Consider the following 60,948-nt stretch of genomic DNA (forward strand, 5'->3'; position numbering starts at 1 on the left):
ACCAGCTATTGCCAAGGATTCAGATGAGTGGCCAGCTGAAGAGGAGCACAGGCCAGGTTTGGAAGTGTTCTGCACTCAGAACATTCCATCCCTGGGGAATCGGGTCGACACTCTCAGCCTAGGGTGTGACCTCCAGTTTTGGTGCTCCCCAAACCCTACCATTTGGGGACTTCACCAGGGTGTCATCACAAGGCACCCTCCATGCTCACTCAATCTCCTGCCCTTCTGCTTTCCCGGGGTTGGGGGCGTGAAAACAACACTTGGAAAGTTCCGTTGGTTTTGTATTTCTGGTGACCAGCCACACCAGGGAATCCACCAAGTGTGCTCTCATCAGAATAAGCCTTGCACCTGACTCAGGAACTCAAAGGGATTAGGGCTCTGCACTGGGAACCCAGCTCAGAGACCAAATGTCACAGCCAGCTGCTCCTGGCACTCGAGGAGGGAATTAAGGTTCTGGGGTTCCTATGCCAGGAACAGCAGGGAACACCAAAACATCTGCTTTTTAGTATAAATCATAGCAGCCCTTTGACAATCCGTTTCGGCTGCAGGGATGGGCATACACGCAGTTGCTCTCTCGGCACACCTCGGGTATTCTGTTGCCATCTGACTTCCCTTGCTCCTGGGAACTACTGCCCCAGCAGTTGCTCCTCTGAATCAGCTGAGAGTCCTTTTGCTCAACTTGGGTAGACATCACAAAGGGGCGAAGTGCCACTCCCTGAGAGCTAGCAGCCTCCCCAAAGCCCTCCTGGCAGTCAGAGCCAGCAGCTCCCCAGCTCTCCAGGGTTGGTCCTGCAACCAGAGGCAGCCCTCCACAGCTCCCCCACTGCAGGTCACTTTCAGTGTTGCGGCCTCAGCAGTACCAGCTCTTAGCCTAGCAACTCAGCCTGCTCTGCCTGAGAAAGCCGGGAGAGGTGAGATGAAGAGCATCTGAAACGTTTGTTATGGTTTAGAGTGAGGTGTCCTCCAGAAGCTCAAGTGGGAGATGATGCAGAGGTTGAGAGGTGAAGGTCTTGGTTATGAGAGTTTTAACCTGATGGGTGCCTTCATCCCCCGGGGATTAACTGGTAATAACTGCAGGCAGGCGGGTGTGGCTGAAGGAGGTGGGTCATTGGAGGCGTGTCTTTGGGGTTTATATGTTGTACTTGGAGAGTGGAGCTCTCTCTGCTGCCTGGTGCCATGTCCCCGGCTGCTTCCCTCTACCACAGCCCTGCCATGATTGTCCTTCCTCACCTCTGACCCAGAGCAATGAAGTCAGCCATCGGAGACCTCTGAAACAGTGAAGGCCAAATAAACTTTTCCTTCTCTAAAACTGTTCTTGTCAGGTATTTTGGTCCCAGTAGCTAAAAACAAAAATAACTGACTAAAACAAGGCTTACATTAGGTCTCAAGCTATAGAAGGAGGGAAAGCAGCATGTCAGCTTCTCTGATGGGGAGGGGCGACTGCTCATAGAGAAAACCTGGGATCCCATATGCACAGGGTCCTCAGCTGACCACAGATTTTCTGCTTGGTCCTGGGGAAGGAGGGGCCTTGCAGACCAGCCTGGGGACAGCTAAAGGCTGCAGAGGGGCAGGGTCGTTGGATGGACCCAGCAGGAGCTGCCACAGCTGGAACTGCAGTCCCTGGGAGCAGGCATGGTCTCTGATGTGACTGAGGCAGAGGGAGGTATTCAGGCAGCCACAGCTGTCCACAGTGGGAGAAAGAGAAGTCAAAAGTACTTGTTGGGGAGCATTGGACCCTCTGTTCTGCCTCATTCCTGTGTGTGGATCTAGGTCTTGAAAACTGTCAAAAAATTTCAGCCATTATCTCATCAAATGGTGTCTTTGCCTCATTATCTCTTTTCTTTGCTTCTAAAAGTTTGTTAGACCAACATTAGACTTTTTTCCCCCCTTGCTAGTGATGAAATCCAGGACTTCGTGCAGCTAAACAAGTGCTCGGCCACTGAGCTGCCCCTGTCCCGAGGGTCTGAGGAGGTCCCGGGGAGGGGACCTTGACTCAGGAGGAGCAGGGTTCTTGACAAACATCACAGGCAATAATTTAAAGACACGTCAGAGGCATGAGCAGGGATTTATTTAGGAGAGCTAGCATTACACACCTGATGGGAAGAAGAGAGGGTGTTCTCAGGAGCCTGAGAAGCAGATCCCATGTTTACAGGGCACAGCAGCAGGGCTGGCTGGCGGTGAGCCCGGCAGGCTGCACAGTCCCAGCCAGTTTCCTCTGCACTTACACACTGCCCTGCACCACACCTTCTGTGAGCAAGGACATGGGTATGGCTGGGTCTCTCAGTGGCTGGTTTTGCATCCCAGGGGTCCACGGGCACTTCCTGCATTCTGACTGCTATCCCCAAATCCTGACTTCAACCCAGGAGAGATTTTCTTACTCTGCACCTCCAGCCGCACACCTGCTTTCAAGTGTTCCACGGCTTCCCCTTTCTGTGAGGCACTCTGTATAAACAACGAACTGTATTCCTGTTGCCAGTTCTCTTTTGCCACACCCATACTGTGATCAGGCTTACTTATTACATTTACTTCTAAGAATTCAGCTTCACTCTTTCAAATCGCCTTGATCATGAAACTTCATCTGTTTTTAATATAAGAAGTCCTACTGTGTTTGGTAATCGTGGCACTGAAGGTCTTTGTGGGCCAGCTTCTATCGTCTGTTGTTTCTTCTGGCTTTCTCTTGGGGTGCCCTTGTTTCCTGGGCATTGGCTGGGCCTCCCTGTCACTACCTGCTTGCCCAGGAAGTCTATTGAGGAAACTCCCTGATGTCTGTAAGGCTACCTCCTTCCTGGAGGATGTGTCCTTACGTTAGACAGCTGTCGGGAGATGGCCATCTGGTTCAGCGACCTTGACACGAAGTGTTCATCCTGGACGTGTTGCTCGCCCAGGTGTCATGAGTGTGTTGCCATCATGAGGGACCTTAGCACAGGTAGGCGTTGCCCTGGAGTCTGTTTCCGGGAGCCAGCTGTCTTCCTTTGCTGTGCTGTGACATGGTGGTGGAGGGATATCAGGTATGATTCCAGGCCACACTGGCTGAGGATGAGGCCCCAGGTACCAACTCTGAAGAAGAGAGTCCCCAAGAACATCCCACTGGATGCCCTGTGCCTGGTCTCCAGGCTCCAGCACTCCCCGGGCATTGACATCTGGGGCTCCGATACGCCCATTTGGCGAACACCCAGGCTGAAAGGGGATTGTTCACTTTTCTTGGTTCTACTTCCCTTGGGGTTTTCTCCTGTGTTTCTTGGTTTCTTGCCACTTCATCAGGGCTGTTAGGAAGGCTTTGTCAAACATTTTTAGTTATTTTCAGCAGAAATAGTGAGCTGGGTGATTAGACAGCCATATTTCCAGGAAGAGAATCCCACAGGGCTTGTTCTTGTAAAGCAAAGAGAAGAAAATGACGTTAATGAAATGCACAGGTTGGTAAATATGGCTGTGCTATTAATCTTGTCAATAGGCATTTCAATCATGTTATGTCATGTAGGGGACAAAGTGATGTTCCTTTCTTACCAGGTGGTATGGAATGTTGCTAATCAACTATGTGGCTTTCTGAAGAGGAAAATGCAGGAAGAGGCTTGCAGAATTAACACAAAACACAAATGAAAATCCGAGGAAGTAGAATTAACCCTCAACTCCCTCAGATCAGCCTTGTCAAAAATAGAGCATGTATCCACTCTCTTCCTAATACAGACATAGAGGTGGACTGGATTGAACAAGAAGCCTCTTCAATCCAGACATAAATATGGGCTTCTCCTGGGGAAAGAGGCAGGGACCAGGACAAAGTTCCCTTATGGAACCCATCAGAAAACGAGCAAACTATCCCAGTAGGATTGTCCTTCACAAAGAGCTGTGTGCTCTTGCTCCTGGAGTGGGCAGCCCCTTCCAGGCAATGCCAGAGCTTCCTTCTTGAGGAAGGCAGTCGTAGGCATCAGGAGCTGGCCGGGGAGGAGGAGGCCAGGAACCAAAGCCTCCCACAGAGGGCCCGCAGCAGACCCTGGTCCAGAGCCTGTCTGCAAAATCATGAGTTGGAGTTTCCCTCGGTTTGCTGCATGTAAGGAAAACTCTCAATGGAGCCTCTGCCATCCCACCAGAACTGGCCGCTCTGAAGCCCCTCTGAGTTCTGGGGGAGGCCTTGCCACACCTGACCTCACCCACATCCCACTCCTGCCTCCCAGGCCTACCTCAGCAGTGGTTCAGTTGGACCGCAGCCTCTGGGGTGCCTTCGAGTGCACCCATGGCAACAGGAAGAGCAGGCAACAGCAGGGCCCTGCCTGTGGGGAGCGTGGGCTTACTGTGGTTCTGAGCTGGGCAGGTGACCAGAGAGATGAGAAAGGATGGAATCTGCCAAGTCCACGTTGATGTCCTCCCATGGGAATTAGCCACAGCATTCACAGCGGCTCCACTCACGTTGGCACTGTAGGCTCTGGTGGCTCAGTCCTCCACCCACTGCCATTCCTCTTCTGCCCAAGTTATTCATGCCCCCTCCCCTGGCACAGTGTTCAGCAGCTCTGTCCACAGGCGGGGACTTTCAGGCCCATTCTCAATTTACCACCTCCTCATGCCAGCATCTTGCCCGCACCCAGGTCCACACCTACCCTGGGGGTGCCCTGCTATGCACAAGCACCCAGTTCTTCCTGTGATATAGAGTAGACTGTTCTGAAGCTGACTTCCATCTGAACAAGAGGTGCTCCTGATGAGCATTCAACCTGACTCAGCACATCCCAGCCTCACTGCCACCAACCATCCCCACCAGCAATCATGTCACCCTCCACTGAGTCCCACCATCATGACCTGCACCTGATTCTGGCCACAGGGAGGTCTACAAGCCCAGAAGAAGAATTGGATTAAGATGCATTGACCTGTTTCTGAGCCTGGAATTTGTTGCCAATCGGCTGAGGGCTCATTTCCTCAGTTCAGATAGAGATCACAAGTGAGCAGAGCGGCCCTCCCTGAGGGTCACCAGCTCTGCATCTCGAGCACCAGTGGCTCAGCTATTGGTGTGATAGACCCAGCCTGATTCCCTCTTAAAAGTGGGAGACATCTCACCACAAAGACATGAAAAGATAATTTCAGCTTTACCATAAATTACTGCAAATTCTGAACTTGTTTGGAATGCCTGCCCGTGCCTTGAACTCACCCATGCCTGGCTTTCCCTGACCAGATAGCAGCCCTCTCTGAAACTTTAGTGAGGCCTCATAAATCTTCCCTGGCCAGATAACGACCCTCTCTGAGGCTCTAATGACTTTCATAAATTCTGATGTCAGGGCCAGCAAAAATATAAACTAGCCTTTGTATTATGCTCCTCCAAGTTTTGTTATCTGTAACCCCTCTTTGTGTAACTTCCTGGGCTATAAAGCTGGCCTGCAAGAACACTGCAGTGTTCTCTTGTTCCCACAGCTTTTGTTGGGAGAGGCAGCCCAGCCAGTCAAAATAATAAGCTTGCTTTAATTTGATTTTAATTGGAGTCAGTGGTCTTTTCTTTGCATCCTGGTCTAACAGGTGTTAGTAGCCCTCCTTGCTGCTCTCCTAGCAGCTCACTGGAGTTCTTTCAGGAACAAGGGCTCGCAGGTCCCAGAAGCTCTCCATTCTGTGGCTACCCTCACGCTCACTGGCCACTGCTATTGGCCACTTGCAGTGCTGTGCCCCGCATGTTGCCAGCTCCTAGTGCAACCAGCTCAGACTACCCTGCCTGAGACAGGATCCGTGAACATGCCAAACACAGCTCTTCAAAAGAGGGCCCACCTGGGCTGCAGGACAAGGGGAAGCAGCTCTGCTGGGGAAAGGGAGCTGTTCACGTAGACACGAAGGTGGACTTGCACTTGGCAGTGTCCTGTGGCTGACCACAGACTTTCTGCAGAGTCATGGGGAGGGAGGAGCTCCTGTGGACCTGACTGGGAACAGCTGAGGGGCTGCAGAAGAGTGGAGTCATCCGAGAGGCCACTGAGTCACCTGGATGGACACCAGACCAAAGCTACCACAGCCGAAACAGAGATCTCCAAGGGACCTTGGGGCATCTGATGTATTCACAGATGGCCACAAGGCATGTGGGGGTAGTCATGGCTGTTAAAGACAGAAATGTAGAATAAAAAGCCCCTCCTGGGGAGCAGAGGGCCCTTCTCTCCTGTCTCAGATTGGCACCCAGGCTAGATATGGTATTTCATATTCATCAGTTTCAGGTATATCTGTAGCTGTCCCAGAATAAGCTGCCCCAGAATTTAGCAGCTTAAAACAATAAATATGTATATAACTATTGTCTCATAGTTCCTGAGGCTGGCATCTGGGGGACACTTATCTGGTCCCCTCTAGGTCTCCTGTGGGGTACGTGGAACAGCTGGGGCTGCATATCTGGCGGCTGCAGCATCCCCACCCAGGTTCACAGGTAAGAGTATCAGCGAGTCTCAGTTCTTTGCAGGCCAGTGGGCAGCCTCGGCTCCTTATCTTGTGAGCCTCTGCAGGGCTGCCTGCGTGTGCTCAGCAGCTAGCGACCAGGCAGACGCACCTCCCCATACACACACGTGGGGATTGAGAAAAGGTAGAAGCAGTTTCTTTTCAACACTGTCTTGAATGTGAAGTGGCCTCATTTCTGCCGTCACTGTCACAGCATGAGGAGGGCTTATGCAAGGTAGGAGGAGGTGGGGCACTCTGGTCTTCCCAAGCCCCAGCATGCTAGCCTCTCATGCCCACTGGTGGGTCCTTGTTTCATCAGCACAGTCCTCTCAGCACGGTGTGAAGTAGCTGTGCCTCTCAGGCCATGCAGTCCTCTTCAGCAAGACACCAGGTGTACCTTTAGGCTTTGAGTGACTCCCTTGCTCCCAGCTCCTGCCCGCAGGTGGATGGCCCTGTGCTGCCTACCACCCGCTGCCTGAGCTCCAGGAGCGCTCCATGCCTCCCCAGGTTCTTATAGCTTTCCCTGGGCCCCTATGGTGCTTGTGGTTCCGTGTCTCATGGTAACTGTGGAGTTTTCATATGTGCGTAGAACACATGCTTGTAATATACACACCATTGGTTGCTGTGTGCATTTAGAGGACTGTTATTTTAAAGCTTAATTTTTGACTCATCATAAAACAACAACACAAACCATCCAAAACACCCAGCTGTCTTTACAAACATACGCATCAAGCGTGAGGCCATGTTGATGTGCGTGAGGCTCTTCAGGCCCCATGGGGCTGGTACAATGGTATCTGCTCACCTCCCCGTGTCTCCACCCGCCTGTCTCCTCATCCCATCTACCCTCTCTCTTACCTGTCTCCTCTATCAATCATCCATCTGTCCATCTGTCAATCCATCATCCATGCACCACCTGTCTACCCATCTACTTACCTCCGTATTTATCTGTCAGTTGCCTACCTGTCTATCTCAGGAGTTGATGTGTGCTTGAGAAAACAGCAAAGCAGCACACGGGTCATGGAGGTGGGGTGTAGGTAGCAGGCATTATTCCATTTAGGGTTGAGTCAGAAACATCTCTCGCATGGAAGCAAAGACCAAGAGAGGACAAGGGCTGAGCATCTACATAAAGGCAGCAGCAAACAGGGTGGGGCTGTGCCTGGTGTGTCAGAGGAAAGGCTGGGTCTCCTGGGGACAAGAGAGCCTCCTGGGGAGCATGCTAGGAGGCAGGCTGGAGAGGGGTAGGGAGAGCCACCCTGTGGATTCACGCACAGCCTGCCCTGTTGGTTGGTTAAGACCTCCCTCAGGCTGCTGTGAACGGGCTTGAGGAGCAGGGGCAGGGCAGGGAGGCCATCTGGATGGAGGCTTCTCAGCCCCAGTGCTGTGGACACTGGGGCTGGGTAGCTGTCCCAGAGACGACTGTCCCGTGTCTTGGAGGAGGTTTACAGCATCCCTAAAACCACTGGAGGCCAGTGGCACCCTTTCTCCAGCTACACCAACCAAAAGTGTCTCCAGACTTTGTCAAAAACACAAGAGGGAATAGCAGCCACCCCTCAACCCCCACTGAGACCCTCTGGTCTGAATGAGAGGCAGCGCTGGCAGGGACCAGCATGGCAGGTGTGCAGGTAGTGAGGTGCAGCACGAGGCTGAGTGTGTTCTGGAGGGCTTGTGGGTGGTTAAGTGTGAAGAATGACCACATGGAGGCTTTGGGCCTGGGCACTGCAGCAGAGGCAACTGTCGGGGAGTTGGATACATAAGTCTGGGGTCAGGGAATGTCCAGTGTGTGGGCATAAAACCCCCATCATTAGGGCTGAGAAAACGGCCAAAGCCCTGGGACCAGACACACCTTGGAAGCAGTGAGCATGGGAGAGCAGGAGTGCTGGCCACATCTAAGCAGCCTCCTAATACCTGCCCCCAGCTGTGGCCTTTCAGTGGGGACCACACTCAGGACTTGCTTCTGACCAGTAGACCATCAAGGTAAGGTGCTTATGTGATGCACATGGCGGATGAGAGGCTCTCCTGTGCTCTGAGGAAGCACAGGGCCAAGCTGTCCACCACCATGGAGAAGACAGCATGGCAGGGGCTACCAGTACCTTTTGAGGCTGAGGGAGGCCCCAGTCAACAGCCACCCAGGGCTGGGCCCAGTCCTGCAAGAGCAAGGAGGGAATTCTGCCAACAACCTGAGCAGGTAGAGTTGATTTGATAGTGGAAAGGTTAGGGAATTCCTGTCTAATTTGCTTTTATTTTCCCCAACAGTGTCCCACCAGAGAGTGAGCAGAGAGGAGGGGTGTTTTAAGGATGGGATGTGGTGGGTGGGAGGCAGGCTGGGACATGTGAAATGGTCATCTCCATTTGAGGGAGAGACATGGGAGTCTGTGGTGGTGCAGAGTACCATCTGGTCAACTGTTTGTGGTCAACTGTTTTAAAGTGCAACAGGTGTCTCAGGTGGGTGACTCAGCCCTAGCTTTCTGGCATAAGCAGCTGGCATTTGGTGGAGCTACTTGTCCAGAAGCAGAATGTAGGAAGGTAAGCAGATTCTTTAGCAAAGATGATGAGTTGACTTTTCTTTGTCTTTTTTTTTTTAATTTAAAATATATATTTATTTTTTAGGTATAGATGGACATAGCACAATGCCTTTATTTTTATGTGGTGCTGAGGATCGAACCCCGGTCCCGCCCATGCTAGGCAAGCGCTCTACCGCTGGGCCACAATCCCAGCCCCATGAGTTGACTTTTCAATGTGTGGAATTGGAGATGCCAGCAGGACATCCAAGGGAAATGGCAGGTGACCTGGGTCTGGGGGCAGGGGAAGCATGCAGTGGGCATACAAGGAGCTCTGTTGGCAGCAGGTGGAGCCAACTCCATTGGTAAAGGCGTCACATGCTGCTATCTGTGCAGTCTTGCCTCTGCGCAGGTTCAGAGTTCCTCAGGGTCAGAGTGTTGCCGCTGTTGCGAGGAGACCTTGCTTCCCCAAATGCTGAAATATAACACCATAGAAGCATGCTGAGGCAAGTGTAGAGTGGAAAGTGGAAGGCTTTATTAAAGTATAGCAGAAAAGACTTCTCCCCAGAGGAAGAAAGGGACCCAAAAGGTGGAATCCTGAAAAGGGGCATGCTGAGAGCCACTGCCGAGTCTGTATGGCCCCTGGCATTTTGCCAACAGTATTGATTGACAGGCGAGGCATTACTATCCGCCTCTGCCGCAACCTTTGAGTTCTCGCACTATTTTGGAGTTCTCATGGGGATTTCCGGGGATTCCCCCAGAGTTCCCATTGGTTGGGGAAGTGCAGGAGGAGGGATTTCCGGGAGAGATATTTCTGGCTGGGGGGTTCCTGGACCAGCCGAGTGGCGTTTGGGAGGATTCCCCGGGAGCTGTGTGAAGTGTTTTCCTGCAGTTCAAAAATAAAGTTTGTTCCTGCTTCAGTGGCTCGTGATTTGTGCCCAGCCAGACTGCGGCAGGGGCAGGTCTTCCCTTTTTTACACAAAGGTTTTCTTTTAGTCCCCCCACATTCCTGTCATTTGTTTCCCTCTATCCTGCAGTGATAGAATGTAGGTGGGAAGGCCAAAAGGTGGGAGATAGGTGGATTGATGGGGCAGAGAAGCATAATCTGGGCAGGAAGGGCCTGGGGTGGTTTGATTAGCACCTTCCAGTTTGCTGGGAGCTACTTCATTAACAGTTCTTTAGGATGGGTTGGGGACTTAGGGACATTAACATTTCAGTTTCCCCTGATGTTGTTCTGGTTATCCAGCTCAGATCGGACTCCATCTTCTTTACTCCGTTCTTTATCATACTGGATATTAGACCCGATTTACCTGACTACACTAACTACCTATCTTTAAATCTGGCTTCAAGAGGACAGGCCTTGTGCCTCATTCACTTTAGCTCCCAATATAGTGCTGGCCATACAGAAATCCACTCCAATTTGATCTCTCTGCATGTTCACTTACTAGAATCTCATCATAGTTTATTATTTGAAATGCTGCTAACAGGTAATTTGTTTAAACGAGGACTTTCATTCAAATGTAAGAGATGCTTGTAAAAATTTTACTTAACACATTGACAAGGGAACCAGTAATATATTACAGAGGGAGACTCCAAGAGCTGACTCTTGTACAGTCAGGAAACAAGTGAGGGTTGGAATGAGAACAGAGGATGGTGAACGGAAAATGCCCATGCGAGTTTCCAGAGCATGAGATTTCTCTGCATTTTTTTTAGTGTTTAGTAGAAAACCTGCCCCAAATGCAGGGCCTATAGATAGGTGAGTGTGGGAAGAAAAAAATGAGACCTGTCACAATGAAAAGAGGGAACTAAGAATTTTCTAAAGATGCAAAGTCAAAGGGGGTTAATATTTACTTAGAAATGAAGTAGCAGGTGCATGCTTTATAAAGAAAGGAGAATATGAAGGGGAAAATGGTGAACAAAGGTATAGATCACAGGGGAAGAAAGCCAGGGTGCAGGTGGCTTATTTTGTCTTACTGATCAGGTACTTTACATGCATGTTCTGGTTCACTCCTCCTACAGACACTGTGCAATAGGCGTTGTTGCTAGAGATGGTGCTCAAACACCCAACGATAGACAAACTCCTAACAGCATATGCACTGGGTACCTGGAAGCCTGCAGGACCCTCCAGTGCTGGGTCAAAGGCTGCATGTGGTTAGGGCAGCAGAGGGCACTCAGCAGGCTGCAGACAGGCTGTTCGACAACCTTTGAGGAGCTGTTGTTTACCAATCTTCACAGCAGAAATGATTGTGCCAGCTGAATAGAGGTGCTGAGTGGATGTGGAGCCATGTCCTCTGGGCAGGGTTTGGCTTCCTCTCTGTTTCCTTTGTCTTCACTAGGGTACTCCACCAGCAGCAAGATCTTTCCTTCTGCCCCATCTATGGTGCGCTGTCATGGTCATGGCCTGTGGTTGCTCCCTACTGAGTCTTGAGAGGAGAGTGGGCAGCAGAGAGCCCCCATTGCCCTGTGTACCTCGTCCCCTCAGGTCTCTCAGGATTAGCACACAAGGCTGTATACACTTAAGGTCATTTGTTTGCTAAAGGCTTGGGGACTCTATCAGAAGGGAATGACGAAAGCGGAAGGAGTGCAAGTTCTAGCTCACTGAGATTCCAACAGAGCCATGCTGGGTATTCCCTGCATGCTCTCCCCTCCCTTGGCACTGGTACAGGCTGCCTGTGTTTAAAAGTCACCTCCCACCAATAGTGTGACTGTGTTAACGGGTAAGCCTCCCAGGGTCAGTCAAGATTGGTCATTAGAACTGCTGATTTTGTTAGTGATATAGAGAGGCCCAATGCTCCCCAAGAGGCACTTTAAATTTATTTTCTACTATGGCTGCCCCAAAACACCTCACAGCCACAGCCACATCAAACACCACATGGTCACTGACTAGCTTTGGCTCTGGCAATTTCTGTCCAAATCTATCCCCTGTAACTATACCCATAGCTTCTCTGGGTGACTCTGTCCCTCTGCAGCCCCTTAGCTGTCCCCAATCTGACTGAGAGGAACCTATGACTGAGCAGGTCTGCTGCAGTTGCAGGACACTGCGCATGTTTGAGCCGGCCTTTTTTGTCTGTATAAGCAGCCTCCTCTTTCCACTATGCTGCTTCCCCTTGTGCTGAACCGTGAACCCCAATTAAGCTTCTTTCTTTTTTTTTTTTTTTGCCTATTTGAGATTTTTAGCTTGAGTTGAGCAGGCTGTTCTGGTTGCACTAAGAACTGGTAGCAATGAAGTGACTGCCACCCGGGGCTGTAGCATTGAGGGCAGCCAGCAGCTGTAACGGCTGGGAGTGATGGAGACAGGAGCCACTAGCTCGGGAGCTGAAAGAGCTGTCAGGGGAACAGCAAGGAGGGCTGCAAACACCCAGAGCTGAGAGCTGCTGGTACTCCAAGCAGGGCAGCTAGCACTTGGGGAGCTGCACGTAATCTACCGTGATTTCTATCCAACAGGAGCAACAGTCCTCTTGTAATGCCAGATTTGTGGGACCCCAATAGAACTCCAGGAGCCAAATCCGCTGTAATCACACAAGAGTCTTTATTGCAAGCTCGAGCCTGGACTCACAACCATTCCAGATGCAGTGGTCCCAGGGAGTGAGTTCTGGTCCTTTGTTCAGTGAGATTTTATAGGTTTTGGGGGGATACTCTATGCGTCACAACATCACACAGCAAATCGTTCCATACCGCGGGAAAGTCAAACAACAACTCTTAACATTGATCAGCATGTTCACTGGTGGGAGCAATTTGGGTAGGGGTGATTGGTTAGTAAAAGAGGGGGATTGGTTTTAACTGATTGGTTTAGGCCATGAGAGGTGTACCTACGTGCTAAACTACATGGTTTCCCAACATGTTATAAACCACTATAAACTACTTGGGGGTGGGGAGTCATCTGGCATCCTAGGGATTTTCCCCATCTCATGCTGATTGGTGGTTGCTAGGGGGTTGCTATGGGTCTTCACCTAGCCTGAGTCAGGGACACCTGGTGCCACAGATGTCTCCTGTTATTTGCAGACAAACTACTCAGCAGGGTGGTTATCTGCCTAGAAAGACTCAGTGAGTGTTTCCAAGGACAGGGGTCACGCCTCCTTCCTTAGGACAGACCTTGAGGAAGAAGCTGCTGTTATTTATTTACAAAAATGGAGTCACATCAGTTTCTCACTCTGTGATGATAATGGCATTTTGAGTTAGTAATGTTGTGTTTTTCCAACATGAGCTTGGGGAGTAGGAAACAATGTGATATTTGGGGTCTGCTCTAACATACATTCCAGACCTGCATGTGGCTGAAGATTTTCTCACTAGTAAACCCAACGTTAAACGTGTGTTTCCCCGTGCCCACAACCTCACGGGCTGGGGAGCCTTGGGGCACCGCTGTCGCTGTGGAGCTCCTCCGGGAGTCCACTATGGGCGGCGCCCCTGGGGAGCCTTGGGGCACCGCTGTCGCTGTGGAGCTCCTCCGGGAGTCCACTATGGGCGGCGCCCCTTCGCGGTGACGAGGTGCGAACGCCCGCCTTCCCGGTGGCGGATAGGGGCTCGCGGGCGCGGCCACACGCCACCTGCGAGTAGGACGGATGCACTCGGGCCCCTGCCGGGTGGACACCGCGCCGCAGAGCCGGGTCCAGCCTGTTAAGCTGCAACCCAGCCGCCGCTGGGCGGACCTGTCGTAGGGGAGGCGCCTTCCCGGGCGAGCGCGAGGCTGCAGTGCCGTCCTCCGCCGCCGGGGACAGCACCGCCCGGAAGCGCCCGTTGCTCCGCGCCGCTCTTGGCGCCGGCCGTGTGCAGCCGCCCGCGGCGCCGCCATATTGGCGGAAGTGAGCCACGCGAAGGGGCGGGCCGCCGCGTCCGCCTGCGCAGTCCGATCGGACTCTGTGCTGAGGGGTCGGCAGGATGGAGAGGCGCGGGATGAGCCTGCCCACCGGGCCGGACGCGCTGTGCTTCGACAAGGACGAGTTCATGAAGGTGCGCGGCCCGGGTGGCGGGGCCGGGCGGGGGCCGCGCGGAGGCCCTGCCGTGGCCCGCCGGCCCGGCTCGGGCTCCCTGGGCACTGCGCCGAGACGCCCGCTTCCCCCCGCCCGGTGCACTCGCTTCCCCCCTGGAGCACCCGAAGCCAGGTTGAGGATAATTGCAGAGTGCCGACTGCAGAGAGAGGAGCTCTGGACAGGTCACCGGGGGTGAACTCCGTCGGGCTCCGCCTTGGAGCCGACCGCGCTTGGCGGGAGCCGGAACGGGCCTGCCTGTTGGCTGTACCGCTCCGGTTGTCTGAAACCGTCCAAAATAGGTGGCATTCGATTTCTTAAGATTGGGATTTTAGCCACCACTCAGTAGCTAGTTTCAGAGTTAGAAAGTCACAAGTTTGGGCTTACTTAGTAGACATCTAAAATGCCTCTTGTTCCACTTTCTTTGCTAACTCTTTCAAGGGGTAGTGTTTTTTTCTTGCATAGTTGGCCTCTTTTTGATACTTGTATTCAGTCTGCATCTCCGAAGCTCTAGTGTTCTAAAAGCCTGTGTATCCCCTGGAGCGCAGGTATCCACATGTGGGGCTTAGCTAGTCCCACCTAGTCCCACCGATGCTGTAGGATGCTGTACCTGTGCCCCTCCGGCGGATTCACACCAGGCCTCTACTGAAAAGCATGATTTGAATGGAATTTCTGAAATACTTCAGAGACTGCCAACTGATCCAGAAACCCAGTGTTCCACCCCCTGCTGAGAGCTGCCCTAAAAGAGTGGGAAGAACTAGCCACATCATGGGGAGAGGTATCCTGAAGGAAGAAAGGACTGCCAAGATAAGGGACCTTCTGACCTCAGGAATCTTGTCCACCTCTAGACTTGCGTTCCTTCAGGCCCAGAGCCAGCATCTTTTCTGACTCCCTAGTCCCACTGTCTTTCTCACTCAGAGCTGACAGATGCCTTTGATAAGTACAGCTTCAGAAAGTAGAAAGCACAAAATACAAGTCATAAAACAGATCTTGGAATTAGCAACAGGAATGCATATTTTTTCATGGCTCTTACACTTCTCAATATGCCATGAAGTTTGTAGCTCTGATATATGTAACCACTTGCATATAGAAGAAAATACAGAGAACGGCTGTTCTGTGTGGAATGTTGATATCCTAGGTGGAACTGGAAATTAAAAGTTATTTGCAATTCCTGTTTCCTTCAGGAAGACATGCATACGATTTTGTGGCAGAAAAGATGTGTGGAGTGCTTGCTGGGTGGTTTGTACATTTGTGCCTCATTTACATTTTTGTAGCAGGTATAGGTATTATGCATGAGGTTAAAATGTCAGGTATCCATTAGGAGAGTTGAGGTTATTTGAAGTCCAGTCATTTGACAGGACATTAGTTTTCCTAAGATGGTGACAGCCTGCTTGGGCAATGGTAGCAATTGTTTATTCAGTTAGTGGGCATTGATTGATTACCGCCTTTGTGCAAATCTAGATATGAAGGAGGAGGTAAGGTTTGGCACCCAAAAATGTGCATCCAAAAACTTGCACTTAGAGTAGCTTGAGTGTGGGAGGATGTCAGAAAGGAGACTGGACCAGTAGGTGGGGTGGGGTTGCAAGTTGGAATGGGCCTTGTGTGATATTTGAGGAATTTGTGCTCCATGCAAAGTTCATTGTGGAGCTAGTCAACTTTTTTTTTTTTTTTTAAGGAGAGAATTTTTTAATATTTATTTTTCAGTTTTTGGCGGACACATCCTTTTTTTAAATTTTATTTTTTATGGTGCTGAGGATCGAACCCAGTGCCCTGCGCATGCCAGGCGAGCGTATTACCGCTTGAGCCACATCCCCAGCCCTTACAGTCAACTTTAAAGTGGGAAATTATATAGTCACATTCGTGGCATTGGGACTGATTAATAACAGGAGGTTACTTAACCCTTAGGGTTGGCAGCCAGTTGACAGGAAGTAGGACATAAGGCTCAGTGGTAGGAGAGAAGGTGGTGTGCTAACAAGGACAAGTTAGACCATGAACATGGGCATACTTTTGAAATCACATCCTTCCTCTGTCTCCTTGTGTGACTTCACAGGCCATCAGATGGGTATATCCTCAGCTGCTGCTAACAGTCTCAATCCTGCCTTCCCCAACTGGTCTGGGGCTTGGCCTTCTGAACTGTGCACTGTTGCTGGCTGGCATGTCCTCATCTTCACAGAACCTTCTTACCCCTCTCCCCATGCCTCCCCACTGGCTTTCACACATGTGCTTGTGATTTAGTTTCTTCCCCTCAGTCCCCCACCTTTAGCTCTTCCCTGGAACCCCGGGATTCAGAGTTGTCACCTTTCACTCACGGTCACTTCCTGCTGACTTACGGCCCCAGTATTCCTCTGCATAGTTCTCACTTTCAGCGGATGTTGATCTAGTACACCTTTCCCATCTCCTTCCTTCACCTCAGCAGACCATTGCTTTTTCAGAGACGCTCTCTGGCTTTATTTTAAATAGTCATTGTCCCTCTCATAGCCACTGAATGGCTGTCTATAGGCTCAGTCATGTGTTCTTTCCTTTTCACGTGCCCTGGTGATGTGCTCCATGCAGATTCACTGACCACCTATAGGCAGGTGACACAGGTTCCTGTCTCTGGCATGTGTGTCTCCTGATCTCCAATTCTGTGTACTCAGCTCCCTGACGTCCTTCTGGGGTAACCCTGCACCTCAAATTCAGCATGTTTAAAGCTGGATGTGTGGGAAACAGAGGAGTGAACTTCCTTCCCTTGAAGCCTTTTACCTTCTCGTCTTACCTGTCCAGAAAATACTCCACCACCCAGCCAGAAGATGAGTGCTCCTTTTTTTTTTTTTTTTTTTTAGTTTTAGATAGACACAATATCTTTTATTTTTTATTTTTATTTTAATGTGGTGCTGAGAATCGAACCCAGTGCCTCACGCATGCTAGGCAAGTGCGCTACCACTTGAGCCACAACCCCAGTCCCAGATGAGTGATTCTTTTCCCCTTTCCATAGTCCAGTCTGTTACCAGGCTTCATGATTTCACTTCTAAATGCCTCTTTTTTTTTTTTTTTTTAAGAGAGAGAAAGAGAGAGAATCTTTTTTTTTTAGATGGACACAACACAATGCCTTTATTTTTTATGTGGTGCTGAGAATTGAACCCGGGTCGTGCCCGTGCTAGGTGAGCGCTCTACTGCTGAGGTACAATCCCAGCCCCCTAAGTGTCTCTTGAACTCATCTTCTCTCAATCTCCTCCATGACCTTCTGAGTTAATTTTATTTTGGGCCATTGTACTCATGGCTGCTTCTGAGTTTCCTTCGTCCCTTGTAGCCTTGTCTAATCCTTTTTCTATATTGCAGGCAGGATGCTCTTTTCAAAATGCATATCTGATCTTGCAAGTATACTGGCTGGTCTGTGTGCCTGGCCGAGAGAAAACATTTCCCAAAACATCTTGATAATATTCCACAACAGTGCACTCATTCCATTGGCAGGTAATCCTTAATGGCATGCAGTTTGTTTCAGTCAGAGTCTAAATCTGCCTGTGTTGAACTTAGGTCCTTTCTAGGGCCTCCACCTCTTGGTGGCGTTATTAGACCTCTGGACTGGCACTTCATACCTCTTTAATGACATGAGAAATTGGGAGCGTCCTTGTGACTGTCAGTGTCAACAATATGTTAATGAACTAGTGGGAGATGAACCACTCTTTGAGAGTCCTCGGTATTTTATTTGGATAATTGTGAATATTGAAGCAAGTGTCCAGGGCCACCTGTTTGTCTTGGTGTAGAGACACTACTGATCGAATAGTGACAGCATGAGGTACACACTCCAGTTTCAGCTCTGCTGACTGCCCATGTGACCATGCAGAACACTGGCTTCTCTGGAATATATCTCCTTGTTAGTATGATAGGGTGGCATTTATCTGATTAATATTTGCAGTTCCTTCCAGCTCTTGACATTCTGTGTTTTTTCTGAAAAAAAAAAGGAAAGAAACTGGTACTCTTTTCTTGGTTTACAGATGAGGAAGCTGAGGCCCATAAGTGGTTCGCCTCCCTAAGGTCATACCCCTAGTGAGGGCAAACTAGGGCCTCTGTCTGCTGACTCCCAGGCTTTGGCATTGGAGAAGTAGAAGCAAGGCACCTTGTCTCAATAGGAGGAGCTCTATGCTCAGAGTAACATCAAGAGCTCACGAGCCAGAGCTGAGGTGCATTGCCTTGCGTTCAGGGCTGAGGCCAAGGCCTTTCACTAAGGAAGGGAGTCTAGTCTAGCACGCCTGGTAAGCTGGCTCCGCCTATGGGTTAGATGGAGTGAGTGTGGCCAGAGGGGGAAGGTGGGCTGCCAGGCATTGGATGCACGGACAGGAGCTGGAGACAGTGACGAAAGGGTTTGTACCACAGCTTCCATCAGCAAGAAGTGGAAGTGTCTGCTGCTGCAGACCCTCACCAGCATCTGGTGCATCCTGGCACCTTGTTTACCTTCCCAACTCCCTAAGAACACGTGATATCCGTCATGTTTTCAGATCTTTTGCCCATTTTTAAAGTACATTATTTCTTATTGCCCCCTTACCGATTGGCAAACAAAAATTGTGTTCAGAAATGTGTCGTGATGAGCAAAAAGTGCGACTTATGCAGTACAGGGGGAGAAATAAAGAATATCCACGCACTTCTGCCCTAGTCAATGCTTTATTCACTCAAATCACTCAATACCATTTCACTCTGTAGGTTCTTAATCGAGAAAACGATAATCCTTAATGCTGGGCACTGCAATAGACAATCAATTCACAGCAAACAATTCTAGATTAATTCTAAGCACTGCAAACACACTTAATCATGACAGGCTCATGACAGACATTCCCTCTGCATGCTAAATTCAAGTGTCCGATCTAAAGTCTCAAGCTCTAGGCTTTAAGTCCAGCAGGTACACACTTACACCGAGGTGATCAGATCAGGAACCAAGACAGGCTTCTCCTAGGGTAGAGCTGACAGCTGACTGAGGAAAGGGTGGTAGGGAGAAGTTGTGGCTCTCCCCAGGGTCAAGATATGACTGCAGAGTTTGAGAGCAATGAGGAAGATGCAGAGGATCAGCAAAGGATGAGAAGAATTGGGATATCAGTCCACGTCCTCATCAAGCTCTCAGCATGAGGGCATCAGTGTTGGCTGGCTGAATGTCTCTTCATTTGCTCTATTATTTATACCAAATTTTGGGGCTTTTGACCTCCCTTTCAAACCTTATCATCTGTCCCCTGGATCTCTTAGTGACATCATTTACCCTGGGGTTAAAACATTTGCTCTGGTGGTTCCCACCTTGATCTTTTCACCTTTCCCTCTTATCCAGTGAGGGCAGCCTGACGGAAGCTTCATTCTGAGTTTATCAGGTGGGGGAAGTGACTTGTTTGTGCCTGAGGGCCATGCTGGAGGGTTCCATTGGCCATGCCTGATGAGACTGCAGGTGTCAAACTGGAGTTTTTAAAGTGGAGTTGCTTAGGTTCAGGCCTAAGGTCATCATCACTGAATGGTGTCCATCTTCTCTGATGCTTGTGAAGTGATTGCCATAGTCATGCTAGTATGACTACTGAGGGTCATACTACCCTCCTGTGCTGACCCTCCCCGTTCCCTGTGGTCAGAGGGCATAAAATCCACTTTTTGGAGCCGGATTATTAAACTACAGTTATGCTGTAGGTTTGCTCTCTGGAGTGCGTTCATCTCATCCGTGAAGTCTGTACCCCTGGACCCCACCCACAGCCCTGATGTCCACCCTTCTGCATACTCCAAGGTGCTGTGTGTAAGTGGGGCCACGCGGTGCCTGTGTTCCTGTGTCTCACGTCACTGTCTCCATCAGCTTGGTGGCAGGTGGTAGGCTTCCCTTCCTTGCTGGGCAGGCACATGGTGTGCGCTGTGTTTGCCTTGTGCCTTTACCTGGAGGTGGACACTGGCCACCTGTCATAGCTGTGGTGAACATGGCCTGCAGATTCTTCCAAGAGGGACTTCATTTCCTTTGGATAAGTCCCAGCAGTGAGTTGTTGGGTCCAAAGGTGTTCTTTTACTTTTTAGGAGCCTTCATGCCGTTTTCCATATAGGCTGCAAGATTTTCTGTTGTTTCTAATACTTCTGTCTGTATTTGGGGTTCAGCACCTTTATCAGGTTATCTGTCCTGTCAATATTTTCCCCCAGCCTGTGTCTGTCTTTTCCATCACTGGATAGTGTCTTGTAGAGCAGAAGCTTTTGGTTTGAATGGAAGTCTAGCTTATCAATATTTTCTTTCCTAAATTGTTTTTGGTGTTGTGTCTAAAAAGTCATTGCTGAAGCCAAGATCATCTAGACTTTTCTCCTGTGTTATCTCTTAGAAGTTTTATAATTTTGTGTTTTAAATTTAGGTCTATGATCCATTTTGAATTATTTTTTGAGAAAGGTATAAACAATTTATGTTTCAACAATTCTGTTTTTTGGTACTGAATTGAACTCCGGGAACACTTTACCACTGAGCCACATCCCAAAGCTTTGTTTTTGTTTTGTTTTTTAATTTAAAAATTTTTTAATTTTAGCTGTTGATGGACCTATATTTTATTTTTATATGTGATGCTGAGAATTGAACCCTGTGCCTCACACATGCTAGACAAGCGCTTAACCACTGAGCCACAACCCCAGCGACCCCCACCCTAGAGCATTTTAAGTTTATTTTGAGACAGGGTCTGGCTAAGTTGCCCAGGCTGGCCTTGAACTTGTGAGCCTCCTGCCTTTGCCTCCCAATTGCTGGGTTATAGGTGTGTGTGCCATTGAGCCCAGCTGGGTTTTTTTACACATGGAGGTCCAGTTTTGCCAGCATCCCTTTTGAAGTGGCCATCTTTCCTCTTGGTTTTGCCTGGGCCCTGTGTCAGCGATCTGCTTACTCTGTCTGTGTGGCTGTTTCTGGGTGCTTTGTTGTTACCCTGGTCTTTGTTCTTTGGCCAGACCCAGTGGCCTTAGTGACAGTAGCTTTAATAGGAAATGTTAAAAGTGTTAAGGAAGGATAGTGTCTGTCCTCTGGATTTGCTTTTCTTCTTCAGAGTTGTGTTGGATAGTCTCAGTCTTTTGCCTTTCCAAATATGCTTTAGAATCATTCTATTAATAAACCCATAGTTCCTGGGATTTTGATTGGGGAAGAACTGAGTTAAGGATATTGAGTTTTCCTACTACCCATGAACTGGTATATCTCTACATGTTTTAGGTCTTACATTGCTTTCTTTCATTGGAGTTTTGTAGTTTTCCTCATGTAGATCTTGTGCAATTTGTTAAATTTGTACTTTGTGTGCTAATGTGAATGTGTTGTGCTTTTTTGTTGTTGTTGGGGTTACTGGGGATTAGACTCAGGGTACTCAACCACTATTTTGTATTTTCTTTCTTTGGAGATAGGGTCTCACTGAGTTGCTTAGCACCTTGCATTTGCTGAGGCTGGCTTTGAACTCATGATCCTCGCGCCTCAGCCTCTGAAGCTGCTGGGATTACAGGAATGCGCCACCACGCCCAGCTGTGTTGTGCTTTTACTTTCAATCCACTTGTTCCCTGCTGGCTTGTGGGAGAATAGTTGGGTTTTTAAAAATATTTTCCTTGCAACTTGCCTTGCTACTGTTGTGTATGAGTTCCAGGGGCATTGTTGTTTTGGGTTGGTTTCCTTTGGGATTTTCTATACCATTACATCATCAGAGCACAAAAGCAATTTTATGTCTTCCTTCCCCGTCGGTACATCTTGTATGTCCTTCTGTTCGCTTAAACATAGAGTTATTGAGCAGGATTAGTGAGAGGGGCCATTCCTGCCTGTTCCCCATCTTAAGGGGAGGAGTCTGTGTTCTCCCTTGACAGAAGTTTAGCTGTGGGTTGTTTGTAGGTGTTGTCTGTAGAGTTGAGGAACTTTCCCATCTTGTTTCTGGTTTTCAGAATGTATTTGTCATGAGTGGTGTGGATTTTTTCAAATGCTTTTTCTGCATCTGTTAATATCACATTTCTCTGTTGATGTGATGGATTAATAGATTTTTTGATTAAACCATCTTTGCATATTATTGTTATTAATTTTTTGAGATGGAGTCTTGCTGTATTGCTCAGGCTGACCTCAGACTTTGTGCAGACTTCTGTGTGCCACAGACACACTCAGGTGGTGGTGCTTGGGAGAAGCAGTTACACACAGGCCTGCATGTTAAGGTTGTGTGTGCACACCTGTGTGTTTGTGGTCTGGGAAAAGGTCTGCAAGGAGGTAAAGCTCAGTGTTAAATAGTGTCAAAGTACACATCAGTAGTGCTTATCCCTGAAGCTTGGAAGTTGGTTGTGTTTTTTTTAATCCTATCTTGCATTGCACATTTATCACTTATAAAATTCGGGAGAAAAAAGCTTTCCTGTTCTGAGAAGCATCCAGCTGAAATATCATCTTGAAAACAGTCCTCTGTGGAGTTGAGTTGAACTCCATGGAGGAGTTCCTCGTCAGGCCCCTCTGGGTGCCCTCATGAGGTGACCAGCAGGTGCTCCCCTCGGCACAGTGCTGGCCTATGAGTGATTGGAGTGCTGTCTCTTCCCTCTGCATAGGAAACCTGGGGACACCGCAGTCATTCTTCCCTCTCCTGGTTTTACTTTCCAGGAAGATTTCGACGTCGACCACTTTGTGTCTGACTGTAGGAAGCGGGTGCAGCTAGAGGAGCTGAGGGATGACTTGGAGCTGTATTACAGGCTGCTTAAAACAGCCATGGTGGAGCTCATCAACAAGGACTACGCCGACTTCGTCAACCTCTCGACAAACCTGGTAACAGAGCCTTGGTCCCTGCTGTTCACTGTGCGCACACATGATTTCTCTCATGTGGAGTGTGCTCAGAAACTTTTTAGTAGTAGAACTGGACTTCCTTGGTATACCTTCTTGTTTGTAGTTCCTGCTCATCCAGGACTTGCCTCCTGCTTGTCCTGAGCAGGTGTCAAGGCCCAAGAGTAAAGGTACCAGGGCGGAATAGGGGCAGCTGCTGCTGGCCCCAGGAAAGTGCGCTGGAACCAGCTAATTTGTCCTCAAGGAAATGTTTAGTTTGCTTTCAGATATGTGTGCTAGCCAGAGCCAAGTTGGCAGTGGCCACTAGGGATCTCCAGGAGGCTTGATTTTTATAAACTGTGAGAATAAGTTTCACTGAGTAGTTTGTAAAAGTAGTTTAGAAATGCTTGGGTTTTAATGCTCCCAAAATTTGCTTTGTAGTCTTCTTGGTCATATTTTATTTTGCTCTTAAATCTGTGCATGGAAAGAAGTACAGAAAGTAAACACCTCCATGGAAATTTTGAGAGGCATTAAACTGAATGAGCCACACTGGTTTTGGGAAACACACTGCGGGCTAAACCTTCAGTGGGATTAGAAACCCAGGAGACTTTACTCCTGTCCTATTTAATTCAGATTTTCTCAAGTCAAGCTGTTGTTCATCAGGCTCTTGTGCCAACTGGTTGGACGTCATAAGTTCACCTCCAAAAGTTTTCAGTCATTAAGAACTTTCATCCAGAGGCAGATGTGTCAAGGGAGCCTTTTGTTGATGATAACTTCCCATACCTTTGTGGATTTCACATGTATAAACAGATTTTTTAATACGATTTTTTAAAAAGTCTAGTACTGCTTCAGCCATTAGATAGATGCTTACCACCACTCTTGCCTGTGAAGTGTTTGTGCCACAGTGTCTTTTGCCCTTAGGTTGGCATGGACAAGGCCCTCAACCAGCTTTCTGTGCCTTTGGGACAGTTACGAGAGGAGGTTCTGGTAAGTCCCCAAATAACATTAAACAGACTACCATAAAGCATGATGTGCTTGTTTTGTTGCTGTTTTTGAATGATCAGAAATTACAGCACTCACTCAAAAAAGTAAGAATAAGTGGTTCTTTTTGTTTGCATGTGATAGTGCAACCTAAAAAAGTCTTTGATTTGAAGGTGACAGATTCTTAGAGTTAGCGTTAAAATGTGGGAAGAAAGAGGTTTTTTGAAAACATCTCCTTAATAAGCAGTCACCAGCTTGCAAGTGCACTGTGTTTTAAACATTTGTGATTGTCCAAGTGTTTCCCCAACTGGTGTTTCATGTGTGGTTAGGTTCCTAGAGCAGCTCACAGAAGCCATTTAGCCCAGTGCAACTGAGGATGATATGAAGTTAATGTAATCCTAATAGACATGGTGTTTTTATGTTTCTCAGACCAGGCTGGCTGTGGGAATGGGACTCCCCACCTCTAGCCTTGAACAGTAGAGGGACAGTTCTGGCAGTGTTTGCCCTTAGGTCAGCATGGACAAGGCCCTCAATCAGCTTTCTGTGCCTTTGGGACAGTGGACATGCTACCCTGTCCACTGCCCTCTAGCCACCTCCCCGTCTCTGTCAGTTCCCAACTTGGGGCCCCCAGCACAGATGAGCTGTCACAGGCTTGGTGCACTACACTGTCATTTCCTGTGTAGACCACTGGGTTGTGTGCAGCCAGGACCGCCTGTGTACTGTCCCTAAGAGTGCCTGGCACATGGTCAGCTCTGAGATACAACATGAGGAGACTTTGAGTCTCTGTGTGGGGCTGGGAAGACAAAGTAAGGTCCACAGGAGGAGGCCAGATGTTCACATGTTCTCGATGTGAACATCGAGAGAAGTCCTGATCTGTGTCTTGAACATTTACATTTCATTTGATTTTTAAAAAGTGTGTCAAGGTAGCTGTCTGTGCAGTGGTCTACTGCTAGATTCCACACCCTCCTTGGCTTCCTAGACTCTCCTGTCCAGCCCTGTGGATGGGCCTTTCCCGAGCCTCCATCTCATCTGTTGCCCTCCTGACTTCTGCTGTCACTTGTCACCTGCCAGCACCCTGTCCCCACCTTTTCCTGCAGCCACGCATGTGGCTACCGCTTCCCCTAGGATTTGGCCATAGACTTTTGCTTCCTTTTTGAAGCTGCTCTGAGATTCTGAGGTCCCTGAGAGCTGAGACTGTTTTCTCTGTTGCGTTTTCGTGTTTTAGTAGCTGACATTCAATGGGAAATTCCTAATGTTTGTTGAATGAATGGATTTACTTTGCTGTAGAACTTTCGTGATCTGTCCAGTTTATCATGTGGCTTCCATTACCTCATTTTAGTCTTGTCCCTGATGATCCCTTGCTTGGCTTGAGTCATCAGCTTACGACCTAACCTGTTTTTCCGCCTGTGACCTCCCCCTTTTACTGGCCATCCATTCAGGCTTCTTGACTCCTGAATTTCCCCATAGGCCATCCTCATCACAACCTGTCAGTGTCAGAGCGAATAGGAGCTGGTCCTGAGACCTGTCCGGGCCACGCCCTCCAAAGCCAGCCCCTCTCTGAATTCTGCTCTTCTCCCCCAGGTCTGTGGTGCACCTGGGTGTGTGCCCGGCAGGCCTAGGTGTCTGTCCCCACCCGTCTTTGGAGGCCCCTCTGTGCTCAGCAGCGCCCGCAGGCTCCTTGGGTCTGCCTGGGCCCCACCCTCTTCCAGAGGCCCAGGGGCTGCCAGGTTTACCCTCCCTGCCCTGACTGCCTAAGTGCTTGTCCTACCTGGATTATTTTATTTTGGCAGCTACTTCAATGTGACTGTGGCTTCATGTCACTTTGCCTGAGTAACCTGACAACAGTTGTGCCTACTACTTTGAAATTCTGTCAGTATCTGCACAGTCCTGGCCTGTAGACACTGAGTCCTCTGGAAATGAATTAAGTGTGTAAATTTTGTGATGTTACAAAACAGTTTTTTCAGTACACCCTCTTCATTGTTTTAGAGTCTTAGGTCAACTGTCAGTGAAGGGATTCGGGCAGTGGATGAACGAATGTCAAAACAAGAGGACATTAGGAATAAAAAGGTAAACCCTGACACCTGACCCCAGAGCCTCCACTGCTCGTGCAGCTATAGCTGCTGGACTGTGGGGCCTATGGTCTGAGGCCTTGGTGGGGAGGAGCGTGGTGTTCCTCGAGCTCAGGGATCTGCGGCCCGGCCACGTGCTGAGGGGCAGTGCCCAGGCCTTCTCACTCCTGGTCTGTTAGGTCCTGTGGTAAAATGGGTGAGGAAAGTAAGGACTTTCTAAAAGGAAATTGCATATTGCTCTTGTGCTTTATTTGTGGGAGCATTAACATTTTTAAAGAAATATGTGACCAGCCAACCCCGTTTCCCACTGCCATCTCATTCTTTTCAGTCACATTACCTACTAAAGACAGAGGACAGAGTTTCCGAGTGGTTGTATTTTAAAATTCCACTTTTTTCAGAGGAAGAAGCTGCCTCAAGGGCATGAAGCCTTCAGAGCAGGCGAGCTAGCCGCTTCCCAGCCATGTCCTCTGTGTCTTTTGGAGGTGCCGGAGCACTCTTGCAGCGTCCCCCCAGGCTGCCCCTGCAGGCTCCTGCTCTGGGGAGGGGGTACCACGCTTCAGGCCTGCCCAGTCTACCTGTTCTCCCCGTTGTGTCATGGCTTAGGCACTGCCTCGCTGTGCAGTGGCTCTGGGTGAACTTGAACTTTCTTTGTGATTTTTGTGTGTGTGTGATCGTTAGTCATACTGGCTGAGTTAGTTGGATTTAGAATTTGTAATTCTCACCCTGGAATGTGCTCTGCCCAGAGCCTGATTTGGAGACCTTCGATTCCAAATGGTTCTCCTGAAGGCCCCTCTCAGCTTTTCCGGCTGAGAACGTGGCACCTCTCTAAGAGAGCTCCTGTTCCCAGTGTCTGGAGCAGCGTGTTCCCAGCAGATGCTTAGTAGCCATGGTTCTGCTGGGTTTTTGTTTGTTTAAAATTTGGTGCTGAAAATGGACCATGCTAGGATGCTCATGCTAGGCACTGTTTGCCCTGAGCCACCCAGCCCAGCACCCGTTCCTTTAGGAATAACTGTATCTCTTGGTGTCTGTAATGAATCGACCTTTGAGTGTGTGGGTACAGCAGGCTCGTGTAATTCAAGAGGATCCGGGTGATTGTGAATCAAAACAAAACCTGAAGAGTGGTCTCAGGAAAATGAATGTAGCACCAAAAGAAAGGTTGTTTAAGATAAGGAAAGTAGAAAAGAAGAAGGATGCAGGTTTGGGAAAGCAGTGACGTGTTGTGTTTGTTTAACTGTAAAATAAGAATAGTGAAACGTGCTGGTTCTGGAAAGCCAAGGTGAAGACTTGCTCTCTAGGGAATTTGATGTGCTATGGAAGTTGTGAAAACGTGGAGGCTCTGAGTATCCTGTGTTGGCGCTGCTCTCTGCCTCCTCTTACGTGGGGAGATGCGGTGGTTGCGATGAAGCATGCTGATGACTTTCTCTTTGCCTGATGTTCACTTTCACAGATGTGTGTGCTGAGGCTGATGCAAGTTATTCGATCTGTTGAGAAAATTGAAAAAATCCTAAATTCTCAAAGTTCTAAAGAGACATCTGCACTAGAAGCAAGCAGGTAAGTATTTTTACTAAATACTTCACACCCAGGCTGGAGATTTTTTGGAGTTAGTATTCGTTTCCTCTGAGGGGAAAACCCCATAAGAAAATCCAAGTCTCTAGCTTAGTGTTTTTTGTTTTTTAATTTTTTTTCTTTTAATATTTTTAAAGTTATCAATAGATCTTTATTTTATTTATTTATATGTGGTGCTGAGAATCGAACCCAATGCCTCACACATGCTAGGCAAGCGCTCTACCACTGAGCCACAACCCCAGCCCTGGCCTAGTATTTTTAAAAGTAGCTCAAGAAAAGTGGAGTGCCAGAGTTGACGGGCCTGGAGGCTGCAGGGCGCGGTTCCCGCCCGCCTTTCTGGGGCTCAGGCAGTGTGCTGCTGTGGAAGGTTTTACCTCTGAGCTGCTCACCCATGAACTAGCGGAGTCCTGCTGATCTGGGGAAACCACATTCATCTTAGCCCTCCTTTTTCAGTAGGCCAAGGCATTGCCATTGACGTGTCTCAGGTCAGCATGCTTGTGTCGTTTAGGAGCAGGACAGTACACTGTGGTTGAAGTGTAGATGTTGAAGTGGAAACTCCTTGCTGGATACAGACAGCCTTTTCCTCATCACACCATCGCTGTCTTACCGTCCACTCTGAGTTTCATGCCAGTGGGCAGATGAGTGACTCAGGAATGAGTGGTATAGGTCCTGCAGACCCCAGCAGGATCCCCACCGGAAGGTTCTGGGTGCAGTGGGAGGACACAGCTTGGTGCTGCACACCAGCCAGGCCGAGTGCCACCTGTGGAGTGACGCTGCACTGCTGGAGCGCCACCTGAGGCTTGGGGGCAGCCGGCTGGTGCCTGCACCTCGCAGGCCCTCAATCCTGTTGGCAGCCACTGCCCTTCCCCAAAAAGCTGGGATGAGCTTCTGGGAGGCCACCATGACCAGATAGAACTGGTCGTCCTGTAAAGGTCTGCTCTTGCCTTCCAGGAACCTTGACTCAGATGTGGAGGGCCTTAGGACAGCTGGCTCCTGCCTCTCGGCTGAGGAGGGAAGTGTGCTCCAAGGCCTCACCTGCTCAGGCAGGGTGTCTAGGGAGTGGTCAGGGACTGCAGGCCTCCATACTGGTGCTTCTGCCCCTTTGTGTCACTTGTGTTGTCACCTTAGCACTGAGAAGTCAGTGGCGTCTTGGTTGTCTTTAGCTCCTCTACCTGTTCTCCTCCCACTGCAGTAACAGCCCTCCACCTGTGCCCTCTCGTGGCACACCCTGCCCGCCCTCTGTCTTTGCCTATTCCAGCTATTCCTCCTCCAGGCTGCATGTCCCCTTTGATGCCAGCTCTGCTGGTGTCAGTCCTCAGGGCCATACTCCTTGTCTGCACTCTCTGGGTACCTTTACCTGCTGTTCTGGTCTTGACCACCCTGGAGAGCTGGGCTCTTTGCTCTATCCTTAGACGTGGTCAGCCCAACCACTGGAGTCTCCTGTCTGTTCTACAGGCTCCTCGCATTGATCTTGTTGAAAACTGGACTTGTGACCCTTCTCCACCTCTCTCCACCTGTAAAACACTCTCCTCTTTCTTCTCTTGTTTCAGGAAACAGTGCCTCCTTTCCCTAGGACCCAGCTTAGAGTCCTCGGGGTTCACTTTCCCTTTGTCCCTCCTCTCCTCTTCTCTGGCACACTAGGCAGTCCTGCAGTGGGTGTGGCTGCCTCGCTTGCAGACCTGGAGGTGTCTGCTTCTTGCCTCCCTCTCCCACTGCCTCTTTCAGGCTTGGCCTCCTGGCTGGCCATTCACCTTCTCTAATGCATTGACTCCGAAGCTGCCTGTCTGGTTTTTCAGATTGGTCCAGTCGCAGCTCACCTTTGACCTCCTAAGCCCCTCTTGGCCATTTCTGTACCGCTGTTTGGATCTACCGTGGTTCCCTGATGGTGAACCCTGTGAAGTACGTTCCACAAGTTACCTGTGGCTGTCTGTCTTCCAAGGCTTCCTTCACTTTTGCCCCCTGTGGTCTGCCTGACTTTCTTTTTGTGTCTTCCACATCTAGCTCACAGCATGCTTAAGGTGTGGAGAGGTGGTTGTTTAAGATACTGTGCTAACTGCAGAAACACTATGGATTTGTTTTTTAAAATTCACTCCTCTCTCCTGCCTTGGATACTGTCGTCCCCCTGCTGTCTTTAAACTCAGGCCCAGTTGGGACTATAGTGAATGTCCCAACAAGACACTGAAAAAGTTACCTTTTATAGGTTGGACTGCAGGATTACTTCCTCCAGGAGGTCATCCCTTATCTCTCAGATGCTCTGTGCTTCCAGCAGCCTCCAGGGAGCTTCTCTGTGAGTTGGAGCCATGGACTAAGTTGTGTGCTTTCTCAATAGACTGTAAGACCCCTGACATGAGGCCAGGCTTCCCTTGTTACACCTGCAGTGTGGAACCAGTGGTACCTAAGGAGAGCTGCCAGACCTCACCCACTGGTCCCTGAGTGCTCTCCTGTACCTTCCCTGGCAGTGTCCATCCTAATGCAGCAGATCTGAGCTCCTTTAGCTCTGGATCACCTTCAGAGGCATCAGCAAGCCTTGAGCTATAGAGAAGGGTGCAGCCAGGGCATGTTAGTGACTGGCGAACATTCCCGCAGGGTGTCCCCAGCCAGGGCATGTTAGTGATGGGCGAGCGTTCCCGCAGGGGGTCCCCTCCTCTCTGTCTGGACAGGATCTTCTGTGTGTTTCTGCTCACTTGCCACTTGTCCAGCGGAAGTACCTTTGTATTTCTCCTTTGCTGGCTTCCTCCTCTTGATTGGTGTTGACACTCCAGTGTGTGTTTAGAGACAGAAGTGCATTTATCACAGATAGATTCGGCCTGACTCAATAAGTGTCCTCTTTAGGACTCGGAGCAAATAGCCCGATAGCCCGATTGCTATTTCTGCTGTGCATAACTTAATTTTAAAGTAAGCTATTACATGAGCTTTTGGCATTTGAGAAATATTAGAGGTATTTCAGAAGAGGGAAGAATGAGCAGGTAGAGAACAGGAGAGGAAAAGGTAGGAGAGGGAGAGAGAGAATGGAGATTGGGAATGGGGAGCTTGGGAAAGGTTCACCTCCGTGGGCTGCGCAGCCCTGTGGCTTCATGCTCGGCCTGTGCAGGACTCGTTGCCCACCAGCGACCAGCTATAATGCACTGTCCTGTGGCCCAGAGAGAGAGCAGACTGATGGCAGGGAAACCTGGCTTTGACCTTGTGACAGAATACCCATGGAGCCACCTGACAAGCTGGGTGGTGGCACACTGCTGTCTGTGGTGCTCTTCTGTACCTTCCCAGGCATCAGGCTCTGCTTATCATCCCCAGCCCCCTGCTGACTGGACAGACCTTGGAGAGGATCGCCACAGAGTTCAACCAGCTGCAGTTCCATGCGGTCCAAAGCAAGGGCATGCCTCTGCTGGACATGGTGAGGCCGGTGAGTCATGGCTGCCTCTCAGCCCCTAGCCTGGCCCCTGCAGGGTGGTTGGTTAGTCTGGGGATGTGCCTGTGCTGGTTTGGAACTAGTCTTGACTTCTTGTCGGTTTTGAGTTTGGGGGCCTTTCTTCTAAGTGTCATATGTTATAGATCTTGTGTAAAGTTCAGTCACATTTCCTACATTCCAAGAGTAATGATTCTGAATTTTATGTGATTTGATGTATGTTGTAAGAGAGCTATAATTCTTCCGGTGACCTTGATTGGATTTTAAGTCTGTAATGTTAATCAAAATTGTTTGCTCTGCAGCTTTAGAGAAAAACAACCTTTTCTCATTCTGCAATTAGGTCTATATTCTTTTTTCTTTTTTAAATATTTTTTTAGTTACAACTAAAAATGGACACAATACCTTTATTTTATTTGTTTTTTTATTAATTAATTTATTTTTATTTTTGGTACTAGGGATTAAACTCTGGGGCATTTGATCACTGAGCCACATCCCCAGCTCCATTTTGTATTTCATTTAGGGACAGGGTCTCATTGAGTTGCTTAGCACCTTGCTTTTGCTGAGGCTGGCTTTGAACTCGCCATTCTCCTGCCTCAGCCTCCAGAGCTGCTGGGGTTATAGGTGTGCACCACTGTGCCCGGCTTATTTGTTTATTTTTTGTGGTGCTGAGGATGGAACCCAGTGCCTCACACATTCTAGGCAAGTGCTCTGCCACTGAGCCCCAGGCCAGGTCTCCGTTCTTTGGTGAACCAGAGATAGACTCACAGAGAGACTAGGGCAAAGGGGAGTTTGTTCTTATGCCTCAGCCTCAGGAAATGTCGGTGTTTAAGCGTCACACATCCTCTTTGGGGTCAGACACAGTGGCGTGCCCTGGAGGCATAGGAGTGGTTCTGACGGGGCTGTCCTGCCATTGCCCACAGCGGATCGCAGGCATCACAGCAGTGCTGCAGCAGTCTCTGGAGGGCCTCCTGCTGGAAGGGCTGCAGACCTGCGATGTGGACGTCATCAGGCACTGCCTGCGGACCTACGCCACCATCGACAAGACGCGGGACGCTGAGGCCTTGGTCGGCCAGGTCCTGGTGAAGCCGTACGTAGATGAGGTGCGCCCTGCGCACATGGAGAGCAGTGCTCTCTGCTGCCACTCTGCTGGGGGCTGGGAGGAGGCCGGTGCACCAGAGGTCTTCCTGGGAGGGGCCCTGTCACTGCAGGCCAGCCATGAGGAGGCCAGTCCCGTCTGTACATCAGTGTGCCCCAGCACGCTCTGTGGTATTCTGGTGATGCCACAGCTGAGGGGTCATCCTCACTGGGAAGGGATATCATCATGCACTTCAGCTCTGGTGTGGTTAGTCAGTCATGCCCCCGTCAGGTTGGACAGCGTTTGAGCCAGTGGTCTCAGGTGGAAGCCCCAGGTAAGCTGAGGACAGCACTGGAGCATGGGAGAGGGCAGAGACAGGGAGGTAGTGGTGATCCCCCAGGTGTGCAGGGAGCAGGTAACACTTGGGCCCCCCAAATACGGGGGAGTGTGCTGAGCCAGGAAGGCGAGAGGAAGACCCAAGGCAGGGACTCCCATAGTACGACAGCAAGGTGCACTACTGCCTGGGTCCACTGCTGTTGGGGCCTCATTGGAGATAGGAGGGAATGCAGGGGACAGGCCACCCACAGTGTGTGGAGCTTGCCTCTCACTGAACATTCTCTGCTCAGCAAGTGCAGGATGAGCAGAGGTCATGCTCAGTGACCTGAGGGTAAGAGTTTTTCATTCTGACTCCCAGCCTCATGCCAGTATTCAAATGGTGACATGCACTTTCTCCCACCTCTGGCTCACAGCCTGCCCTGAGCTGAAGGAGAACAGAAGAGGCCAGGGCAGGACAGTGAGGCGCTGTAGGGGATCCTGTGCTCTGGCTTAATGCTTTTCTTAAAAGAAATTATTTTCTTTTTAAGTTCAGCAGGAAACAGGTAAATGTGGGGCTTCCCTGGCTTAGGCCAGTCCCTGTCACCTGGCCCCATCACCTGGCCAACATTGCCCCATGGTTAAAGCCACAGCTGTGCCTTAGGAACTGACCTTGAGTGTGACCGGGTTTACTGTTTAGAAACAGGCCTGTTTTCTGGCGCAGGAGGCGTGTTTTTGAGGTGTTTTGTTTAATTGTTCATATGCAGTATGTAGTTTACACTTTTAAATGCTTTTTTCCCAGGTGATTGTGGAACACTCTGTTGAGTCACATCCCAATGGCCTTCAGGTCATATATAATAAGCTCCTGGAGTTTGTCCCCCACCACTGCCGCCTCCTTCGGGAAGTCACAGGTGGCGCTGTTTCCAGGTAACCTGAGGGCCCTGCCTCAACCCGCCTTGGCTTGCGGACTCACACCTGCTAACTGCTGCGCCCAGCCTGCTGCTAGGACAGGCTTGCAGGAGCAGGGTCCCCGGGAGTGTCCTCATTTGGTGGCTCGTGCCACCGTGCCCTGGGGCAAGTATATTCAGCCTTGTTCACGGAGGAGGAAGTCACTGTGAAGCTAGAAATAGGGCTGAGTCCCTGCAACAGGGCCTATCCCCTTTCCCCTCTGCATGGCTGAGTCCCTGCAGCAGGGCCTGTCCCCTTTCCCCTCTGCACTTGCTGCAGTTCTGATTCCGGGGTCTAGTGTGTGAACACCAGTTCAGCTGATGACTTTCATGCCGATGGGGAGGCCGTCTTCAGCCTCTGTCTGTATAGTTGGTCTCCAGGACTTCTCAGTACTTTCCAGAGTCTGCCAGTCCTCCAGCCGTTGCCATGGTCCAGCCTTTGGGAGTCCTGCAATCTGTAGACTGGACCTTCTTTCTGAAGGCTGGGTGGGGAGGATCCCACTCCTGGACCCAGTGGAGGAGGCTTCTCGTGGTCGGGACTGGCAGCTCCTGCACATGTGGAGCTCCACCACACAGTACTGCACCCTTTCCCCAGCCCTCCTTCTGTGCTCATGGTGCCCGCCCTTCCCACTGAATCCCCACTGCTCGTGAAGCCCCAGCTAAGACTCCCTGTCTTCCAGGACACCCTCCTTTGTCCTGATGTTCAACATCAGTCATACCCTGGATTCCAGGGACCTTGCCCTTGCTTCTGTGGGCTGACATCCCTCTTCCAAGAGGCCACCCTGCCATCAGGGCCCACCCCTCCTCACACAGTGCCTTGAAGACCGCAGCCGCCCAGGAGTGCTTCACCAAAGCCTGCTGAGCTCAGTGGTGAAGGGCAGTCCCTGAGGGTTTTCATGGACAGGCATCTCAAATTTATGTTTCTTAAAAACAACAAAAAAAGTATCTATGGTCAAGTTCTCATGCTCTGCTTGGCCTCTCCAGCACCATCCTGTGTCCACTGCACCAGTGCATTGAGGCCTCGTTGTGCCACTTGTGAGGATTGTGTTGAGCTTGGATTTGGGGTAGGCATCCAGTAGAAGACAATATGAAATTGAAGAAGCCATGGTTGTGAACAGCCGGTTGTCAGACTTAACAGCCTAGCCTTGGTCCCCATGTGTCAGATACCCAGCGTTGGCAGTCTCTGCAGCTTCAGTGTGGCAGACTCATGCAGAAGCTGAGGAGTCCCAGGCATCTCCTGGCCCCTTGGCCCTTGTGCATCTCAAGTGCAGGCCCTAGGGCCTGGGCCTTCCCCAGCACACTCGTGGCCTCAGACTGCCCATGCCTGCTGCCTCCCTGTCTATTCTCTTCTGTTTCACCATCTCCCCCCAAGAACATGGAAACTGACACCACCTACAGCGTTCAGGACTTACCTTCCCCAGTGACACACTAGCTCTTCTTAGTCCCTGTGTTCACTGTTAGTCCTGCAAGGTCTTAACATTCCTTTGGGGGATTTAGTTAGATGTTTACTGTGTGAATGAGGCGATCCTGTCTCTTGACGTCGGCTTTGTTGTGACTGTGTTATGGTATCTGTGGCTCACAGCCAGCTGCCTAGCAGTCTCTCATTCTGCTCAAGGGTCTGTAGCGCCCCCACGTGGCATTGGCCATGAGGGAAGCAGGCACCTGCCTTCACCTCCCTTGTCCTCAGTGGTTCTTCTTCAGGACCTTGATGAACTGCATGGGCTTATGGAAGCTGCCCCTGGACAGGAGGCAGTTTCTGTGCTGACCTCCTGTCTGGATGCGTTCTGCTGAGGAGGACAGCTAAGACAAGGTTCTGATGTTGTTTAGTACTTGGCAGAACACTGAGTCCCGACTCAAAATGGCAGTTAGCTATAAGATCCCAGGTTTGCCAAAACGAGACCATCTATCCCTTCACATTTTGAAGGAAGACTATCTTAAAGTAGAGCGTCTTGCTCAGTGCATGGCAGTCGGGGGTGGGCAGTGGGTGTGTAGGGCCAGGGGTGCTTTCAGGTCTTCCTTCAGCAGGACTGACAGTGCCTCCCGAGTGCTGGATGCTATCCTGGATGCTTTACAGATGTTGGTCCTTGCAGCGACCCTGCGCAGTCAGCTGTTACTATGCCCATTTTAAAGACTAACCACAGCACAGGAGTGAGATGGTCTGCCCACGACCCACCATTTGAACTCAGGCTCCACTGGCTCTGAAGTGTTGCTTTTATCTCAGTGCCAGGGTTGTGAATTAGAAATCCAATATCCAGTGCTAAAAAACAGCAAAACACACACACCAAGCTCATTGGGCCATTGAGAGTTTTTGCTTCAAGCTTTGCCATTGGAATCTCACCTGCAGTGTCACAGACTTTTAGAATTAAAGGTCTTCTTCAGGACACTGGATTAATTTAATTTGCAGTGCCCTGGGGTTTGTGGTGTTCCATTGACTTCAAAGTTTTCTTTCCTAAGGCAGGAGACCACTCTTTCCCAAAACAAGCTCATGGTGGTGGCCTGTGGGAGAGGGAAGTGGTCCCAGGTGGGCACAGTGGTTCTGCCTCATCCTTGACACCTGCTATAAGAGTCAGGATCCAGGAGAGTCGTCGGGGCCGACGCAGTATTGAGGTCCAGAAGTGAAGTAGGAACTCGAGTCTGGGGACAGCTAACTGGCACACGTGGTCTTTATGAAGAAGGTCGGAGTGGGTGTGGGGCTGAGGGACTCCTGGAAGAAGCTGCAGGGTGGAAGTTGCTCTTGGGCGGTGGGAGCTGTGGGGCCCTGACTGAATCTCGCTTGTTTCGTACAGTGAGAGAGCCATCCCTGTTCCCGGGTACGACTTCTTAGTGAACTCCGTCTGGCCAGAAATCGCACAAGGACTGGAGGAAAAGCTGCCCTCGCTCTTCAATCCTGGGGACCCTGACGCATTTCACCAGGTGATTTCCAATCCTGGTTCTTGAAGGTGTTGGCCTGAGACTTCGGAGCAGGCAGCATGTTCTATTCTCCATTCTTGGTTCTGTGGTCTTAAAAACAAAAACTTGAGTTGCTGAATGGACATTTACCTTAAAACACATTTTTTTTTTTCCCAAAAAAATTATGAAGCTCTGCCTTTCCCTCTTTAAGAATCATGGTATCTTTTAGAAGGTCCTGGCCATGGCTGCAAACATCGTTTCTGCTGTGGCCCACTGCTGCCGTGGCCTCCTGTGCCTGTGCCTGTGCCTGTGCCTCCCTGGAACTTGGTCGGGTCCTTGCTGGGCGAGGTCTTGGTCTCAGACGTGGCTGGTGGTGTGCAGCACTGCCGTCAGTGAGGTCTCTTCCGGTCTGCCTCCTTTGTGTTTTAGACTTGGGTATCTGCTTTCTCCCTTTATTCTGATTTTGCTTCTGCTGTTTGGGGTGTTCTGTCCTTTCTCTGCATATGTTGAGTAACCTTGGTAGGAGATGGACAGGCTCTCACTTCTTCACTTAACCGAGTTGAGTTGGTTAGAGGTCTTTACCTCCTCCTGACTGCTTTTCATGCCAGTCATGCCTTCTTGGACCCAGGCTGGCTCTCCTGTTGCGTCCGTGGTCCCAGGTGGCCGTGGTGTTCTGAGAACTGCCTCAGGCCCCTTGCTCTGTTGCTTGCTCTTGTTGGGTGTGAGCCCATCCTTCCTGGGCCCTTCCCTTTCTTCTGAAGCCCGTGCCAGAGGCTTGCAGTGAGGCTTGCAGGTGACGGCCTTGTTTGCAGTGAGCCCTCAGCCGTGTGTGGGAGTTATTCTTCTGTTTTTCTGTTGGGGAGAGTGGTTCTGTTGAGCATGGACTTGACAACACATGGTGCTGACTGTGGACTCCACCGAGTCAGCTGTGGATGCACTGACCCCCTGGCTGAGCCCTTTTCCTGGCTGGTGGAAGATCCTCTGAGCCTGGTGTGCTTAGTTCACTCTGAAGTGCCTCACGTGGACTTTTCTTCTACCTCACCTGGGACTTGTTGGACTTCCGGTGGAAGGCCAGCACCTCTCCTCTGCAGTTTCTCTCCAGGCCCTCTCCTCTCGAGCTGCGCTTTCCTGCCATTCCTCCAGCACCTGCCTGCAAAGCTGCTTCCCTCCCTTTCCATGTGGGTGCGCGTGCTCAGGATTCCTCGGGACTTGTCTTTCGTTTTACTGGGTCTTTCATCAGATGCGTCTGTGCTTTGAGTTTCCAGTTGTAGTTGCCATAATTTCTGGAATTTGTTTGCTTCTCTTCTGATCTGCCTGCTTACTCCCCTCACTAATGCAAGGTGCACGAAGAGGCACGAGGTGAGCGGACGGAGCCTGGGCCTGGAGGCTTGATGGTGGCGGCTGAGACACAGTGCAGCACAGCCTTCTTGTCAGGATGTGACCCTCTGGGCTAATGGCCTCATGTTACAGGATGCTGAGTCGCATGCTTGCTTGTGTTGCTTTTGACAGAGGACAACTTCTGTGATGTTAAAAAGTAGGGCTTCCGGGGCTGGGGATGTGGCTCAAGCGGTAGTGCGCTCGCCTGGCATGTGTGGGGTGCTGGGTTCGATCCTCAGCACCACATAAAAATAAATAAAGATGTTTTAAAAAAAAAAAAAAAAAAAGTAGGGCTTCCTAAGTTAGATGGCGTGAGCAGAGTGCGGGTGGCTCACGCAGGAGTGGTGTGAGGTGCTCTGCGTTCCACTGTGCTCCTCAGGTCATGGTGACCAGGTTGGCTCAGGAAGTGCAGCAGCTCAGCCATGAACCTTCTGAGAGAACTTGGCAGAAGTCTAGGCCAGTGCTGGGTGCTGGTGGGCTTAGTTTCCACAAGTGTCTGTCGGCTTCAAGAAGTACTTTCAGCTGTGGGCCTTAAAGCAGTGTTTCTTAAGGAAAGGGAAGTGCCCTTGTCCCTCTGGTGGCCATTGAATGTAGAGATAGAGCCTTACTCCACAGTGGCCTCCTGTGTCCCAACCCCACACACCTAGCCCACCCTTAGGGACACAGAATGCTGCCCAAATCTAGGTGAAAGAAATGATAACCTGTAGCTTCTGCTGGCCTACAATCCCTGTGTGGGCAGATGTCAGCCTGCGTGGTTCAGGGCACGGGGATTCATGCATAGAGAGCCCCGAGAAGGCATCTGCTGACTGGCTGGGTCCTGCCCCTAGCTTTGTCAGAGCCCAGTAGAAGAGGCATCACCTGCTATTGGTGGTGGTAGTGGTGATGGTGGCGGCCTGGACAGGCAGCTGGGTGGCTTACGGTAGTGCCCGCTGTCGGCTGTGCTCCTCCTGGAGCAGTTCCCACTTCCCATCTGTGAGAGCCAGGTGGCTGCTCAGTGACGAGTTGGATCACTTAATGGACCGTCTGTCTGTTCAGGTGCTGGTGGGGTGAGAGCACTGTCGTTATCCAGTTCTGGACATAGGACTGTGTGTTGGAGTTTCCCCTGGACATGGCCACGTTAGCCCTGGGCATGGCTCAGGACTGCTGTGCGGGACCCTTTCCCCTCCAACATTTTCCAGAGTGTGCCCAGTACGGCTGAGCCGCTGCACTGACCCCCTTGTTCTTTCTAGAAGTACACCACCAGCATGGACTTCCTAAGAAGGTTTGAGCGACAGTGTGGGTCGCAGGCCAGTGTGAAACGGCTGCGAGCGCACCCTGCCTACCACAGCTTCAACAGCAAGTGGAACCTGCCGGTCTACTTCCAGATACGGTCAGTGCCCCACACCGCAGGCACCTTCCCCCGAGCGTGACTGCTGCTGAGCACGCACCCAGCTGGCAGCTGCCTCTGGCGTCAGAAGGTTCCTGTTGGGAGGCAGAGTTGGTTGTGGAAGGTACAAGTGTCCTGGGAGCCAAACTGAGCAAAGATCAGCCTTTTTCTGATAGTGGGAAGGAACGCTGGGCTCTGATGGGCAGACCCCAGGCCAGCTTCCTTCCCATGCCCTCCTCTGTGGCCGGGGCAGAGGATGGAGTAGGACAGTGGCCCATCTCCCTCTGCTGCACCCTCTGCCTCAGGTGTTTGGCCTTTCCCTCAGCACGCAAGGAAGCCCTGCTGCCTGGGGAGAGGAAGACGGGTCGGGGGTGCCTCGGGCTGACTTGGGTGTTGCTCCTCACAGGTTCAGAGAGGTGGCAGGATCCTTGGAAGCAGCACTCACTCGTGGGCTGGAAGAAGCACCAGGTAAACTCTTAGAACTGGAGCAACAGGTGTCCCCCTAGCCACGCCCACCTCTCAGCTAGGCCTTGGTCCAAAGAGCACTCTGACCTTTTCCTGTCACTCAGGACACTGCCCCCACCACCACTATCCAACTTTTTTTCCAATAAGGCAAAAGAAACCACATCTTTTGGTTCATGGAGCTGCTGCATGGAGAGGGTCGAAGGTGCTTGCAGACAGGAAGCAGAGTCCTTCTTGGTGCTGGACATAGCACATTAGGGCTGCAGTCCAGGGGCTCAGGCTGCTGCAGTCTGGCTTCTTCCTGGCTTAGGGTGGCCACATATAGGACCCCAAGAGTGACCCTGTGGGAGCATGCGCTCGGCCTCCAGCCCCAGGGTGGACACCGGAGGTGACCATCATAGGTGTGCAGACTTCAGAACATGTGTGCGTGTCTGATGGCTCGCCAGTTTCGTCATGTTTTTCTTGGTGACCACTAAAGGATGGTGTATGGGTTCTGGGTTCCTGGATGTCAGTGCCTGCTCTCATTGGGGCAGCTGTGTCCACTGTCAGTCCCCCTGCCCTATTGGCCTCCACCTAGTTTCAGTCTTTCCTTGTCAGAGGTGGTTGTGTGTAAGTGACTCCTCTCTGGGAACTGCTGAGACAGGAGGAGAGGAGTGGACAGAGCAGGTAGGACAGATCCAGCAGCCCTTGGCCTGGAGGGGTGCCCTAGAGCTGGTCTGAGGTGGCCCACAGTGTGTGAGGAGCAGCATCCCAGGTGCTGGGCGTTGCTTCTTCACCCACATGCCTGGGGTGTGGGGCCAAGTGCGTGAAGACAGGAAGACGAGCCGCGGGGTCCTCCTGTCTTCCCTGGCAGCCCTCGGAAGGCCACGCCTGTGTTATTGTGCGTGAGCGTGCACGCGTGAGTTCTGGGCTCGCTGTGCCACACTCGCACACGCCACGCCCTTCGCCCGGAGGGCCCAGCATCGGCAGCTACAGCTGACTGAGCCCGAGTCTCTGCTCCGTCCCCAGCTGGGAGTCCGTTTTGCCTCTTGGCTTCCCATAGAACGTGGAGCAGCCTGCTCAGGTGTTGGTCGGACGAGCTGTTCCTGCCCTTGCTGGTCCATCGCCTCTGGAGACTCACTCTGCAGATTCTGGCACGCTTTTCCGTCTTTGCCAGTGAGGTAAGTGCCATGCGTCTCATCTGTACCCAGGACAGGTGAGGGTCAGAGACCTTTCACGCCCTGTGGCGTGCGTGGATGGCAGCAAGCTGGCTTCTCGCTCGCAGCTGACTGCCTTACATTCTGCTCCGGCAGCTGCCCCTTGGGTGTGTGGTGTCCCACGCTCTGTGTTTTCTTACTGAAGAGCCCCACACTGACCAGTCCACTCTCTCTCTCAAAACCAGAAATCTTCACAGGGCCTGAATTAAAACATGTTCATTTTAATGAAAATGATTAGAAATCAAAATACACTTGGTATTTGGAAGTTGAAATGAAAAGGGGAGCAGTCTTTCCTTTTCATGGGCACCGTTCCCCTGCTCAGATGGCCAGGTGTGTGAAGTACCGCAAGCTTCAGGCTGTCTGTAGATGTGTGGCAGCCACAGAGCATGGCCCTTGAGTGCCAAGTGCTGGCCTTGCTAGGTCCCTGCAGGGCTCTCTGTCTGCTGCCCTCAGTGTCAGACACAGGGAGCTAGTTGTCCCCTGTGTGCAAGCCCTGCTTGTCACTGTCTCAGAGATGGTACGGAGTTCTTGCCTTAGTCCATCTTTGCTGCACACAGCTGGCGTTCCTTGCTGACTTACATGTGTATGGACACTCCTGTGTCTCGCCAGCCTGCAAGCATGTAACCACTGGAACTCTTGTCCAGCTTTCTCGCAGGCCCATATCTAATGAAAGTGCCAAGGAGATCAAAAAGCCTTTGGTAGCTGGTAGCAAAGACCCTTCTGCCTCTCAAGGAGGTAATGAAGACCAAGGAAGGGGACCTTCAGAGGAGAAGCCAATGGAGTCCATTTCCAGTACTCAGCTGGTGTATGTGGTTGCAGACCTAGACAGGCTTCAGGAGCAGGTAAGCCGATCCCTGAAGAGTCGCAGGTTTCTCAGAAAGAGGCTGGTGCCAAAGGCAGGCTTCTGTGTCCTTGTGGTCCTTGGAACTGTGGGGCCCCAGGTATCCCGCCAAGGTCTGGTGCATCTCGCCTGTCCCGTGACTCCCCAGCCGTCCTTGACAGGTCATCTCCATGGAGGCTTCTGCCAGTGTGCCTCCTGCTCAGCAGTGCCCCTGGCACCATGGGAGCCTGCACCTCTGCCCCTCCTCAGCAGGGGTATGCTGAGCAGAGTCGTGCTGCTTTGGTTGGTTAGCTCATGTCTGCTCTGGCACAACTCTTAGCTATTTTTAGTTCACTTACCCAGATGTTTTCTGTAATATTTGAAAGTGTTGACATATCAAAATTTCTCTGTTTTCTCTATATAGTTCCCATAGCTTTTGCTTTTTATAATTGAAGAACTTTACAGGCTGAAGTTAGAGTGCATGATTCTGCTTTCCCTGAGTTTAAGGCTTTATGTGCTTGAATTGGTGCATTTGTGTGTCTCGAGCATTGCTGTTTACAGTGGGCTTTCTTGGTGTCACGGATAGCCAGAAAATGGAAGGTTTCCACCCATTCCCTGGGCCTGCGGGTGGCTGTGAGCCCGTGGGCTCCCCATGCCATCAGTTCTTCTTGACAGCACTGAGCCTCATGTTCCCTTGACAAACAGCACTAAGAGTCCTGATTTTAGTTTCACTACCCATTAACAATGTTCCAGCTTCGTAGATGCAAGTAGAATTGCCGCTGCCTTGGTTTACAAGGAGTGACTGAGCATGCGGTATCTATGTTCCAGCTTCCAGAGCTCTTGGAGACAATTAAGCCAAAACTGGAAATGATTGGCTTTGAGAATTTCTCTTCTATCTCAGGTAAAAATGATCTTCAGACTCGGCAAATCTTTGAATAAGAAATAATTTGAGGTAAAGTTTCAGAGACTACGGGACATGTGTGAATCAGCATTTTCTTTTCTAGTTGTAAATCCTTGGTCGCTCTGCTCTGTGGGTTTGACCCCTAAGATCTTGTGTTTAATGCTAATTGATTTGGTTTACTGTAGTACACACTGCATACTATGATCGTCTTTAAAACCAAGTTCACCTCTGGGCCCAAGCAGAGTGACCAGTCCTGCCTTCCTGCCTCTGCAGCTGCCCTGGAGGACTCCCGGAGCTCCTTGTCAGCCTGCGTGCCTGCCCTGAGCAGCAGGGTCATCCAGGACCTGAGCGAGTCTTGCTTCAGTTACCTGAAGGGTGCCCTAGAGGTGCCCCGGCTCTACCGAAGAACCAATAAGGTTAGTGTCATTCACCAAAAAGAACTCTGAAGTGGGAAGCTTACTGAGGGGGCTGGAGAAGAGGGCAAGATAGCTCCATCCAACCATTCAGAGCCAGGCTGGAGGGCAGAGGCCCTGACACTGCAGCTGAGGTGGGTGGTAGCTGGGATAGAGTGCACTTTCTTGCTTCCTTTCAAAAGAAAGCATCTTAATATTTTTAAAATCCTACTTAAACATGTCATGTATTACAAACTACTTGGACTTACAAAATACTTTGCTGCCTTCTTGTCCTGGAGGTACCTACTTTCTCCTGTCCTTCTCCTGAATAAGTTCAGACAAACTGCGTTAAAAAGTATGTCAGGGCTACGTGGGATGAGCACTTGCCTGGGCAGGCCCTGCATTTCATCCAAGCACCACAAAATAAAAAGAAAGGAAAAGGAAAAACAGACATTTGTAGGCTAGAAGGCAGCGCATGCTGCTGCTGCTCATGGTCACGTCCTAGAGCAGATGTGGGATTCAGTGTTGAGCGCTCCCCCTGAATGCCCACTCTCCCATGTTTAATGTTTGTTCTCGTCTTATTCTTAGTAGAGCTCACATAATTCTCTGATTTTCTTTTTCTTCCCAGTTGTAAAGTTAGATTTCAGACTTAATTTAATGTCTCCTGGTTCACTTCCTAGAGCCACGAGGGTTGTGGAATGTAGGGCCTTGACTGTACTAGGTGGGCCCTGTCTGTTGCTGCACAGCCATCTGTCTGGCATGCTATTGGGGGTGCTTGTGGGTCCCTGTGGCAGAGCTGGCATTAGTTAGGACAGTCTTCTCCACAGTCCATCTGGGACGTGGGCTGGGATTGCCGTTCCTAGTAGAGCACTTCCAGTCTGCACCTTCCTCTGACCTGATGCCCCCTTGGAAGTAGAGAGACCGGCTTGCTTTCCTCCCAGTGCTGCACCAGCTCCCTTTCTGCCCTGTGGGCTGTTGGGGTGTGTTCCCTTGGTGTGAGGATGAGCACTTTACACAGACTCACTGCTCCTTCTGTGACTGGCATGTTGATGGGTGGAGAAACCAAAGCTAGGAAGGGTTATAGGCTGGTCATTCACCCATGCTTGATTCTCAAGCTCTGGTCTGTTGATGAGCCAGACTGATGCCCCCTGGTGGCCAGAATTCAGCTCCACCCCACCTGTAGAAGCAGATCCTGAATTAAACAGAATTAGCAGGATATTATAGACGGACAATATGGGGAGCTACTGCTCCAGGGAACAGAGTCCGAGGTGTGGGCCTGCACTCTTGGCTGCCCTCCTGCCCCAGATCTTTCTGTGGACCTCTGCCGTTAGTGTCTGGGAGGACAGTGGTTGTGTACACTCCGACCTGGAACGCGTCCTGTCGACATTATTGCAGGAGGTCCCTACCACAGCTTCTGCTTACGTGGAGAGTGCACTGAAGCCATTTCACCAGCTCCAGAGTGGACACAAGGACAAGCTCAGACCCTCACTGGTACAGCAGTGGCTGGAAGGAGCACTTTCCGAGAGCACTCACAGGTGCGCCCTCTGAAGAGCCCCTGGAAGAGGCCCCTGGGCATTCCCAGGCTGTGCATGGACCTGTAGTGGGCCCACCACAGCACCTGCCTGCCCCTGGGCACATCAGCCACACCCTTTCGCCCTCTTCGCTCTCAGCTCAGGGCCACCTTCTTCCACTCAGACCACCATCAAGCTGGCCTGTGTTCCGTGAGCCTCATGTCCCGGGCACTGTCTGTGCTACTGTTTGTTGCCCCTCTGCCCTGTTCAGGCCCTCCCTGTCCTCAGCTCTGTCCCTCCAGCACAGCTCCAGTCATGCCACTTGAGTTCATACACATGAAAGCCCTGTGACCTAAAGGAGGACGCACACATTTAGAAGCTCCCTACAGCTGGCATGGCAGTTTCTGAAGTCCCCAGCCCTTGAGTGCCTCTTCATCTAATTAAGTCTGCTTCTCGAACCCTGGTGCCAAGTCACACTAAAGGGTATCATTTGAAGCTGGGATAGCCCAGCCAAAGAGCACTTGCCAGCATGCACAAAGCCCCGGGTTCCATCCCCAGCACTCCACCAAAAAACGAAAAAGCAAAAATGTTTCATTATCAATTTTGTTTAACTGTTTTAAGCATTAATTTTTGCAGTATGTTATGTTCAGTTCTTATGCGTCAAGCAGCCATAAATGGATTAGTTTAGAACATAACAATGATGTAGAATGTTTTTGTGGGCAAATGTATTCCAAATGCCAAATGACCAGCTTACAGAATTTAGAAATGTAACTTGCTTATGATTTAAAAATTATATGCAGAGTATTTGGAGGACAGAATTTTACTTAAAATTCTAGGAATCTTACACTTTGGAAGATGAGATGTTCCCTTCAGGGTTTGGAATGACCTTTGTTGTTTGGCTGTGGTCGCACTGTAGGTGTCCACTGGGTATGAGAAGGCATAGGGCCTGTCAGTCTCTCCTGGCGTTCAGCCTAGAGTCCCAACAGTTCAGTTCTGGGGAGATGCTGTGCCAGACCCTTCCCACTGTCTTCAGAGACAGCATTTACCACAGTTGGGTCTTATTGGAAATGAATTTTATCTTAAGAACATCTTTGTTCAGAGTCGGCCACAAGGGTTCTGAATGTTAGTTTCACTGGTACCTGTGTCTGGCCAGGTACTGTGAGACTGTGTCAGATGTCCTAAGCTCCGTGAGGAAGATGGAGGCGAGTCTGAAGAGGCTGAAGCAGGCCAGAAAGATCGCCGCAGCCAGCCCTGTGGGCCCCAGCAGTGGCATGAGTGATGACGACAAGATCCGGCTGCAGCTGGCCTTGGACGTGGAGTACCTGGGCGAGCAGGTACTGGGAGCCACCTCAGCACCAGCAGCCCAAACTCGGGTCCCAGGACCCAACAGGGATCTGGCGTTGCCTCGGGTGCTGTTGCTGAGGCCAAGACATCAATCCCATGGCTTAGGAGAGGAAAGTAGGGTCCAGGCTGCTCTCTGGTAAGGGGTTTGTACCCGGAGCAGGAGAGAGAGGAGGCAAGAGAGTGCCGAGAGTTTCCATTGATGGCTGGCTGTGGTGGTAGCTGTGGGGTCACACGTGCGATTACCATGCCTTCCGTGCCTGGGAGGGACTGTGCTGCACAGCTGGCCCTAACGTGCTTACCAGTGGCCACAGAGAGCACAGCAGTGCTCTCCCATGGATGCAGGAAGTGAGCTGATACAGCTGCTTGCTTCCCTCCTGGGTGATGAGGCTGGCGTGGCCCTTCTGTGAGGCAGTCTCATCCTCAGCATCCTCAAGCTGGCAGGTGTCCAGATGGCCCCTGTCCAGATTTTCCCCGAGCAATTGCTCCTCAAACAAGAATTCTGCCCGAGAGGGGGAGTGAGGCAAGCCACATGTTCCTGCCCAGGCCCTCCTGGAACCCAAGTTTCTGTTCTGAGCTTCCGGATGTCTCCTGCAAAGCCCATTGCCTGTTGCATGTCATAAGAGAAGCAAAAAGTTTGCTGTAGAGACATGGAGAGTAAATAAGCAAAAGGGAAACAGGTGGGGAAGGCAGGGACAGGCTCCCACGGTCCAGTGCCAGGCCAGCCGTGAGGTGCCAAGTACTGCACAGCCTTTCCTTCCCATTCTGTGCACACACATTATTCTTGAACAAAAACAGGCCCTAATGGGCACTCAGTGGCTATAGTCACCACAGTAGGTCAGCACCAGTGTGTTTTGTCCATCACAAGGACCCAAGAAAAGGCTGCATGGATAAAGCAAGAGCTCAGGTCAGTACTTGTTTGGAAATTCTCCACTTAGAGAACAATTCATGTATTTTTTTAGTTGTGAATTTCCTCTGAGAACTTTTTTTTTTTTTTTTTAAGTCCTTAAAAGAGGCCCTTGCGCTCATCCGTCTGATTTGAAGGGCTGAGATTAGGTAACATATTGGCTTCTTAGAATGCAGAGGGTTTAACCCAAAAACATGAAGTTCTGCAGTAAGTTGACCCTTTTTTCCAAAGGAGAAGAAGGTTCCTGCAGGTGCTCAGGGCACTGCCCTCTTCTGACTTGGTCGGGTGTTCGGTGGCTTCTCATGCGGGTCTCTTCGAGTCTGGCTAAGCCACAGGACGATGACTCATTCTCATGTCTTTGCAGATACAAAAGATGGGCCTGCAGACAAGCAGCATCAAGAGCTTCACAGCCCTTGCAGAGCTGGTGGCCGCTGCCAAGGACCAGGCAGCCACGGAGCAGCCATAGCGTCCTGGTGGCCCAAGGGAAGAAAGCGGCTCTGTTCACAGCAGAGGCGCGTATCCAGCATTGCCCAGCAACGCTCGTGCCCACCTCAGCACCTTTGGATCTCCTTTTACCCAAAAAGAACAAAGGCCTTTTTCCATTGTATGGATGAGTTTTTAAGACATTTGAAACTTTTTACTGTAGTTTACAGATCAGATGATTTTATTTTTATTGCAAATCTTAGCGTGGAAGAGCTGATTCTAAAGCAGGGTTCGAGCTCATGCATAGGTGGGGCCCAGCTGTGTCCCAGGCTGGCTGGGTGCTGGGACTGCATGGGGCTGCACCAGTGGACACACTGTCTGCTCATGGACAGGGACCCAGCACCACTGCTCTCACTGGTCTCTGGACCTGTCAGGAGCCAGAGCCGGAGGAGGAGGAGATATCCCAAATAAAGGAGTGTCTGCTGCAAGCCTGCGCCATCCTGTCCTCCATGAGTTACCTCGCCCTGGGTAGCACGGCTCCCCTGCAGCTCCCTTATAGGGCACCTCCCTGGGCATGGGAGCTCTGTCCCGAACCAACATCAGAAGGTGCCTTCTGCAGGCCAGCGAGTCGCCCTCCTGGTAGGCTGGCGCTGGTGGGCAGGGGGGAGTCACCCTCCTGGTAGGCTGGCGCTGGTAGGCAGGGGATGTTGCCCACCTAGTAGGCTGGCGCTGGTGGGCAGGGGGCTCCCAGCCAGCATCTCCCCAGTGGACCCCAAGTCCCCAGCCCCCTGTTCTATCTTTCTCACTAGCCTTAGAGCAGGAGGTGGGGTACAGCCCCAGCCCAGGCATGTTGTCTCCATCTCACAGGTGGGGAACCAAGGTGGGTCATTGTTTGGAGACCCAGGCAAGGTAGTTCCAGACCAGCTGACCACCTGTTAGGCTTCCTACCCTCCCTGTGTCCACCTCTGCAGAGGGTGGCCTTGGGTAGTGACAGTCCTGGGGCCTAGGAAGGAGGACTTTCCTGCAGGAAGCTGGTGGTTGCAGAGTGTTGTCTGCAGCTCACCTTTCTTTCATCTGTTGACGGTTTAAAATATAGTGGTGCTTCCTGCTGGGAAGAGCTGCTTTCCCCCTGCCGCGCAGACTGAGCATACCTCAGGGAAGCTCCAGGTTCCCGGGGAGCCAGTCTGCATCCCTGGGGTCTGCCTGCACAAGTGGCCACCAAGGTGGTGGCTGAACATAACAGAAATCCAGTCTGTCGCACTGGATTCTGGACAGGGACCCAGAAGTGCAAAAGCAGGTGGCCCTAGGTCCTGCTCCCTCCAAAGGGTCTGGGGTGGGAAGGTGGATGTCTTCTTGGAAGCCGCTGCCTTCCATCCACCCACTCACTACAACTCACTGGGAGGAAGTGGGAGGTGCCCCAGGTGTTTGAGGCCTAGCTGGGTGAGCAGGCTGACATCTCCACCTATGGGTGCCTCCAGCCCATGCCCAGCTGCGACTGGATCCAGCTGTGGGTCAGCTTTGGAGCTGCTATGGACTCTGGCTGGCCTCCTGGCCAGAAAGTGGCTGCAGCTCCCGTGAATGCTGGCATTACCCAGGCTGGGCTGCCCCACAGCTTGTCCCCTCATGACAGGGGAAGCAGGGGTACCAGGATGCTGTGCAGAGGGCAGTGCTGAGCACACTCCCTGCGCCCTTCAAGTGCACCACAGACCAGGCCTTGCCGTGTCACTGCGGGTCTCCTCCACAGCACCTAGGCCTCAGTGGCCGACCCCAGTCTCATGGATGGGCACTTTGCACCCAGCTCAGTGGAGGAGTGCGTTGGGCAGACGGACCCCATGCTTGCCGTTCTCAAGCCACCTTCATGGCGTGCCGGCGTCCTGCGCTGTCTCCCTGACCCAGCCGCCCACCTAGAACTGTACAGAAAGCAGCGCGACAGTGGGCAGCACTGCTCCACCTGCAAAGCTGGAGGCCACCTTCCCACAGACAGAAGGCAACACCCTGGGACCTCAGCTGTGGCAATGCTACCACTGGGCGTCCCAGGAGCCAGGGGCAGAGTGACTGGCTGGGTCCCTGGGTCCCTGGTATGACACTCAGCACCTTGCAGCTGATTGTTTAAGTGAGGGTGCTGGAAACACATGCCAGGCTGCCCCACCAGCCAGGAGTCACCACGGAACAGGGCTGCTGTGGTTCTGGAAACCCTGCCACCCACCTGCGCTCGCAGAGCAGAACCACTCCATTCCACAGGAGCTCCCGAGGCTGGTGTGCACTCAGCATCTGCAGAATACAGCTGCTGGCTGGGGACCTGGGGCCTGGACCTGCGTCCAGCACGGCCAGGGCTATGTCTTCCCTCAACTTTTCCTGAGGGAGGTAGAAGCATCACCAAGGCCATCCAGCCTGCCCAGTACCCACCTCTTCCTTGGCTTTGCTGAGACATAGAGACTGTGGGTCTAATCCATTGAGGGAAAAAGGGTTTTGAGAAGATTTAGGGCCCTGCCCTCTGCTCCAGGGACCCCCTGAGCAGCAATCCATCCCTCGGCCCCGTTCCCCTCTAGGTCCCCTGACGGACAGGCCTCCCACCACACAAGCCTGACTCTCCTGCTCCTGGCAGAGGCACCCAGAGCACATGGGCTGGGCCTCCCCAGGAGCAAGGGGTCATGAGAGCTCCGTGGACTGTCAGCTGAATGGCTTGGCGGCCCTGCTCACAGCGGAGGATGTTACTAGCCACCTGAGGATTATTGCCAGGGTGGTCAGGATTGCTCTAGCATGAAATCAGGTCTGTGTGTCTTTCTGCAACTACAGGTATCATGGGAAGAAAAACTAAGGCATTGTGGGAACTATAATCTCACATTCAGTTCGCTGAGTATAAACCCAAAGCAATGAGACAACGTGTGTTTTAATCTTAAAGCCCAATTTCTGTTAGAAGGGGACACTTTGGTTTCAGAGACAGTGGATATGTTCAGACTCCCCCTCTGAAGAGTCGTCCTGGTACAGCACAGGCTCCTGCCTCCCCCACTCTCCACTCACGCCTGTGTCTGCTCAGGTGCCACACTGGCAAGGAGCCACGCCAACCCACCAGGGGCGGGGAGGAGAAGGTGGCAACAGGTGGCCGATTCTGCCAGGTTTGCTCTTCTGCTGGCCTCAACTTGGATGGCCAGGCACAGTGGCCTTGCAGGGCCTCACACTACATTCAGGGGGTTGTCCACACGGCCCAGGAAGTGCAGGGCACCCGAGTCCTTCTCGTAGATGGCGAACAGGAACGGGCTGCTCAGCGTCACCTCCAGGGCCTCAGACATGCTGGGCTGCTGGGCAGACTCTGCAGGCTGCTCTTCCTCATCCGCTTTGAGTTCAAAAAGAAGGCTGTTCACCACCTGCAAGGCAATGGAGATGGCCTCTGTCCTCGGGCACACAGGGCCCAAGGCAGGGAGGATGCCTGCAGGCCCACCTCGGGACTCCGGCAGCTCCTGCCTCCCCTGCCCGTGCCCTCCTGTCTCCACCCACCACCTTGCTGTGCTGGGCAGGATCCCTGGCTCTCTTGCCAGAGAGTGGCTCCTGAGCACAGAAGGAGCTGCAGGATAGAGCCTGGCCAGGGACACCTCCACTGCAGCTTCCGGGGAAGACCCCAAGTCCTGGCCTGGTTGAGCAGGGGCCGAACACTCCTGGAGCACTAGAGGCAAGGCTGGGCAGGAGCTGCTCTCCTGCACTGTCCCTGGGAAGTCCCGGAGGGCTCTGGCCACGTCCCTCCCAACATGGCCCACCCCCCTGGTCCAGGTCTTCTCTCCCTCCTATCCTGACAGCCTCGCCCACAGCCCCCTTTGTGTCTCATCCACACCTCCCCTAGGCCAGCACCAACCTCTCCCACTCTGAGGTCGCCATCACTGATCCTGCCCAGGTTCGCCTCAGCGCCCAGCAGGGTGGGCAGCTTGGCCCGAGCCAGCAAGTCCTGCAGGTCGTAGGAGCCTCGCAACTCCAGCTGGGGCATGGTCAGGTGGATGGCCCTGGGAAGATGGGTGGTCAGAGGGTTCCAGGGGACAAGGCAAGGGCTCCCAGGAGCCCAGGGAGGTGTGCTCCTTGCTCCTGCCCCTGAGGAAGGGGAAGTCTAGCCCTCATCCAGCTAGGTCATCCTCACCTCTAGGAAAACCTCAGTAACAAATACAAAGAAAACCTTAAGCGTGAAGGAAACAGCATGGGAAGGGCCCCCAGCTCCAGGGCTTGTCCTGGGTACTGGCGAGGGCAGCTTGGGCTTTGCTCTGCTCGCTTCTCAGGCTGGCTGTGTGTGGGCACTCCTGGGCAGCCCTGAGAGGTGTCACTCTAGCTGGCTGCAGGGTGCTCTGGAGGGAGACTCTGGGCAGGGGCTGTGGTCTTGACCCCAGCCTGTGCCAACCCATTAGCTCCAGTGACCTCCACCTCCAGCTGCTTCCTCTGGCAACCCTTAGGGCCATGGGCACTTCTGGTGACACAGCCAGCCCTGGCCAGTGTGCCATGTCCACAGCCAAGGCCTCAAGCCACCGGGGAAGCCTCACAAGTGTCCACGGACAGACGTGTGAATGACTGTGTGTCTGCATAGTGGCTGATGCTCGACCCCAGGGGAGAAGGGACCTGAGGTGGGCAACCCGCAGCCGGCCAGAGGGTGCTGTGGGCTGCCAAGGCTCCCGTGGGTCGGCACCACACAGGCCAGTGTCAGTGTTGCACTGTTAGCGGGCTCTGGAGACAGGCTGCTGGTGGAGGCCCACCACTGAGACGGCTCCGTGTCAGGACACTGGGATGGCCGAGGTGGTGCGTTTTAGGTCAGGTGTATTCCATCATGATTCAAACTAAGACCCTCATTGCATACTGATTTATCATTACAATATTATAAACCTAAAAAAATAAAACTTTCAAAGAGAGTTGGCAGCAGGGTCCCGACTTTTCCCCCTGGCACTGGCCCTGGGCCAGACTCTGGGCCCGTGAGTCTGAAGGACCAACAGGAAGAGGCCAGTGCTCTGTGGGAGGGGCTGCCACAACAGGAAGAAGAGCAGCTGAGGCCAGGCCCTCCCAACATCAGTCCCCAGAGGCTCTGGGGTGTCAGGACGGGCCTGCCTGAGTGTGGGGTTGACTCCTTCTCAGAGGGTGGCTTAGGCGTTTCTCTCTCGTAAAACCTGTGGGCTCACACCGCTCTGAGAAATGGGTGCTTCCTCTTCTCTCAGCTGCGCCTGCCAGAGCCCAGGGGATGGAGGAATGGGAGGTGCTGGTGGACACCCAGGTCCAGGCCAGCCTGGCACCCTGGGCCTGTCCCGCTTTGCTCACCCTTCCACCCTGGGCTAAGATGGCGCAGCTCCCCCAGTTTCCAGGGCACCCAGAAGTTCCTACCGGGGAGACAGGTTCTTCATCCGGGCCAGGAAGTCATGGTGGAAGACAAGGGCTGAGACCCTGTCCAGATCAGAGGCACAGTGCGGCTGGATCAGCAGCAGGCATGAGCTTTCGCCCAGGGGCACGCGGGTCACGGAGAAGTTGTTCTGCACGTCAGCCCAGTGCTGAAAGGTACCAGTGCCCGAGAGCATGGGGACGGACACTGAGGTGCTGTTGTCCACCCAGAACTCCTGGGACCCGGGCAGCAGCGAGAAGCCCTTCATCTTCCCTGCAGCCCAGACAGAATAGGAGGGGATGGTCAGCAGCTGGGCAGGCTGTGGGCCTTGGCAGCAGCAGTGGGGCCCGGGCCTGGGCAGCCTTGGCCAGGCTGCTTTGCTCCTCTCCTTCCCCACCCTTAGCCTCCTTCCCCACCCAGCAGCCACCACTGCCCCGGGCGCAGGCCCACACCTGCCCAGAACCTGAGGGTTGCCTGTCTTCCGCCCAAGCCCGGCTACAGAGCCGCTGCACTTGCTGCACTTGGGATACCAGCCCTTAGGCTGAGGTCCAAAACCACTCAGGGTCTGGCCCAGGGCTCCTGATGAGGAGCCCACCAGATCTGCCTTGCCCAGCCCGGGCTCGCCTCACTTTTCCTTACTCAATATGACCCTTTAAAGCAGCGTTAGGGCCACAGTCCAAGCACAATTACAGAGATCTCCCAACACCCAGCCTCGGCCATTGACACCCTACCACAGCTGCCCACTTGTCAGAATGGCCAGTTGTTACCCAAAGCCACAGTTCACAAGGGCTCACCCTGGTGCTGGACCTGGTGGGACTGGACAGTGGACAGTGGTGACCATCCACCATGGCAGCTTCACACCTTTCCTGCCTGAGGCCCAAGGTCCTCATGTAGCCCCTAAGCCTGCTGGTGGTGCTCAGCCCCCACTACTGCTCACTGACCAGGCCCCAGCCCTGGAACCAGGCCCCAGCTCTGCACCTCTCTTGCCCAGGGACAGGCAGGACTGAGGACCAGTGAGCTGGGGTGGTAGAGTGAAGCGAAGGCAGCCCGCAGGAGGCCCCAGGGAGGCCTGGTCAACAAGGGGCCCCCATGACAGCCCTGACCCCTGCCTGGCTTCACTTGTATGTCGCCCTGTCCTAAGGGGCTGGATGCAGCTCTTCCCCCTGGATTGAGACCTTGTGAGAGTGGAATGGCATGGTCCTCGACCCTCAGAGCCTTTGGTGAGGGGGTGACAAGGGCCACAGTATAAAGCCATATGAGCAAGAAGCAGGGCATCCCCTTGTATGGTCCCCAAGGGACCTCAGTGGAGCTGCCTAGAGGGACACAGGGCTTTTCCTCCAGCCACAGTGACGGAGGCAGCCCCCCGCAGCTGGCCTGGGTGGTGGTACCCCTCCTGCCACTCAGCTCAGCATCTGCCCCAGAGGCAGAGTGAGTCCCTGCAGTTGGCCATCAGCTGCCATGGAAACCGCGGCTGCAGGAAGCTCAAGGGCCAAGGGCACCCGAGCAGCACGCCTGCCATCTTCCTGTCCCCGTCCCGCCGTCTGCTAAGGGTGTGGGACTGAGAACACCACCCTGGGGCAGCCCAAGAATGACCAGGGGTTTCCTCACCGTGGAAGTGGACAGAGGTGCTGAAAAGCAGAGTGCTATCTGCTCGGGCCCCTGACAGAGGCCTGCCTGTTGTCCACCCTGTCACAGCCTGCAAAAACCTGCCAATCTTCTCAGCAGCGAGCTCTGGGTCTGAGGACAAGTCCAGAGAGCGCGGGAGGACCACGGGGGCAAAGGTGGCCAGGCCCTGCACAAAGGACTGTTTCAAGCGCAGACCAGGGGCTGTGAACAGGCCCACCACTGTGGACAGCAGCAGTGGGGCCCGGCCGCCGGCCTCACCCTGGGCCACCAGAAGGCCCTGGGTGGCCTGCAGGGCAGAGAGGACCCTATGCCCATCCAGCCGGGAGGTACAGCCCTGGTCTTCCCCAGGTGCACCCAGGAATGACTGTAGCTGTCTGGCCGTGGGGTCCAGGGCTCCCAGGTAGAAGGAGGCCAGCGTGCCAAAGAGAGCCGTTGGGGAGAGGACAGCTGCACCGGCGGCGACCCACGCCTCACTCAGCATCTTGTACATGCGGAAGCCCATGAAGTTGGCCATCATCCCCACCTCTGCGGCCCTCAGTCTGTCTTCAGCTTCCAGTTTCTCGGCCACCAGCACCAGCTGGGCACGCAGGGCCTCCTCGTCCACTGGGGCTGACTTGGCCTGAATCGGCACAGGCGTGAAGGTCGGCTCTTTGGGTGTCTCCAGGTCGGGTTTCTCCAGCTGGATGCAGGTGCTCTTCGGGTAGAAGAGGAGGTGGAAGGGGTGTACGTACACCCGGTCTCCAGTGGCCAGGCCAGCCCAGGCCAGGAGGCACAGGACTGTGGCCTTCAGGGCCACGCCAGCAGGAGCCATCTCTGATCCCAGCGCTCACTTGTCTGTACCCTGAAACAACATTTTGTGAAGGGTGAAGGTGACTATCCAAGGGGTCCCCAGCCAGACTTTCATTTTACCCCGCATTCCCTGAACTACAGAGCCAGGAGGCGCCTGGGGTGCTCTGGGGGTGGACAGGAGGGGCGGAGCCAGACTCCTCACAGCCCAGGTGCCAACACCTGGCTGGGGCCGAATTGCCCTGTCTCCGTCCATGCATTGAAGTCGTCCCCAGGACCCTGGCAAGTGGCCGTAGTTAGAGACGGGGTCTTTAAAGAGGTGCTTAAGTTATGATGGGATCCTAACAGTGGGACACACAGAGGGACAACCACTGAGGACACCGGGACTAGACGGTGTCTGCAAGACCGGAGAGGCCTCAGCAGGAGAAGCCTGCTGCACCCTGACCCTGGACACCAGCATCTGCGCTGGGGGACAGTCGATTTGGACTTTGAAGCCCCAGGCTGTGGGCGAGAGCCCAGGGGCTGCGGCTTCCTCCCAGGGAGCAGGAGGGGCCAGCGATGGGTCCAGGTGGAGCCCCTGTGCTCCCTGCTGAGATGCTCATCAAGTGACTCTGGATGGTTTAGTGTCCCTGAGATCCTAATTGCTATAGGGCTTGACCCAAACCCTGGCCTTCCCCCTCGTCCCCAGCTCCAGGCCGTCTGCACTGTCCCGTCCAGTGGCCCTCTGGTCTCCAGGACAATGCCCGTCCATCCCTGTTCCCTGTAGTTGGCCTCGCTCATCTGTGCTGGGTCAGGAATAGATCCTTTAAGTCTCTGATGGCTCTGACGTGCAGCTAGAGCTCAGAGCCCTGCCCGAGCCACAGCGGACAGGGCAGCCAGGTGAGCCCTGGAGGCCTGACCTTCAGTGCCGAGACAGCTCCAGCCTCAGCTGGACAGACAAGGATGGAGCTGGCCAGAGGTGGAGCTGGCCAGGGATGGAGCTGCCTGGGGTGGGCAGGGGAAGGCAGCTGGGCTGCCCGGCCCTCCACGCTGTCTGCTCCTCTGGGTTAAGGGGAGGGAGCTCGTCCTGCTGGTGGCTCAGGTCAAGACGTGTGGCATCTCACTTGATGCTTGCAGGGAGCCTGCTACATTGCCCTGTCACCTGAGGCCATCCTGCCCACCTTGCTGTGCCCTGGTCCCAGCCTGGCCTTCCCTGCCCCTGCCCATCTGGCCCTGGGTTCATGGGCCTTGCCAGTGAGCTATCTGCGCCTTACTCTGTGGGCCTGGATTAACACCCCCAAGGCCTGGCCCCAGGGCGGTGTTGCTGGGAGGTGGAGCCCTTTGGAGGAGTGGCCTCGTTGGCCCTCCATGGCACCACATCATAGGTCTGTCCTATCCTGGGCTGGAAATTCCAAATCTGAGCCAAAATGAAACTGTTCTCATCACAGTTGACTATCTCATAATCTCTTGGTGAGGCACAGCTGCCGGCACCTGCCTGGCCTCCACGCCCCCAGGACACCGAGGCCTCCCCGTGTCCGGTCCTGCTCGGTTCACCTACTGCCAACGACCTTTTTAAAAACAGTTTTTAAAAAAGACCTTTGACTTTTGACCTGGCGCCTCCTCCCCCTCCTCCCCATGCATCCTACCCAGTTCACTCTTCTCATTAAAGCCACATGCAGTGGACAAAAGGGCAGGGCCTCTGCCCCCACCCCGGACCTCCTGTGTAGCCAGGCCCCTGCTGGTCTCATGGGGCGCCATGTGGGCTTGGAGACGTGGGGAGCACAGCCCTCCCACCTGCCACTCCTGCAGACTGCTCCTCTTGGGGCAGCATGGTGGCCCTGAATTCACTCTCAGCAGGGACTGGGGACCAGCAAGGGGGGTAGCCGTCCTTCCCAGCCTTTCCCTGCCCAGCCTTTCCCCCTGAAGGTGGCAGCACACTTGTACATTGCCATCCTGGCTGGTGGCGTCTCCACTGTCCAGCCAGCTAGTCTCGGCCACCCTGGCCTTCCGGAGGCTGCCTGGACACGCTCTTCTCACCTGCTGCCTGGAAGCACTATCTGCTCTGTTGTTCGAAGGTGTGGGTTTGTCTGTCTCCTCCCACGTGAAGATAGCCCCACAAGAGCCGTTTCCGCCTCATTCCCAAGGTGGCCCCAAACAGGCAGCTGGGTGAAGTCATCAGTGCCATGTTGCAAGGGACAGAGAGGTCCAGGGGCTTGCTCCAGGGCCCACAGCCAGTAGGAGACAGAACCAGGACTCAGCCAGATCCTGGGGCACAGCAGGCGGCACCGAGGCCCAACTACATTGCCTCTTGAGGAACACCAGGGCCCGCCTTCGCCACCTACAGGAGCAGGAAGCACTTCCGCATGGCCAGGCTCTGTCCCTGTGGGCCCAGCCTGAAAGCCAGTGTTGTCAGGAGTCTGGCTTTATGTAGGTTCAGGGACAGAATGGTGAGCAGGTTGCACTGACCCAGACCTCGATCCCAGGACCAGAGAGACACTCTGCTTAAGGGTCATGCAGGTGGCACACCCTGAGCCTTGCGGGGCCCTGAGACCAAGCCCTTCCCTGTCGCTGCCTGTACATGAAGCCTGCTGTCCCCTCAGATGGGAAGAGACCCAATGGACTATTGGAGCCCCAGGTCACCAGAGGAAGTAGGAGCCAGGGGTGATCCTGGCTTGCAGCTAGGGAGAAGCCGTTCCGGAGCCCAGGTGGTGGCTGGGGAGGACGGCCTCATCTCAGTGTCTGGACTTGCAGGTGGCACATCCCCTGTGAAGCATGGCCTCCACAAATCCTCATTCTTGATCCCAGATGAATGAGAACAGCCCCTCCAGCAGCTCTGCTCCTGGCCACCTCGCCCAGCCCACAGCTCAGCTGTAGCCAGGGACAGCTGAGGTCTCCACTTACCTCCTGCGTCAGCCCTGGACCAGCGCAGCTTTGCCCTGGCCGGCCACCAAGGCCCTCTTTATACCCAAGAGTGGGGTGGAGCCGTTCCCAGGCCGCTCTGTACACAAGTGGGGGAGGACCAGGGAGGGGGCTGCAGGTTTGGCCAGGACTAGCCGCTCTGGGACCTCTTCCAGGAAGTTCTGGCAATCAATGTGGCCCCTCAGCTGAGCAGATGGGCTGGTGCAGCGTCCAGTTACACATTGACCCAAGTTCACCAGAGCTGGGGCCCTCTTGCCCTTCAGTTAGGCTGTGAGCCTGAGGCCCACCATCAAGCCTCCTGACTCAGTCCCCAGGGGCCAAGGTCATGCTGGAAAGGGATGAGGGCAAGGACAGGGCTGGGGGCTGCTAGACACCGGCAACGTGTGGCCAGATCAAAAGGCCCAAAGTGCTCTCAGGTCCAGCCTGGCCATCCACCCTGTGGGTGCAGATGGTGGGCTTGGACACTAAAGGGCTCTCAAGGGGAGAGCTGTGTGATTCCGATAAAGAGGCACGGGACAGCTGGGGACACCGGGTGCAAATGCCCACTGTGTGTGAACTAGATGTCACCCACTGGCACAGAGGCCACAGTTCTGGGGAGCTGAGTGGACACCCAGGAAAGTTGCCAGGGACAGAGGAAGGCTGGCAGCTGTGGGCCACAGATGCCCTTGGACTGGCCAGCAGGGGTCAGCGCCACCAGGGGAAGAAATGGAACGAAGCAGGCCTGGCTCAGGCTTCTGAGGAGTCCCAAGGAGAAGCAGTGGACACTTGGCAGCCAGCTGTGAGGCCCAGGAGGGAGCTGTGGGCTGAGGTGCGGGTGCAACAGTTGGAGTCCATATCTGCTCTGCCCCCAGCTCCTGGCACCAAGCTCCTGAGTGGGGGTCAAGGGACACCGCCCTGTGGTCTTTGCCCTAATCCCGAGTTCCTGGCCTCAGAGCCCTTAAGCACCTGGGATTTCCAGAGCTTTGGTGGCTTTGGGTCGGCTCGTGAGGTCTGGTGGATGCAGCCTCTGGGGGCTGGTTGCCAGAGTGGCCACGCTGCTGTCATGGCTGGCCTTCAGCCCACTGATGCCTGTAGGAGACAGGGCTAGAGATGCCCTGGGGGGCAAGGCTGCCAGTGGCATTGCAATGACGACCCCAGTGATGGTCAAGAACATGCAGGTGGTGCCCATCTCTGCCCCGGAGCCTCGGGAAGGGAGCTCCAGTGGGACTACCTCCTCCCGCTTCCCCACAGCCCTGTCCCCATGCAGCCTCCTGGCTGCACACTGGGGGGAGCCTGCACTGGCCCACCCAGGCCCCGCCTTCCACAGCGTCCACAGACCTCACTGGCCAGGGGCTCCTGGGCCTCGCCACCTGGGCGAGCCTTGTCCTTGGCACTGTCGTCCCACGTCTTGCTTCATGCCCGTGGGCCGCCTGCCAGGCACCACACTCTGCCTGGCACTGAGCCTGCGTCCTGACCTCGAGGATCACACCTCCCACAGGGCACTCATGGAACCTCGGCCATTCCCAGAGCCATTCCCACTATGTCACCTAGGAGTGACCCTTGTCCCCAGCTCAATGGGTGTGCTACTGGGAGCCAGGCAGTGAGCAGAACGCAAAGGGAAGACCTTCCCTTCAAGGAAAGCTCTGTGTGTGTGTGCATGTGGCATGTGCACACGTGGGTGGCTTGTGCGCATGTGTGGTGTGCATGCAGCACGTGTGGTGTGCATGTATGTGGTATGTGGTGTGCATGTGTGTGGTGTGGGCTGTGCATGTGTGTGGTGTAGGGTGTGCACGTGTGTGGTGTGGGGTGTTCATGTGGCATGTGTGTGGCTTGCATGCATGTGTGTAGTGTGGGTTGTGCATGTGTGTGGTGTGGGTGTGAAGACACCAGGCTCCTGGCAGGCGTGGGTGGCTTCACACTAACACCCTCAGTGGCCGCCTCTAGAGGCTCTGGCTAGAGCTCTGTGGTGGCACTACTGACGGTCACGGGTAGCTGAAACAAGCTGAAGTAGCCCACTGGACCTGGCTAGAGGCCAGCGACTTTCTTCAGGGACTCAACTCCCCTAGAATCAGCGCTTCCTGTTGGAGGCCGGCCTCCTTGAAGAGTCTGCCTTTGACGGTTCAGGGCAGGACTCCGGGTGTAGAAGCGACACTCTCCCCAGCTGAGTACAGACTTGTGTCCTCGCATGGCACCAGCCTGAGCCCGAGGCGAGGTGCTGCCCTGCCCACCCTCAGCTTCCACTCTGTCCTGGTCCATGCTGCCCCGGTCAGCCCTGTCACGCAGGCCTGGGAATCGTTGTGTTCGTGAGATAGGAAATGGTCATCTCCCCTTCACCCACTCCCAGGACAGCTCGGCTTTTGACTTGGGTGTGAAGGGCACTGAGCTCCTCTGAGAAAGCCATGAGGCTCTGGGGACCCACTGTTGGCGTCTGGGCTCCATGACAGCCATGGCCTCAAACATGCTACCTGCGCCCCTGGGAGCTGTCCCTGGTCGAAGCTGGCAAGAAAAGGGCGCTTCCATGAAGCAAACAATGGCCTGAGCAGCCGTCCATGCTGGGGACTGGGCCCTGGGCTTCAGTGTGAATAAAGTGTCACCACAGCTCAGATGTACTCGGGGACGTAGCATGGCTATGGAGGCTGACATGCTGCGACAGTCTCATCTGTGCTGGGACACAGTCCTTTCCTGGGACACTTGGCCTCGGAGATGTGTTGACTGCCCCTGTTGTACTCTACATGAAGGGACAGATGTCCAGGGCATTCTGATCCCCAGCAGTCCATCTGTAGGAACACTTCAGGTGGAAACAGGCCCGGGGACGCTGGGTGGGGGCACAATACGTGTCACAAACTGCCACCGGCTGAACGTGCCTCAGGGGAGTCTTGTTGGCAGCTTAGATGGAGCACGTCTGAGCTGGAGTGGGGGACACAGCTGCAGGCGGAGGAGGAGGACCAGAGGGTGTTTGGATGCCGTCACGAGAGGAAGCCCAGGGGCAGGGGCCGTGGGCAGGAGGACAGGCTGAGGACAGGCTGAGGGCCGGGTGGGGGCACCAGGGCCAGCCAGCTCTTCATTAGAGACCTGACAGAACAGAACCTGCCCGAGGAGCGTTACTTTTGAAAAATAAAAGAGGAAACGGTTTCAATCAACTGTTTAATTAAAATCAAGATGTCGTAACTGTACTATGTGAAAATTAGCAAAGGCATTAAGTCAGCTTATGGGTTTCTCTCCTGAAAAGACCTTTTCAATAAAATTCCACCCACAGTCTCATGGATCTGAACACAGCGTTCGTGGACCGAGTGCCCAATTCCCGGTTGTCCTTGGTGACTCTGTGAATCCTCCCAGCTCAGGATGGCCCTGGACTCACCTGGGTGCTATTTCCGGGTCAGTGCAATGGGAACTCAAAGTCAGAGGGTCCTGTTTCTACGTGGCCTCTCCTCAGGCTCATCTGCTCTTGGACTGGCCACATGTCCAGTTCCACATCTGCCTTGGCCCTCGTGGCTGGGGATTCAGCAGATGCTGTGCCCACCACCCAGTGAGTAAAAAGGAGCAGGGACATCCGGACGGAAAAATGCTGTCACCCTTCTCCCCGCAGAGCCCCCGGTGTGATGACACAGCGCTGTCCTTGCGGGCCAGCACGCCGGCTCTTGCGAAAGCTGAACTCCAGCAATGGTGTTTATTTAACGCTCAGTTCTTCAACAAAAACACGGCAAAGAAATTTGGAAAGATAAATATTAGTGTTTTCCTACTGCGGACAAGAAGGAGGGCAAAGCTGCGGGTGGCAGGAGGCTGGTGCTTGGGGACGCTGAAAAGGCCCAGACACTGGGACCGCGGGC

The 60,948-nt window shown here is 52.9% G+C and overlaps 2 protein-coding genes across 5 annotated transcripts; one reads left to right on the forward strand and one right to left on the reverse strand.

The window, feature by feature from the left end:
• The first annotated feature begins 13,683 nt into the window (after positions 1-13,683).
• Cog2 (component of oligomeric golgi complex 2) lies at positions 13,684-46,982 on the forward strand. 4 transcript variants are annotated; one of them, XM_071619807.1, is made up of 19 exons: positions 13,684-13,826; positions 22,401-22,562; positions 23,478-23,543; positions 25,524-25,604; positions 27,054-27,157; positions 29,373-29,459; positions 30,464-30,572; positions 31,496-31,675; positions 32,765-32,889; positions 35,696-35,822; positions 38,405-38,544; positions 38,948-39,009; positions 40,012-40,163; positions 40,844-41,041; positions 41,848-41,920; positions 42,194-42,336; positions 43,708-43,847; positions 44,977-45,157; positions 46,436-46,982. In XM_071619807.1, the coding sequence occupies exons 1-19, from the start codon at positions 13,755-13,757 to the stop codon at positions 46,535-46,537; spliced, it is 2,304 nt and encodes a 767-aa protein (XP_071475908.1). In that variant the 5' UTR covers positions 13,684-13,754; the 3' UTR covers positions 46,538-46,982. The 4 variants fall into 4 exon arrangements, with proteins under 4 accessions (XP_071475908.1, XP_071475909.1, XP_027803768.2 ...); XM_071619808.1 differs by having other exon boundaries at positions 38,408-38,544; XM_027947967.2 differs by lacking the exon at positions 29,373-29,459 and having other exon boundaries at positions 30,437-30,572.
• Positions 46,983-49,406: 2,424 nt separating this feature from the next.
• On the reverse strand, positions 49,407-57,141 carry Agt (angiotensinogen). Its single transcript, XM_027947957.2, has 5 exons — positions 57,125-57,141; positions 53,441-54,299; positions 51,838-52,105; positions 50,342-50,486; positions 49,407-49,859 (listed from the first exon to the last, which is right to left on the reverse strand). Exons 2-5 carry the CDS (start codon positions 54,267-54,269, stop codon positions 49,668-49,670), a joined length of 1,434 nt encoding a protein of 477 aa, XP_027803758.2. The 5' UTR covers positions 54,270-54,299; positions 57,125-57,141; the 3' UTR covers positions 49,407-49,667.
• Between the last annotated feature and the right edge of the window lie 3,807 nt (positions 57,142-60,948).

Source organism: Marmota flaviventris, chromosome 12 (assembly GCF_047511675.1).
Source record: "Marmota flaviventris isolate mMarFla1 chromosome 12, mMarFla1.hap1, whole genome shotgun sequence".
NCBI classification, from domain to species: Eukaryota; Metazoa; Chordata; class Mammalia; order Rodentia; family Sciuridae; genus Marmota; species Marmota flaviventris.

Coding starts and splice junctions, on each gene's coding strand:
- Agt (XM_027947957.2), bottom strand. CDS start 54,269: ATGGCTCCTGCTGGCGTGGCCCTGAAGGCCACAGTCCTGTGCCTCCTG. Junction 52,106..53,440: donor CACCTCTGTCCACTTCCACG/GTGAGGAAACCC, acceptor TCTGGGCTGCAG/GGAAGATGAAGGGCTTCTCG. Junction 49,860..50,341: donor GCGACCTCAGAGTGGGAGAG/GTTGGTGCTGGC, acceptor ATTGCCTTGCAG/GTGGTGAACAGCCTTCTTTT.
- Cog2 (XM_071619807.1), top strand. CDS start 13,755: ATGGAGAGGCGCGGGATGAGCCTGCCCACCGGGCCGGACGCGCTGTGC. Junction 39,010..40,011: donor TGGGCTGGAAGAAGCACCAG/GTAAACTCTTAG, acceptor CTCCGTCCCCAG/CTGGGAGTCCGTTTTGCCTC. Junction 43,848..44,976: donor CTTTCCGAGAGCACTCACAG/GTGCGCCCTCTG, acceptor GTGTCTGGCCAG/GTACTGTGAGACTGTGTCAG.